This window comes from Chelonoidis abingdonii, chromosome 26 (assembly GCF_003597395.2).
Source record: "Chelonoidis abingdonii isolate Lonesome George chromosome 26, CheloAbing_2.0, whole genome shotgun sequence".
In the NCBI taxonomy this organism is placed as follows: domain Eukaryota; kingdom Metazoa; phylum Chordata; order Testudines; family Testudinidae; genus Chelonoidis; species Chelonoidis abingdonii.
The window spans coordinates 7,505,273-7,576,226 of NC_133794.1; the positions used below are offsets into that span (position 1 = coordinate 7,505,273).

The 70,954-nt window shown below is 47.3% G+C and overlaps 3 protein-coding genes across 4 annotated transcripts; 2 read left to right on the forward strand and 1 right to left on the reverse strand.

The window, feature by feature from the left end:
- The first annotated feature begins 1,498 nt into the window (after positions 1-1,498).
- GPD1 (glycerol-3-phosphate dehydrogenase 1) lies at positions 1,499-10,890 on the forward strand. The gene is made up of 8 exons (XM_032782304.1): positions 1,499-1,584; positions 2,311-2,488; positions 4,040-4,180; positions 4,776-4,914; positions 8,053-8,165; positions 8,554-8,787; positions 9,238-9,344; positions 10,529-10,890. Exons 1-8 carry the CDS (start codon positions 1,544-1,546, stop codon positions 10,623-10,625), a joined length of 1,050 nt encoding a protein of 349 aa, XP_032638195.1. The 5' UTR covers positions 1,499-1,543; the 3' UTR covers positions 10,626-10,890.
- Positions 10,891-14,960: 4,070 nt separating this feature from the next.
- COX14 (cytochrome c oxidase assembly factor COX14) lies at positions 14,961-28,197 on the forward strand. 2 transcript variants are annotated; one of them, XR_012654901.1, is made up of 3 exons: positions 14,961-15,054; positions 15,228-15,485; positions 26,386-28,197. XR_012654901.1 is itself a non-coding variant. In XM_032782308.2 (2 exons), the coding sequence occupies exon 2, from the start codon at positions 15,237-15,239 to the stop codon at positions 15,414-15,416; it is 180 nt and encodes a 59-aa protein (XP_032638199.1). In that variant the 5' UTR covers positions 14,961-15,054; positions 15,228-15,236; the 3' UTR covers positions 15,417-15,620. The 2 variants fall into 2 exon arrangements, 1 of the variants encoding a protein (XP_032638199.1); XM_032782308.2 differs by lacking the exon at positions 26,386-28,197 and having other exon boundaries at positions 15,228-15,620.
- On the reverse strand, positions 20,296-50,693 carry CERS5 (ceramide synthase 5). Its single transcript, XM_075061116.1, has 9 exons — positions 50,538-50,693; positions 47,518-47,648; positions 44,764-44,821; positions 44,187-44,237; positions 43,066-43,158; positions 28,788-28,916; positions 28,364-28,470; positions 25,926-26,082; positions 20,296-21,579 (listed from the first exon to the last, which is right to left on the reverse strand). Coding segments are annotated over exons 2-9 (750 nt in total). The 5' UTR covers positions 47,520-47,648; positions 50,538-50,693; the 3' UTR covers positions 20,296-21,426.
- Positions 50,694-70,954: the final 20,261 nt, after the last annotated feature.

Consider the following 70,954-nt stretch of genomic DNA (forward strand, 5'->3'; position numbering starts at 1 on the left):
AATTGGCGTTAGACAGATGTGGTGGATGAGATATTTATTGTACCATCCTCTGTTGGTGAGAGAGACAAGCTTTTCAGCTTGTACAGAGCTCTTCAGGTCTGGGTCTCCAGAATTTGTTTGGGCTACCAACAGGCTCCAGCTGAGTGCCAGACCTGAAGAAGAGCTCTGTGTAAGCTTGAAACTTTTCTCTCTCTCTCTCTCTCTCTCACCAACAGAAGATGGTCCAGTAAAAGATAGTTTCACCCTCCTTGTCTTGCTGATAGCCGGGACTAACACTGCATACGTGGATTTGGCATGACACATGAAAATGATCGCGTTCACGGCTGATAGGAAGCTGCAATTAACTAAAATTGTCTGAGCAGTACACATTTGTATTACAGGTTATATAGGGCTTTAGAGAGAATCCCCACATCATTCCTGTAAGGGAGAGATCCTACCTGGCTACAGGTTTGGGAAACTGCCTTGCCCAAAGGCAACCTTTCTTCCATATCTCAAACATTTATGAATGGCAGCACTGGGCTTAGTGTAAAGTTCTTGTGTCCAAGTCCTGTCCTCAGCCCAATTCTCAGAGTCAGTATGTTGATCCCTTCCAGCAAAGCATAAATGTTTGATGAAGAAAATGTAAATAGGCATGGGGTTTATTGGTCAGAGCGAGGAAGTCAAAACTGCGAGGTCCTCTTCCTGATTCTGCCACCTGGGACCTTGGGTGCAAGTTACTTCACTTTGATAAAGGAAAAATGATCCTCAGGCTTGAGAGAAACAACTGTTTTTATTATTTTATTTTCTAAAAGGGGAGAAAGGTAACAATATTCCTGTCTCTGAACTCTAGCAGCTTTGTTCTCAGCTGCCTCATTGGGCATGTTGACACTGAGGCTTGCAGGCTGCCTCAGCTATCAAAGCCCATGTGCTTCTAACTAACCCTCCCAGGCCTCTGCCCCAAATAGCTCACCTGTAACCTTGCAGTGCTTTTCAGCCTTATTTATTAGCTTGCCTTGGGGCAACCATCAGTCTCTGGGCTTTAAAATGAAATGTTCTAACCCACAAGGGCCTTTGTTGTCCCTCTGCATCCCCAGCGCATTTGCTGGCTCCAGGATCAGCCTTGTGCTCTGAATGGCAAAACCCTGCGGCCTCCACAGTTTGTCCCTTCAGTGTAAATGCTGTGCTGCTCTCTGGCATGGTCGTGGCTTTGGCTCTGAGGCGCTGATACTTTGTGCCACTGAAGTGATTCAGCAGCAGCAGAGATCGAGCCAGGCTTTGCTGTGCCTGGCGTGTGCTAGCCGGGGCCCGCATCAGTAATGAGCCTCCCTGCTCGTCCCATCGCCTCAGAGCGCTTTGCGGAGGTGAGACGGGCGGAGCCGGGGAAGACCAAGGGGTGCTGAGGGGAAGGGGATGACCCTCCTCTCCCTTCTGCTGTGTCCCCGAAGAAGCTGGCCCGGCGGGAGGCGTGACTTGCGGCCCCTGTGGGCGTGGTTCCCGGGCTGGGGCCGCCTGCGGGGGGGCGTTATAGTCCCCCCCTCCTGGGGGCGCGGCGCAGTCGCCGACCATGGGCGGCCGGAAAGTCTGTGTCGTGGGCTCCGGGAACTGGTGAGCGTCCCCCGGGGGCCGCGTCCCCTACAGCCCGCCTGCCCCGGGGCAGCGCCGCGGCTCCTGCCGCCCATGGAGCCAAGTCCCGGAGCCGGGCTTGGTGCGGCCGTAGGCGAAGCTGGGATTCCCGTCCGGGGCGGGGGGTCCCGGTGCCGCCGCCTGGCCGGGGTCGGAGGCTGAGCCCCGCTGCAGCTGCCTCGGAGCCCGAGCTCTGCCCCGCCGGAGCCCGAGCTCTGCCCCGCCGGAGCCTGCCTGTCCCCTGTGCTCTGCCCTGCGCAGCTCCGTCTGCTGCGTGTCCCTGCCCTGCTGCCCCTGGGCTCGGGGTTGTCCCCCACACAGCCAGCGGCCCCGCCCCATGCCGTGCCCCCCAAGTGTCCTTAGTCCTGGTAACCCCCGGCTCCTTTGGCCTCTTCCTTTGACACCCCCCCAGCAGTTGATCTGGGGGTGCCCTGTGACCATGCTGGGGGCTCTGGGACCAGTACCCAGCGAGACTGCCAGCCCTCCCCACTACCAGGTTTCCTTCTAGGCATGGAAAAGACTCAGGGCAGGTGACTGGCATCCAGTCCCCTTTCTGTGACCATGGCCAAAGCTCTGCGGGGGCCATGTGGGAGAGAGCCCGCTCAGAGATTCTGCTGCTTAGGACCCATTGCCCCTTCTAGTGCCTGATTGGGCTCCCCCTCTGTGACCCCCACCCCCCCATGCATCTGCCTCCTCTGCTCTCTGCAGGGGCTCAGCCATCGCCAAGATCGTGGGCAGCAATGCGGCCAAGCTGGAGCAGTTTGAGACCACAGTGAACATGTGGGTATTTGAGGAGGAGGTGGGTGGGAAGAAGCTCACGGAAATCATCAACACGCAACATGAGAACGTCAAATACCTGCCAGGGCACAAGCTGCCACCCAATGTGGTGAGTCCAATATTTTTGCGGGGTTGGGGCAAGGTTGAGCAGAAGCTATTTCACCAGTGGGCAGGCTCTGTAGTCACATCAGGCATAGGCTGGGGAGATGCACAGAAGGTTCCTTGTGTTTCACTAACACCTTTCTCTCCAAAGCACATGGGCTGTGGTGTTGCAGCCACTCTTGGCCTGGAGGGCAGCAACTGAGCATTGCACAACACTGCATTTGAGCAAAGTCCTGATGAGCAGCTAGTCTCAGGTTCCAAAGCTGCCTGGATCTCCCATTCAGCTCCCTGGGAAGCACAAGCTAATCCTGTTGGAATGAAGTGATATCATGCCTGATGCTTAGACTGCTAAGCCATCCTTTTCCACTGCCCAAAGCACATGCCAGCCTGTATCCCAGGAACATCTTCATGGGCCACTGAAATGCAATCAATGCTGGGGTGGGACCCAGCAGCTTTTCACCAGCACCTAGCAATGTCACATGACCTCACAGGCTAGGAAGAGGCAGAGGCATGTCTCCTGTTGAAACTGCTGAGAGGATTTTTTTTCCGGGGGTGGGGAGAGAACTTGGGGGCAAATGCTTCCCTCTCCCTCCACACCACTGCAGAGCCCTGAAATGCAGCTGTGGATAGAGGAGCGGGCTTGTTTCTCTCCCAGCAGAGTGAAGATCAAGGGGGCAAGGCCTGTTTTCAAAGGCTTGTCTCCTTGGTGACGGAGGTAATAAATATCTGCTTCAGAGGCGGCTAACTGATCTGGGTCCCTGAGGCCAGGACACAGAGGGAACGGCTTGTGCAACCACTGCGGGGATGGCTTCTGTGCTCAGTTATTCATTCATGCAGTGAGCTTGCCCTGTGCGCCCTGCACTGGGGCCCCTGGCTGCTCTTACTCCATGGAGCCCCCCTCCCCTCCCTGCTGTTTGGCTGACTCCCTGCTTCTCACCCACGGTGCTCGCTCTGCCGCAACCTTGACTGAGGCAAAGGGCACCCTAGTTGCTCCTCACACCATACTGGATGGGAATGGCACTGGATGTCTGGTTGTGCTTTAGGGTGTCAGGCCTGCAAAAACCACCCTTCTTTCCAAGGGTCTGTGGTGTTTTAGGGGCAGCAACCTCCATTACAGAACTATGTGCCAGCAGGGAAGCGGGGTTAAACCCAACTAAGACCCCTCAGATAAGTGTGTGATCTCCCCATCCATCAGGCTCCTCTCTTGTCCCCACCCCAACCTCCCTGGCCTCTTGGGTGGCCTCTTATCTTCCTGTCCGGGACATGGGGCTGAGCCTTCCTCCAGGTGGTGCTCTGCCATCTTCAAGCCCCAGCTGCCTCACTGGACCCTGCCTCAAAGACCCTGCTTGAACTCCGGGGTTGAGGGGAGAAACTCATGTGGCTCCTGACTTCAGATGGGCCACGTTGCAGAACATGCCTCTGCAGGGAGCCTCTGGCAGCCCCCATTTCCCACCACATTACCTAGTAATGCCCAGGGTTTTACAGGCCCCTCTTGGCACTAGGTAGCGGCTTGGTGACGTGGACACAGCTCCTTGGTGATGAGCCCGTTCCCCTGCAGGTGGCGGTCCCAGACCTGCTGAAGGCCTCAACTGGGGCAGACATCCTCATCTTTGTGGTGCCCCACCAGTTCATCCGCAAACTCTGTGAGCAGCTCAAAGACCATGTGAAGAAGGAGACCATCGGGGTATCACTCATCAAGGTGTGAGCGGGGGAGCAGCATCTAGATGCTGAGCCTGGCTCACTGGGGGGCTCTGCGCACTGGCTGGCAGGGCATGAGCTAGGTGGTAGCAGGAGGGGGGGCCAGGTCTCAATTAATTTATTAATTAAACAAATCTCTAGGTGGACAAGGTGCTGGGGGGGGGGAGAGTCTAAGGGATTTTTTCACCTGGAAACTGGGTTTCATGGGTAGAGCAGGCATGTTCAGGCCATGGCACGGAGGGGAGAGCAGCAAGCAGAGTAACTCAGAAGGAATAGGAGCAGGGTACTTGACGTAGGGGGGCGGGTGTGAATACTGCTGTGGCATTGGGGGAGGGTGTGTGGGATGAAGGGAGACTATGGGGGCGGGCCTGGGGATTGGTGAAGGGATAGTAGAGCTGGGGTGTGGGGGTTAGGGCACTATGATCACTAGTAGAGATCATCAGGTGGGTGACCGAGGCATGATGGTGGGCCACGGGCCAGACTTTAATGCAGATGAGGCACAGGGGACACAGAGTGCAATGCAACTGAGGGAGCTTGGGAGTTACTGGGCCTCTGACCCCCTGGGGGAATAACCACTGCTCCCGGTTGCATCGCAGGGGGTGGATGAGGGCCCAGAGGGGCTGAAGCTGATCTCGCACGTTATCCATGAATGGCTGGGCATTGAGATGAGCGTCCTGATGGGGGCCAACATTGCCAACGAAGTGGCAGAGGAGAAGTTCTGCGAAACGACCATTGGTAATGAGCCACCCCACCTCGTTGCCCCCTCAGCCTGGAGCTGGGGAGGGGGCAGGGTTACAAGGGGTTAAAATACCCCACCCTACTCAGGGGCCCTGCCAGTCTTCCCTCCCAGGGCAGGCGTCCTGCCTGCTGCCTACCCCAGGCACAGGGCTTGGCGTGGGGGTAGGGAGGGCACCTCAGCAGGTGTCAGATGCTTAGTTGGGTGGTGTTAGAAAAATGACTCTTCCTCCCACACCCATCCCTGCACCGTCAGGGTGGGTCTTTGAACATCAGCCAGCTTCACCAGCATGATTGTATGTGTGGGCCTGTTGGCTACACAGAGCCCGGGTGTGTGAGGAGCTGGCTGGGGTCATGTCATCCCTGGGCATTGGCGATAAAACCCTCATCGCAGGTCCAGTGTCAGGCCCTTTATTCCTGGTGCTGGAGACAGACATCTGCTGGGTTCCAGCTTTCTGGATTTTCTGGCGTTGCACCACAGGCAAGGGGGACAAGCCTCGTGATGCCAAGGGGGCTGGAGCCCTAGAAAGAAAACTGAGCAGAGGGCTTGTGGCATCATGTTAAGGGACCTTTTGGTGACACTTTCCCAGTCTTATATTATCAGTAGGGCAGCTGGAAAGCTCAGCTGATGACAGGCCGTCTGTATGGCCTGTTTGTTAAACACAGAAAGCAGCCAAGATCAACTGAATGACTGGCTGGCTTGGGCATCTCTTCTGTTCATGAGAGTCAAAGGTGGCTTTGGCTTTAAAAGCAGACGAGACACTGCAAAGGGGAGGCGGGTTGGGCTAGAACGTTGTAAACCCATCATGCTGTTAGTCCTAATCACGGTGGTGCCTAGCAGCCAAAGCCCCGTTGTACTGGGTGCTACACAACCACACAGACGGTATCAATCCAAGAGCTGGCAGGACTAAGGCCCTTTTTCATGGCATGAGTGCATGTCAGTTATAGCCTGGTGGATACACCAGAGAGGCTTGGAATTGGTCAGGTCTCCTGGGAACTATTTTGGGGTTATTACTTTATCAATCTAGCAGCACAGCCTGAATGTGGCACTTTCCAGCCATGCATAGCAGCCATGTCCTTGTCCACTCAGGCAAAATGCAGGCAGCAGAGGAGCAGTGTTGCAGCATGAAAACTAAGAGGCTGAGCTGGGATGGGTCTTATACCACGTTACCTTCATGGGTTTTTATTAATTTAGGGCAAAAATTTCAAACCTGGATGCCTGGAGTCAGGGTGTTTAAGCCCTGCACTGGCCTGGCTTTCAGGGGGCCCAAGCCCTGTTGAAGGCAATCGGCATTGCTGACTATGGACCCAGGTCCTGCCCATGCCTAAATGTTGATGTAGGAGCCTGGCCCCATGTCTGAAAATCACAGCCTCTCCTGGTCCATTATTAAAGTGGGCACTGGCCTTCTGGGACACTCCTCCAGTCCTGGGTCTTTGCTTGCTACTAGCTATGTTTTACAGTAACAGCACTTCCCTCTGGCTTATTTGCTGTGTTCAGAGTCTCCACCCCTGCTGAATGTGTTTTAATTACTAAGAAATATGCCTCACTCATACAGACCAGAGCTGGTGAGCCCCGTTTATAACAGCTCCCTCTACTCAATGTATTTGTATACTTCCCAGCACCAGGGACACCCCCGCCCCCCCGCGAGCTGGAGAGGCAGCGTGGGGGTTACGGTCATACAAATACCAAGCGTCCGGTCAGGGCACAATTGTTTCCTGCAGCATCTGTCACAGCGTATTAAGAGCAGCTTGGGGCCAACTGCCGTTATGGCTGTAGAGATCAAAGCCTCTATTGCACGTTCCTTTGGGAGCTGTGGGAGGATTAGAGTGGAAAAGCAGTGACCCGATGCAGGTGCTTGGCCCCTTGGGGGGGGGGGGCTGTCATGTGTGTGTTCGTGTTTGTTGCCCCCGCAAGGAGCTGAGTGACTCATACATAAAGGTAGCATTAAGTCAACTCACCAGCAGGCAGGGAAAGCCAAGCCTGCGTTGTCCCTAATTAGGTTTCATCATGTTAAAGTCACGCCAGACGTGCTCTGGGTAAAGGTGCCTTATTAAGTCAAAATTGTGATTCTGCCTCCAGTTGAATTAGCAGCAGGGCTCTGCAACTGCTTCAAGTTCCAGTAACATGCGTCAGGCCACTATGAGGGTAAGAATTGAAGCCTGGAGCAGAGGGACAAGGGGCATAGGTTGGGGCGGGGCGGGCAGCATTGAGGGTTTTGTAATGTCAAACAGCCAGGCTGTGGTTCCCTTTATCACTGCAACAGCTGATGGCTCCACGCTCCTTGCTGCTGTCAGCTTTTGCTAGACCACCTGTCTCCATGATATCCCAAGGCCACCAAGGCTAACAACTGATCCAGTTTGTGTTTGGCCAGCATCCGTGCAGGAGTGCTGCAGCAGGCTTATTGCTCCTTGCCTGATGATACTTTTCTAGGTCAATACATTGAGGCCTTTCCTGTCTGCATATGTTCCGGGGCACTGGATGAAATTCAGAGGGACCCCGCTGGGGTTGGCGCGCTCTGCCTGTTGGCCTGGCAAAGCTTGGATTTAATTTATATTTGGAGGGTAGGGCTCAGGCACTGTCCTTCTGCACCATCCACTCAGCGAGTCTCAGAGCACTTCACAAGTATTAAGCCCCCCCCCGGTTGTACCCCACAGAGGTCACTGTTGTTCCCACTGTGTGTCAGTTCCCTCGACTATTATGTGTCAAACTGGGTTGCTGGGAATGGAAACCAGGAGGCCTGGCTGTTAGGCCCTGCATTTAGCTGATCAGGGTGAGATGCCATGTGTAGCAGCTGGACTTGTGTGCCTGTATTAATGCTGTGTCCCGGAGGCGAGACTCCTCCTCCAGAAAAGGCACTTCTGCTTCCTTTTGCCAGTAGGACACTGGAGTCCTTTTGTGGGGCCTAGTCACAGGGGCTGGACCGTCCATGTGCCAGCTCTGCTGCCCTAGTGTCAATAAAACCAGATCCCTCCCCACTGCTCTGCAAGGCCCAAGCTCTAACACCTGGCAAGAGGGGCAGAGCTGTCAGGAATGTGGAGGCTTGAGTTCAGCTCCTCTATTGGGCAGGTTGGAGGAGGGCACAATCCTTCTCCAGCATCTTTGCCAGTAACGCTGCCCCCCCAACACACACCCTTTAGGCTGCAAGAACCTGGAGCATGGGCGAATCTTGAAGGAGCTGATGCAGACGCGCAACTTCCGGATCACCGTGGTACCAGAGGCTGACACTGTGGAGATCTGCGGGGCCCTCAAGGTGCACGAAAGGGCAGGGCATCGGGTTAGCAATGGGCCTGGCCTGCCATCTCTGCAGGGCATTCAGGGAGGCTAAATGGAGAGGCCTAAGTTGACTTAGGCTGGGTCACTACTCACACAAAGCATCATGGGAGCAATGGGGAGGCCTCAGTGTTACACCAAGTCCAGCAGCTTGCCCATGCTGAGGCAAGTGGACACAGTGGGAAGGATGCCACCTAGGTCTCCCATCCAGGTGCTGGCTGATCCAGCCCTGCTTAGTTGACAGGCTCTGAGCAGGAGGAGCAGGTATGGGCCCTCAGGGAGGTACCTTGATGCTCCAGGAACATGCAGACACTGACAGAGAGTGATCCCTGCTGGTAACAGGCCCCTGTGGGCTGTTGTCCCCACAGAACGTCGTAGCTGTAGGGGCTGGTTTCTGTGATGGCCTGAGCTTTGGGGACAACACCAAGGCAGCTGTGATTCGCCTCGGGCTGATGGAGATGATCACGTTTGCCAAGCTCTTCTGCAAAGGCCCTGTCACCTCGTCCACCTTCCTGGAGAGCTGTGGGATCGCCGACCTTATCACCACCTGCTATGGTGGCAGGAACCGCAGGGTGGCCGAGGCTTTTGCCAGGACTGGGAAGGTGCGTGCCAGGGTGGGGAATGTTGGTGGCATCATGGACCTGAGCAGTCTGGTTTTTTGTGGGGGAGAAGGAATGGAGCTCGGTAGTAAATGGGCTGTAGCAAGAGGGGCCCTGTCCTGGTGGGTCACAACCTGGTGGCCTAACTTCCTTAGTGAATCAGATCAGCACTCACTATCCCTGCTGCATTGGCTCAGCCAGTGCTGGATGCTGCAGAGGAAGGTGCAACCCCTCCACACCATAACTGGACAGAGCTCTGCCCTGACACAGTCCTAGTGCACAGCTGTGAGCCCATAGGGCAGATCCAGGCAGCTGCTGCTCTCTTCAGCCCATTTGGTCCTCCCCTGTGATGAGGCCTTCTGACTTGGGGAAGAAAGGACAGACTGGGGATCAGAGGCTGCAGGTGAATGGGCCTAGCTCACCTTGCAGTTGGGTTATATTTGGCTTGTTTAGTCCATTGAGCAGTTGGAGAAGGAGATGCTGAATGGACAAAAGCTGCAGGGTCCCCAGACGGCTGCCGAGCTGAACCACATCCTCAAACAGAAGAACCTGGCGGAGAAGTGAGTGCTGTTGCCCCTCCCCTCGGCTTTGCCCATGGTCTCCCTTGGAGCCCACCTACAAGTGGGTCGGGCTCTCTGGCACAGCCCAAGCCTTAGCTCTGCACCCACATTTGTAGTAGAAGTGGACCTGCCTCAGAGCCTGGATTGTCTGCCCCAGAGATCACGGTCCTTGGTGGAGACAGAGGGTCAATCTGCTAACTCCAGTGCAATCCCAGCCAACCACTCATTAGGAAGCTGGATGGTGACAGCAACTCATTCCTCGTTAGCTGATCTGGAGCTTTGTCCCTGTGTCAGTGTCTCTTGTTGCCAGTATCTCTGTTGGAGTTCGCCTTTCTGAGGCTGCTTGGCTGCAGTGTTGTCAGGCACTATGGGCAGTGTCTGCCATTGTCACCAGCTCCTGCCTTCTAGTCTGGTTCCTCATTTATGACTTGCCTGGGTAGGTGCCTGGTGCATGTGAGGACAAGCCTGCCTTGGGGCTGCACATCATCTGCTCTGCATGCTGGATTGCAAAACTGCACCCTCCTTGTCTGATGTGGGGACAGGAGCTCCAGTCTCCTCCAACCACCCCAGCCATGGTAGTTAATAAGAGCAGGTGATGCTGCTTTTCTCACATGTCAAGCCAGGTAGAACTGCTAAATCCAGATGAGACCATCTGCCAAGGTTCTGACTCCTGCATGTATAAAGCCAGTACATGTACCTGTGCAGATCTTGTAAGCTAAGCAGAGCCATCTTGGCTCAGCACTTGGAGGGGAGATTTGTGGGAAAACCAATGTGTTATATTTCTGATTCAGCAGGAGACATTTTCCGCTCCCTGGATTGGTGTTTAGCCCAATGCCTAGCAGAGGGGTGGCGGGTGCTGTGCTGCAGGAGGTGTCACCTGTTGAATGAAGCACCAAATGTCTGTGGTTGTTAAGCTTTTGTGTCACTGAGCGTTAGTGCGCTAATGTCAGGATGGGGGCTGTGCTCTATCAATGGCAGGTGTGTTCGGCCTCTGTGTACCCTCTCTAGTCTCGGCTGGATACACCAGCCTTCATTTCCTGCCCTAAACTGCTGTGTGCTGCTAAGCAAAAGATGTCGGGTGCAGGGATCCCTATATGCTCCAGAGGTTGAAATTCTGTATGTGTAGAGATGTATTTGCCATCATCAGTGGTGCGTACTGTGTCACTTTGTCCATCTGCCCATAGGTTCCCCCTCTTCACTGCTGTGTATCAGATTTGCTATGAGGACAAACCTGTCGCTGAATTCATCAAGTGCCTCCAGAACCATCCTGCCCATATGTAACTGGGCCCCGTCCACTGAACCACTGAGACGAGGAGAGCCACTGGTGCAGCATGAGCCTTCATGTACAGAGACACTGGATCCTCCATGAGCCATGGGTAAGGTGGGGGGAGGGTCTCTCTTCCATGGCCCTGGGACTGGCTAGCCCTCTGCCTGTCGATGCTTTCTTGATTCTATATGGAAGCACCAAATTAAACTCCCTCCTTTTCTGGGGCGTCTAAAATTTGCTGGTGCCCAGGATATCCTCCTTGGGGAGGACATGGCCTCAGTGATGAACCTGGTCCTCTTTATGTGCGGCTCTTCTGGGCTTCGTGAGTTGTCTGTAGATGAAGCATGTGGAGGCTGCCTTGGCTGTGAGGACAGCCTACTTTTGCGCGCTGCATCCCTGACAGGGGACTGCCTGACAGGGCAAACGTCCTTTGTTGTCTGCTGCAGTAGTAATTTGTCACTATTTTTTTTTAGCTTACCTTCCCCGTGGTGGACACCTGCCAGATTTTATCTGTCCACAGCCAAACTCCTCATGATTTTAAAAGGGGTCAACAATCCCCCTTTTTATAATCAGCCCCAGGGCATAGGGAGCGCTCGCACATGAAACCCTGCTCCGCAAAGTCTCTTCCAGTGCCTTGGTTATAGCCTAGCCTTGACTGCCACAGTGCCAGGACCCCATCAAGCTGGTGAGGGTAATGTCTTATTTTTGTGCCAGGGTAACTCCACAGATGTCAAAAGGCAGCTTCCCAGGGCTGTGTCCACTGCAGACTAAAGGAAGTTCTTTGGCCTTTTATTCTGCAGCTCAAAGCAAACCCCATTGGATACACAAATTCCTGAATCCTCCCCTGTGACTGTTGGGTCATTCTGCCTCACAACTCCCTGTTGTGTCCCATGTAGCTTTTCCTCCCTTCTGGGCTTTGTGCAGCTCCTGTCTGGCTATTGCAACCAGGGACTCATGTCCCTGAGTCAGAACTGCAGTGGGCTCCTCTACCTGGGTGTGTTGCTGGCTGTGAATCTTGTTAGTATTGCACCTCCCTGAGCAATTGGGCCAAGCTGCTTTTAATCAAGAAATGGGCTGGACCTGGGCAGCCTCCTGGCCCCCAGAGCAGCTGGATTCTGTGCCTCGGGCCTGTCTCTACTTTTACTTGTGTGCCTTGGGGGCTGCACTCTTCCTGATGTTCCTCTCATTAGTGCCTGTGGGCTCTTGTCAGGCCCAGCTGGGGAGGCTGAAACTGTCCACTATAACAGGGGCCATGAGGTGTCAACTGAGCTGCATTTCCCTGGAGTAACCCCCTGACCTGGAGGGTGTGGGAGGGAGAGGGGAGCCATTTACCAGCGCAAAGGGGACTTGGGGGTCCCTGTAGACTTTCAGTGGGCATTAGGCACCTAACAACTGCCCTATGTGCCTTTGAAAATGGCCCCTCAGTAGCAACCTGTTACAAGCCTGTCTGAATCCTGTCACAAAGCCAGATAATTCCTTGCTACATCTTCACAAGGTTGTGGCCTCCGAATGCCCCAGGCTGGGCTCATGGATGTGAGTGAGCAAAATGCACCCCCACCCCCACCCAAGCACTGGCCTTGCCTGGTGTCTCCGAGTGGCTGAACATGAAAGTACTTCTATTGTGATTGTTTAATTAAAATAATATATGGACAAGGGGGGAAAAACCTCAGCCCCCAGTTTCTGCCGCTTCATTCTCTTTTTGCTGGTGCTGGCTAGACCTAGGGCCGGTGCGAGGCCAGACTAGTGCATCCCCCACAGTCCTATTTGGCCTTGAACGCTCTGTGCTGTACCCCAGAGGGAAGGCATAGAGCTCATAGGGGAGGCAGGGCTGGCTGCAGGGTCTGGTTTCTAACTGGTACCCTGGCTGACTGCTGTGATTCCACTTCAGCCGCTGGATGGGATGGACCCAAAGGAGCTGGGGCAATTGAGATCTTGCTGCCTGGAAGTGACTGGGCAAGAGTACTAGGATCCTGTTTCTGATTTTCTCCATAAGTGGGACCTATGGGTGGGGAGGGAGACTAGGGCTGGGACCCTGCAGTAAGAAGCGTGTGCAGCTGTAACCCCAGAGCCTGTTCTCCCAGGCTGCCCTGACATGCTCTCTTGCTGGTGTGGTCCTTGTGGCTTTATTCTCCATGCCTTTCTCCCCCAGGACCACTGGTTCCTCTTAGCAAAACTTGTCCAAGTACCTCCAGCTGGGTTGCCTCCCTGTAAAACACATCTTGTCCTAAGTGACCTTTCCAGTCCCCCTCCCACCAAAGTTCAGCCAGAGGAACTTAATCTGCTGGTACTAGTCACTGGTGTGCTTTTATTAGATGTTCATTATCTCCAGATACCCTCTGACCTTTAGATTGAACTGACTGTATAGAAGGCTGCCAGCTTCAGTCGCCTCATGTGCCCCCTCCCCTATCCTGCTGGGGCTACAGAGAAGAGACAGAACCTTACTCCCACACCCTGACACCACTCCTGGTGCTGGGGGTGGCTGTCTGCTCTTATTGCCTTGGAGATCTGGGAGATCCAAGCCCAGATCTTTTTGCATGAGGTGCTTCTGTCAGAGGCCCCCTGTATTAATATGCAGGGGACCTCTCCCACCCTGCCACAACTGAGTCCCAGCTTCTCCCTCAGAGCAACCTCTGAATTACTCCAGCCTAGGCCCATTGCAAGTGGGGGACGGTCTCTGAAATGCTTCTCACCCCGTCGCACAAGCTGCACTCCAGTTCCCCTGCACGATGACGTCTCCTTACACCCTGACCTTGTATGCCCCAGATCACAGTGGTTCAGCTACTTCAGTGCCTGATGCCAGGCTGGCAGGGTGTGTGTAAGGATGTGGCTGCAGCAGCATCTTTCACAGGTAGGTGCTTCCTGTGTTCCCCAGGTCACCTTGTCACATCTAGTGGTGGAGGGCTGAACTTGATGTGCAAGCACTGAGCAGCTTTACCACTACCTGAGATGTGGCTAGCTTGGTCCTACCATCAGACTTCACTGCAGTTGTGACAGAGCCCAGATCCCCTGGGGCAAGGATGGGCAGAGCTTGTCTCTGAGAGCCTCACTGCTCTTGAGGAAAAGCTCCCCCATCCTGTCCAGCCGCTGGCTATAAAAAGTCTCCCCTTTGCCATTTGGAGTTATGTTCTGCAGACACAGCACACATCAAAGGGCACTCTGGATGTCAGTGCAGCTACAAGAGCTACATTTATTTCTGATCCCAGGTGCAGGGGGAGACCTTTACTGGCCAGCAGGACCCAGAAATGAAGCAAGCAGCCTAAGCACTTCCACTCTTAGTTTGTCTGTGGCTGCGAGGGACTTTCAGGTTGGAGCAAACTTTTGTGAAGCCAGCACTAGCATGCTAGCAGCAGTGAGCATATTTCCTGGCCGCTGCCCCTTTGGAGGCGCTCAGACAGCTTCCTGGGCAGCATGGCAACGGTGGGTGCCACACGTGCTGTCACTGTTATTGTGATAGGGACACTAGTTTGGTGGTAAGCAGGCTGCAGCCTCCTCAACTTCTCCAGCAGCAGACCTGCTGCTGTGCAAACTTACCTTAGGGGAGAGGGGCTCAGGTGAACAGCAGACGGGAGTGGCAGGTGAGCGTGGGAGGGCTGCAGAGCCAGCGAAAAGCACGGCGCAGGCCTGGATGTGGGCGCGGGGAGCTGCCGCAGACCCGGGCTGGGTGCGTAAGGCCCTGACTCACAGCGGGGAGCTGGGGCAGACGCAGCTGGAAGCCCGACCGGAGCCCCTGCTGCCTGGAGCAGGGAGTCTCACGTGCACTGCCCGGTTCCGCGCGGCGGGGAGCCCCGGGCACCACAGGCTGCGAGTTCCGGGGCCCGCCCCCCCGCGAGCCGCGCCTGCAGCAGCAGCGGAGCCGGGGGGGGGGGGATGAAGCCCCGAGGGGGCTGGAGCAGCCGCTCCCCGCGCAGGCGCGGAGCAGTTCGGAGGCGACCCCCCCCGGCTGGCGCCGGGCTCAGCTGGGTCAAACAGCCGAGGAGGGGGCGGTGGGGCGCGGGAGGCGGGCTAAAATACGCGGGAGGGGCGCGGGCTGCAGGTGCTGGACCTGGCGCTGCTGTCGTTGCCCCCCCCCCCCCGCGTGACGTAGTTTCCTCGGGGCGCGGTCACAGTTTGGGGCACTGGCTGCACGGAGCAGGTCACGTGCCAGGGGCCTGGGGCTGGCTCGGCTAATTACCAACGTAGACACACGCCCCCCAACCGTCATTGGCTGCCGCTCGTGCCCCCCGTCTGCTCCGCCCCCCGCCCAGCGTGAGGGCGGCAGACACGCATAGAGATCACCCCCAGCATGCAGCGCTACGGCATCTGACTTCCGCCGCCAGGCTCGGGACACGTGACCGGAAGGCGCGCGCTCTTGGGAAAGACCACTGGGGCTGAGGGCGGGTGAGGCGAGGAGTTCGAACCGGAACCGCAACGACCGCCACGTCTGTGAGGCGCCCCCGGCAGCAGGTGAGGGGCGCGCGCGGGGCTGGCCCCGCCCTGCCGCGGTCAGTGTCGGCCCTGCACGGGCCCGCGGCCGTTGGCGGGCCGGGCTGTGCGGGGCCGGGGCGGGCGGGCGGGCGGGGCCGCGCGGGGGCCGGGCCCCGCGGGCCTGTGACCGAGACCCGCCGTGTGTGTTGCAGGGGCCGAGGATGGTCTCCGCCAAGCAGCTCGCGGACGCTGGGTACAAGGCCTTCTCCGGCTCCATGATGCTGCTGACCGTCTACGGGGGCTACCTCTGCAGCGCCAGAGTTTACCGCTACTTCCAGCGCCGGAGAGCCCTGCGGCAGCTCGAGGAGAGCCGGCCCAGCGCGGGCATCGTGGAGGACTGACTCCCGCTCTCCGGCCGGCACCGAGTGGCTCATGAAATACACTGCGAGTCCTCCCGCTGCAGTAATCAGGTAGCGAGGGCAACCCGTCTACGCCACAGATGCAGGCAAGCTTAGTTCATTCGGGGTGTTTCTCTGCACTAGCGAGAGGTTACAAAGTAACTGTGTACGCATCTGTTATCATGTGATAATTAAATATTTGACTTATTTCTCCTCTTGTCAGTATGTGACTAGAACCACCTGAGTGAAGAAGTCAGTCGTTTAAATCAACATCAGTACACAATTTTACTCAAAGCCCTTCACAGGGGGATGTCTGCCTTGATCCCTTCTTCTAAAATTCTCCTCTCCCAGGCCAGCAAACTGAATAGCTGCAGGTTGAGGGAGACTGAGGGCTTCTCTACACTTCAAACACTGTAGCTGCCCCCCCGTAATGCTTCAGTGGAGACTTTACCTACACCGATTGGAGGAGTTTTCCAGGCAGCGAAGTAATCCACCCACCGGAGAGCCAGTAGCTAGGTCAATAGGACTATGTCTACACTACTGCGGTAAAGTGGCCTACGCTATGCAAGCTATGTGAATAACATAGCAAGAGTCAACACAGAATCAGAGAAATGGAAGGGACCTCAAGAGGTCATCTAGTCCTGCCTTGAATGCAGGGGACCTGGACTAAGTATTATCTAGACCAGGGGTCCCCACCCTGGCGCCTGCCAGGGTGTCTAAGTGCACCTACGTACTGGCCAGTGGATGAGCATCCGCCGAAATGCTGCTGAAAATCGGCAATGTCTCTGGATGATGCTGCCTGTTGGCGGCATTTCAGAGGTGACATCTATTGGCAGAATTTCAGTGGATGCTCATCCGTCATCACGGTCCTCCATGGCTCGTCGTCTGGCACCTGCCAGACAAAAAAGTTTGGGGACCACTGATATAGACCATCCCTGCCAGCTGTTTGTCCGACCTGCTCTTAAATATCTCCAGAGATGGAGATTCCACAGCCTCCCTAGGCCATTTATTCCAGTGCTTAACCACTCTGACAGGAAGTTTTTCCTAATGTCCAACCCAACCTTGCTGCAATTTAAGCCCAGTGTTTCTTGGCCTATCCTCAGAGGTTAACAACAACAGTTTTTCTCCCTCCTCCTTGTGACAACCTTTTATGTACTTAAACTGTTATGTCCCCTCTGTTTTCTCTTCTCCAGACTAAACCCAATTTTTTTTCAATCTTCCCTCATAGATCATGTTTTCTAGACCTTTAATCATTTTTGTTGCTCTTCTCTGGACTGTCTCCAATTTGTCCACAGCTTTCCTGAAATGTGGTGCCCAGACTAGACACAATACTCCAGTTAAGGCCTAATCAATGCAGAAGATTTACTTCTTGTGTCTTGCTTACAACATTCCTGGTAATACATCCTAGGAGGATGATTGCTTTTTTTTTGGCAACAGCCTTACACTGACTCATATTTAGCTTGTGGTCCATTATGACCCCCAGAGCCCCTTTCCACAGTACTCCTTCCTAGGCAATCATTTCCCCTTTTGTATGTGTGCAAAAGATTGTTCCTTCCTAAGTGGAGTACTTTGCATTTGTCCTTATTGAATTTCATCCTATTCAGACCATTTCTCCAGTTTGTCCAGATCATTTTGATCCTGTCCTCCAAAGCATTTGCAACCCCTCCCAGCTTGGTATTGTCTGCAAACTTTATAAGTGTACTCTCTATGCCATTATCTAAATCATTGATGAAGATATTGAACAGAACCAGACCCAGAACCAATCCCTGGGGGAACCCCACTCGTTATGCCCTTCCAGCATGACTGAACCACTGATAACTACTCTCTGGGAATGATTTTCCAACCAGTTATGCATCTACCTTATAGTAGCTCCATCTAGGTTGTATTTCCCTAGTTTGTTTATGAGGTGGTCATGCAAGACTGTATCAAAAGCCTTACGAAAGTCAAGATACACCACATCTACTGCTTCCCCCCATCCACAAGGCTTGTTACCCTGTCAAAGAAAGCTATTGGATTGGTTTGACACTATTTGTTCTTGACAAATCCATGCCGACTTAATTATCTTATAGGTGTTTGCAAATTGCTTAATTATTTGCTTCATTATCTTTCTGGGTACACAAATTAAGCTGACTTCTCTGTAATTCCCAGGGTTGTACTTATTTCCCTTTTTATAGGCGGGCACTATATTTGCCCTTTTCCAGTCTTCTGAAATGTCTCCTGTCTTCCATGACTTTTTTCAAAGAATTTCTAATGATTCAGATATCTCCTCAGTCAGCTCCTTGAGTATTCTAGGATGCATTTCATCAGGCCCTGGTGATTTGAAGACATCTAACTTGTTCTTTCCCTGCTTTAGACTCTGATCCTACCTTATTTTCACTGGCATTCACTATGTTAGCTGTCCAATCGCCACCAACCTTCTTGGTGAAAACAGAAATAATTAAGCCTTCCACCATTTCTACATTTTCTGTTATTGTCTTTCCCTCCTCGTTGAGTAAGGGGTCTACTCTGTCCCTAGTCTTCCTCTTGCTTCTTATGTATTTGTACAATGTTTTCCTGTTTCCTTTTAAGTCCCTAGCTAGTCTGATCTCATTTTCTGCCTTAGCAGTCCCTACATACTCATTTGTTTATACTCATGCTTTTTAATTCTACAAAAAGTGGAAACTTGGTCAGACTTTGAGTTTTAGATCATTGAAGATCTCCTGGTTAAGCCAGGATGGGCTCCTGCCCTACTTCCTCTCTTTCCTATGCAGTGGGATGGTTTGCTCTTGTACCCTTAATAATGTCTCTTTGAAAAACTGCCAACTGTCTTCAATTGTTTTTCCCCCCTTAAACTTGCTGCTTATGGGATTTTACCTATCAACTCCTCGAGTTTGTTAAAGTCTCCCTTCTTGAAATCCATCATCTTTAGTGTGCTGTTCGACTTCCTACCATTCCTCAGAATCATGATCATTTTCACCCAAGTTGTCTTCCACTTTCAAATTCTCAACCAGTTCCTTGCTATTTGTCAAATCAAATATAGTACAGCCTTCTCCTCCAGTAGCTTTCTCTGCCTTCTGAAATAGAATGGATTGGAGACAATTTAAGAACTTGTTGGAAAATCTGTGCCTTGCTGTGTTGTTTTCCCAACAGATGTCTAGGTAGGTCGAGTTACCATGTGGTCTATACAGCGAGGGGTCTACAGGAGAAACTCTCCTGTTGACTTACCTTACTCTTCTCATCTGGCATAATACAGAGGAATCTGCTGTAGATTTGGTGGGTCTTCACTAGACCCATTAAATCAACTTCCAGTGGATCAATGTCAGAGTGTGGATCCCAGCTGTAATGTAGATGCAGCGTAGTAGAATTCTCCCATCAACCTAACTTCTGGTGTAGACAGTTTAACTGCATTGCTCAGGGATGTGGATTTCACACTGCTGAGTGATAGTTATACTGACCTAATTTCCTAGTGTAGACTCAAACCGAGGAAGTAGAGAGCAAATTTCTGGGACAGCTTTGGACTGAGTCCTGCTCCCAAGCAGATTAGATTTTGTAACCACTGGTTTGATATCCACAGTAAAGTCTTCCAGTCAAACTGTCCAGAAATGCACAAATTTGACAGTTGTGGGACCTTCTTTCTATTGCCAGACACTCATTTCCACAAGCTTAATCTGTAGAGTTTCATTTCAATAAGGAAGGATAACTCAGTGGTTTGAGCACTGGTCTGCTACACCCAGGGTTGTGAGTTCAATCCTTGAGGGGGCCACTTTGGGATCTGGGGCAAAAAAAAATCAGTACTTGGTCCTGGTAGTGAAAGCAGGGGGCTGGACTCAATGACCTTTCAGGGTCCCTTCCACTTCTGTGAAATAGGTATATCTCTATATTAAAAAAAAGTTACAGTTCTGGGGACAGACTTGAGGCCAAAAGTGGCAAATTCTTACAAGAACTTTCCTTTATTTGGAAAAAAGGATTGTGGACAGAGTTTGCTGTAGATTCTAGTCTGAGCACCAAGACTTTGGGCTATTTTATCTCACTGCTACTAGAGTAACAGTGCTAGAAAACGGGTGAAGCAGCAGCTGCCAGTTTCTTTTATTAACTTTAGAGTTTCCTTAATAGTAATTGAAGTATGTGGAAGTAGATTTGGCAAAGGCTACTTGGAAAAGCATTTGGCCATACTAGACATAGTAATGGAAATGCAGCAGAGACTATCTTCTAGAAAAAAAAACAGCTTATTTTGGTTAAGTGGAACAACTAAGAAGATGAAGGCTTTAGCCAAGTGTAAGGATACAGGGATTTAAGATAAAACTTGTATTAAGAAAATTAAAGCTGGATTACTAACTGCTGTGAATGTTTGAACTAAAACTAAGTCTATTCCAAGAAAATAAATTGGTGTTAGGTATCTGCTTTAAAACACTCAAATTTGAACTCAACATTGATAAATGTAAGTTTGATATCCAGTACACACAGAGTTCTCTTGCGATTGATATATTTGAGTAGAATGCATAGTGAAAGTTCAGCACAAGAAAGGAGTTCAGGGAGGTACACTAACTTTGGGGCAATTTAGGGACATTGAATAGAAGTTATTGGAGCTAGGGCTAATGAAAAATATTCATGAAGGTAATCTGTCAAGCTTTGTACACAGTGAATAATTTTCCAGGTGTGTGTGAAGAGCATGACACTCGATTAAAACTCATTTGATTCAGCAGTTCCTTCCATCACCATGCTCCCTAGGGTATTAGTAGGTTCAATAGTTTAGAAGCAACTCAACAAGAAGAGCAATGCTACAACTTTCTGCAGTGTATAGGAGTTATTTATATGCTAAACTTGCTCAATATGTCAAGATAAGAAGTTTACAAAGCAGGGGCAGCTGCCTTCTTAGAGAAATGCAGTAAAAATGCAAGTCAAACAACTTTCTGAAGCTTTTTTTAATCAGAGATAAGAGTAAACAATTGTATAAAATAACTCAAGAAATTTCTGAAGTCCTGCACATGATTATGACACACTCAAGTGTCTTCCATTGCCCCTGATGTACCATTGAGTAAAGAAAGAAGTGAAGCCTCTGCTGTCCTGATTATCAAAGTCAGTGGGCTGAAACGGCAGCTGCAGCAGTGCTCACTTCTGTCTTAAACACACAGGCAGGGCTGCAACCTCTGCCTGTGTGGAAAGTTAATATAACCCACCAGCATTGCTCCATCTTTGGCTAATGTCCTGTCTTATAAATCTAACCAACCACATACCATAACTCCTGTAAAAGACTAAGTTCACATGAGTTGCAGATATGCATGTGCTGTGATAGTTTTCTGAATTAGTCAGGAGTGCAACATTTAAGACTTTGGATGGGCATTTCAGCACCACAATAGGCAGCAAATACCACTTGGTCCATCTTAACAGCACAGATTATAAACTATCATTTCTTTAGCACATACCATCCAAATGGCAAGTTAAAACATGCTTTGTCCATCACAATCTGATTCAATGCATGGCTGTAACACAGTCACAGCAGGACTGATAATTTAGAAATGATTTAAAAAAAACTTCTGTGCTACAGCCTGGGCAGCTTACAGCATGATGTGTCTGAGTTATACTAGACCGCACAATCTAAATGGATCCTGGAGTGCATCAGGAAAACATACTGAACTTGCACTGGGTCAAGAAACATTTTTGGAATGGTACTGTAGCCAGTCCACAGTCAATGTCCATCCCATCAAGCTTGAGTTGATCTTAGTAAAAACCAGTTTGTCTCACATACACACAATACTTCGGCAAATAATATTAGAGATGGGACTAGGAGACAAATACAAAATGGCTTATTTTCTTTAAAAAGTGAAATCTGCATCTTTGTTTTTGCACTAGTAATTGGCTCGGTCCCTTCTGTGGTGTGAAACCTTAGACTGGTCTGGATTGTGCCCATCTCCAATTTGATGGATGTTTTTTTGAGGGAAGGGGTATCTTGATTAAAGATCACCTAGGAATGTGGAGTGCAACACATCTAGATATTTAGAGACAAGTCCATGCTTGCTGGAGACCTCCTCTGGCCTTACTCCTCTTCTGCCCATTGGGCACTAGCCACGTGACCATTAATCCGATTGGCACCATTGCTTGAAGTGCTGAAGATACCTTTTGTACTATTTGAAGTCACGTCCTCCTCTTCAGAGCTGCTCTCTACATCACTGCGATCATCTTTTGATACCTGAAAGTTTAAAATCAAAGGTAGGAGTGGAGGAAACATTACAAATTCACAGGAAACAGCCATTAGAGAGGTCTTGTCTATCTGATCAACCAGTGCAGAGTTGCCCCCTGTATTAGATTTTGAATTATTTAAAGTTAAACCTCACAAGCAGGACCTTCCAACCACATATAGGGAGCGAGGTACAGAATTCAGAATAGGGATCAAGTCAGGAGATGTTATTTTCCAGCACTCTGATTTGTTGTACAGCCTTGGCCAAGTTAACTTTTGCACTTCTAATTCAGTATTATTCCTTTCAGATCCATGGAAGGAGCCCATAGCAATATCTCACTGCTTGATCCTTCTTCAGGTAGCTAAGTTATAGCACAGATTATAGAGGTGCCTTTCCAAATAGAAATATATAATTTGCCAACACTGTTATGAGTTACCAGCTTGTTCAGACACCTTTCGGTAATCAGCAGGAGGTGGGAAGAAGCATCGGTTTTAGTTGCTAAAAGGGATGAGTTCGCGTTTGTTTTTAAGGTTTGCTCGAAAGAGTACTGATGATTTATTTCAAAAAGGAACTGGCTCCATTTAGCACATCACAATTTGCATAAGATGCCTCCCCCTTTAGAGCCTCTGTTTACAGAGAACTACATGGTGGGTTAGTTATCTAGGGCATCAGTTCCCAAACTTTATTGATTCATGTATCACCTTTGTAAAAAGTTATTGTGAAATGCATTGATGAAATGTCAAGCACGTATTCCACCAGTGGTATCTTTACCACATTTTGGGAACCCCTGTTCTCAGGAATGAGTGTACACATCAAACTCTTAATTAGTGAGCCACAGTACATTTGAATGGTGATCTGTAAGGGAAAGGGAAAGGTTAATTCACAGTCCTGCAAATGACACTAGGAATGCAGAAAACATATATAACCAGAGAGGCTCTATAATTTAGATCTTTACAGATGGCCACTTTTAGGTCTTATGATCCTAGGATCTGTCTAGTTTGCATGTGAAGCTTAGAATCCTCCAAAATCTCTTTCCATGCTTTACAGGGTGTTGGCCAGGGAGAGAGTGAAGACCAGAGAAGTAAACCATGCAATTTCATGGTAATTGTTCTTTAAAGTTTACCACAAGGGGGCAGTGTATTATCAGCATAATACCAAATGATACATGACACTGTGAAAGACAAGGTGTGTGATGAAATATCTTTTATTGGACTAACTTCTGTTGGTGAAAGAAACAAGCTTTGGAGCTCCACAGAGATGACCAGATCTGATGATGAGCTCTGTGGAGCTCAAGCGCTCTCTTTCACCAACAGTAGTTGGTCCAATAAGGGATTACTTCATCCACCTTGTCTCATACAGCCTGGTACCAACAGAGCTACAACACTGTGAAAAGTTCACCATCTCAAATTTAATCACACAACTGGCTAAATGCCACAGCTACAAAGCCACTGGTGCTGAAAGAAGAGTTGTCTCCTTATTTCCCCATTGCCATAGCACTGCCCTACCCTTGCACAGCCCAAGGCAAGCTCCCTATACCCCTAATTCTGGAACTAACACCCCCCAGGTATACAGTCGGGAAGCAGTTTCTCAGTGACCAACATTCCAGCAAAGCCCTGCCTACTCTGAGTTGGGCATATAGACTCAAAACAGAACTCGGAGCAAGTTTCCTGACAAATGGAAAAGTTTGGCAGAAAGCCAGTACCAGTTAATGATTTCCAGGCTGGGTTTCAACAGGTCAGCTGCATGTGCAAGCTTAATGTAGGAGGTGCAGAATCCCTGTGCAGCTGGAGGTTCCCCATCTTCCCCTACCAAACCCCATTTTAGGAGTTCAACTGACCAGGGAGAGGAAGCAGAAACCCCTAGATATTATTCTGCTTTAGTCCCACAGTCATTTGAAAAAAGGATTTTTTCCACCATCTGATTTTTCTTAAGTGAGAGCTAAATATAATTCTGTGTGTTGCTACAGCCCCCTCTATCCACAGATCTCCTCAGAGTGATACAACACTGAAGCAGGTGTCACCTTTTTATACACTGGCCAGTGACAGTCACACAGTCAGACTATGGCAGAGTTGGGAACAGACTCTCAGTCCCTTGTTCTCGCTGCTAGACAAACCAGCACCTTAGCTTCCTGTGATCTGTAACCACACCTTGTTAACCTGGGAGCAACTCACAGTGAGGCAGGCAGTTTAAAGGAAGCTGCAAAATGCAGCCCATCTGAAGCCAAACAGCTTTTGAGACTCGCAGTTTTGTATTTATGTCTTAAAGCTCAGAGAGAAAGACGCACACATATGGTCCACTCTACAAGCAAAAGCACAGATTACACTTACATGCAAGGGATGAAACTGTCCAGCTCCAATCTGGCACAGAGAAAAGGAGTGAGAAAAGAGTGGAGAGTACAGAGGCAGGGTCTAGTCCTTTCCTGGCTAGGTCACCTGGGTCAGGAGAGAAAAGCAAGGAGAGGAGAGAGATATAGACCTCCAGGCGTGGGGACAGCTACACAGACAAATACAGTACTGGGAAACTAGCAGCAGCAGCCATGAAAGACAGTAACAAATGATAGTAGACCACACACACACCTTGCAACATGCTCCTTCCCCATCCCTCAGCAGGCCCTCCCGCCAACACACATTGCCAGAGAACTCTACTTTAAATATTCCTTTAGGCTAAACAAGTTCCCTACAAATAGACCAGCCCAATAGTCTAAAGGCAGTGAAAATGCAGCCACAAGTAGGATTCAGGCTTAGTTCCCAAACGGCTAGGGTGGCACAAACATCTGTGTTACTGTCTAGCTACCCCTTCTGGTGGAGGATCAGACAGCACTGCCTGGCTCTGAAGGAAGGTAAAATAGGTAAAAATGGGGAGCAGAATCCAAGATAATCAAAGTACTCCAGCCTTCAGCCACTGGCCTTAAAACCATTGATTTAATGGGGAAGAACTTGACAGCAAGCTACTCAGGGCCTATTACTAGTCAAATGCCTGTGGATTTGTCTCTTCCACCTACCCTGCTGTCTGGAAATCCTCAGCAACAGGCAGCAAGGGAAAAGAAACTGTGCTAGAAGCCCACGGATTGTGTCTGGTACAAGCATCCCCCTTCACATAGCACTTACCTAAAAGCCACAGCTTGAAATTTTCCTTCATCAGAGCCAGAAGGAGATAGTTTAGGCTGCCTCCCCATCATGTCTTTCAAGGCATATGGAAGGGCTTCGCAGCACTCTGTTCCAAAGAATCATGTCTTTGATGAAGCAGAGTCGCCCCTCCATAAGCAGGCCTGGCAAGAGTCCTGGGAACTCCAGTATAACCCAAAAAAGCAGCACTAGAATCAGAGTCCAGACCACTAACAGCTCATTTAGGCTTTGATGTACTGGTGACAGGACAGCAGCTCCAAGAGCCAAGCTCCAAGCCCTTATATTTTTATTCTACGAGTTGGCTGGGGCAGCAGACAGGCCAAGAAATGCTTATCTTAGAGTGAAGTGGCGCGACAGGCACGAGCTCCAAGTGGGAGAGCACAGTATGCTCCTAGGACAAACACTAACCGAACTACACTTATATGTACCTCCTCGCTGAGGCAACTGGGCCTGCAGCATCTTTCCCTCTTGCAGGAACAGTTGCCGTCCGTACCCCTTCTCCATCAGGAATTCATTCTAACCAGAATGTTCTGCACACTGAAACTAGACACTATAAACAGAGTCCCACTAGCCCTCTGTCAGCAGGTCCCACTATGTTTCTAGTAAGCTCCCTTGCCAACCTCACCTGGATTACCTTGTTGCACTGTTGGGATATGCACAGGCAGCTCTAGTCCTGCGTTATTACTGTAGTGAGCTCCAGATATTGAGTTCATGTCATCCTAGATGTCAGTAAGGGTGGATTTTGTAACATGGACAATTTCCCCAAGATAGTTAGAGGCTCCTAGGCAGCTCTAGATTAAACCAGGGAGCACAACTTTCCCCACCTCTTACTCTAGAGTGACTGGTCTTCAAGCTGCCACAAAGCCTGGATCAAGTTACCAGAACAAGCAGAGCAATGCACAAACTAAACTGAACTGCATGATGTCATTAAAGCATCTGATCAGGCTAGACAGCACTATTCACTTGTATGGCCAGACCATCAAGAAGTGTGCGCTTCCCTGTGTATACACTTGGGCCACGTGGGTGCTACAGCCTGCCAAGCCTAACTGACCAGGACATCCCTAGATGAAGTGAGTCACTTAAAGAAGCAGCATACCTGCTGCCCTTTACCTTGGAGCCTGCACTGGCCTCACCGAACAATGCAGAAGGCTCCCTCTGATTTTCAGACAAATGCTCTGATCACCTCAGCACTTATGTGAGAGAGGAGCCAGCCCAGCCACAGGCGCCTTTACCTTTCCTCGCATCAGGGCCTTGTAGGCAATGCGAATGATGAGACAGGACCAGATGATGTGCAGAACCTGCAGGGTTACCAACAATCCATTGAACAACCACCATGAAGGATAAGGGCCAATTAGCTCCCAGCTCTCAAACAAGGTCGTATTCAAGATCCTGAAAGAAAGTCAAGGAGCTTGTTAGATCGGCTGCTTTGCTGCTTGACTAGAATTCCCAGTTTCCAACTCTGAACTGAGCGGACTGGGCAGATAAACAATAGGTTTCTGTCCCATTTAAACTTCCATTGCTTTCCTCTTTTCACAGTGTGATGCCCCTGATCTACTGTCCCTTGCCCAGTAGAGAAAGGCCCGAAACTGGACTTGGGTTAAAATCACTTGAATTATGCAGCAATAGGAGAAGATGTGGAGACTCAGAATTTAGGTTAAATATAAAAATCCACTTCCCATCCTCTTTCTCCAGGGTACAATCAGCATCCACAATGGCATCAGAGGAAGAGATGGCAATTGCTTGGATCACCAATGCTGTTTGGGATGTATACATGGCTTTGAGTGGAGAGATGAGCCTTATTCACATGCATAACCGATCTTGACCACATGTAAAGGTCAGGAAGGAATTTTGCCACCAGCGGACTTTGAAGCATTTTTGACAGTGAAGCTGCTGTTCCCTTGCTCCTAGCCTTTTCCTCTGTCCCTTCTCTCAAGTCAAAGGAACTGAAAACCATCTAGTGGGTCAAAGCCAGGTGCCTCCTTGAAGATGGCTATGGCATTGTTCTCTTCACTGGGATTTATTGGCAGTACTTAAGGAATTTAATAGAGCAGTCTGACTGTTTATAAAGTAGTCACTAGGGGAGATTTAAAAAAAATCTCTGCAAAGATCACTTTGCTTTCAGCATTTATTGAAAAAGTGAGAAATTAACTTTTCAGAGAGGGAATCCAGAGCCTTAGTTGCAGTTAAAAAATAATGGTTACCTAGGAGCCAGCTTGTGGTGGAGTCAGCATGCAGTTTCATGTCATTACATCACTGATCAGGGAAGGGAACCTGTACTGAGTGGAATAGCATAGCACCTTCAGATGCAACCAGCAACTCACAAGTTCTCCATATGAAGCTGAGGAATTACATTACAGCCAGTGGAAACCATATTAAAGATTTATAAGACACATTGAGTGTCAGGATGATGCCAGAGAGCACATTGGATCATGTCAGACAATGGGGTGAAGAGCACAGAGAGGACTGCCTCATGTGTCAGGGTAAAGCAGTAACTCCCACCCCTCTGAAGGGAGCATAATTTGTGGCAGGCAGAGGTGACCGACATTTTCCCTATCTAGACCGCTTTATATTTGTTTGGAGCTATACAAAAATAAATAGGGATGCTTATCCAAGGGCCCTTGGTGCCTCTGCCACAGGGACAAAACTAAAACTAAATAGAAGCTTATCCTACCCCAGAAATACATCCCTAAGAGAGGGAAAGTAGGCCTCTGCTGTTTACAAAATAAGGATGTAGGACAATGACAAACTCAGGTGTAGCAGACCTTACAAGACACCTTCCCAAGGAAAACAAGACATGGACAAATACAATCATCAGCAAAAAAAATCCCACCAAGTCTGACTTTGTCCATATGCGTGTGGACGGAAAGGAAATCTCATTCAGGAATGATTAATTACAAACATCTTAGCTAAGATTTCTAAATTCACAAATACCCCAATACCTATTTCAAGCTCTATGCAGCTAGAATAAGGAGTCGGGGCAGACAGTCTTCTGAGACCAGCTAGGTACTTCAGATGACCATAAAGCAGAGGGTCACAAACAGAACCTTGCCTCGAGGATGTGCCTCACTGGCATCTCAACTTTTACAAGATCTTAAAAATGACAAGACACAAAGCACCTTTGGTTCTATGGGTTCGTCTACACAGGGACACTAGGAAAAGTTTGAACCAATTTACTAATGGTGTGAAGTTAATGCACACTAAATTGCTGGGTGAATGCTCTCAATTAGAAGTAAAGTGGCCTTTACTGAAGCTTAACCCTCCAAATCCACAAAGGGTTTAGGGATGTTTTAACTTCAGACGTTTATTTTATTCATCTTAGTTCCCTGTGTAGACAAGCCTGATTTGTATAATATCTGTCAGTTACTGGCTGGGAGAGTAGGCTGCAATTGATCAGCATTGTTCTCACTCTGCAGTTGGGAGTGGCATTCAGCTGCTCTTTTTGGACTCTCTGCTCACCTTAGGGGTGCCCCTACAAGTAGATGGCAAAACATGAAGAAACCACTCTGACAAAATAAAGCGCTGCTCCTGAGCAACACTTGGGAGGGCTGCACCTTCATGCTGCCCTGAGGGGCTGGCTATAATGAGTGAGAGGATCCCCAATACAAAGGCTGCCTTTAGAGGAGCGAAGGAAAAAATAGTTGACCCTATTCAGAAAGATCCAGGTACTTACCAGAAAGGGTAAATACCCAGTCGAGTGACTATGAACACAACACCAAAGAGCATGAAGGTGGCATCACACAGGCGCTGGTACTTTGCATAATTGGCCAGCTTTGCAGCCTGAGAAAAACACAGTGTTAAAACATCATTCACCCGACACAAACATTTGATCACACAGAAAACAGTTCTGGAGCACTCAAGCCATTAAGTCACCAAGGAGTTTGGAACATTTAAGGACTATTATCAACTTGGCAAATGTCATGGGGGAAAAGCCAACAGAGTGGAATCAGCAGTGTGTGTTTATGGGACATCCTGCCTGGACTGTGTGGGGAGAAGGTGAGGGGTGAGAGGCTAGGTTTTATCCTCTTGCCTCAAAGAGTGTGCTCTTTTGTCATTAGGGATGCAAAGCTCAGACAGGAAGCAGCAGGCAAACTTACCTCTAAGAAGAAGTCTGAGGCATCATGTAGACATAGCACCAGAGTTCCCACCCTCACCATGTTATTCATATAGGAAAATGTAATGAGTCCAATTGTAGCCAAGTGATGGACAAACATGATCAGGAAATCCTGAAAGGGGAAGATGAAATGTGAGGGATCTTTGGCAGCCAAATGATCACAGAGGCTTAGAACAGGGGCACCAGGACTGACCAAAAAAAGGGCCATATGGTAATTTTAGGTCAGACTCTCAAGCTCCTTGTTTGCAAAAAGCAGAGCAGATTTCAGCCACAATCATCTTTACTTGGGGGGTGCAGACAACAGAGACTACAGGTCCCAGCATGCTGCATAGCGATTAACAGTTTTGCTTTAATCAAGATGGAACACTGCATGCTGGGGCCTACAGTAGTCTCCTTGGGCTGCAGCTCCGTAGCAAAGACCAGTACATCTGCAGGCCTCACTGTAAAACTCTAGAGGCCAACATCCGGCCTGCACTTTGACTCTCCCTGCTTTGGGATGACTGCATTCCTAGCATATGTCTATACGGCAAGCAGCAGTGAGTAACAGAGCCTGGGCCTACAGACTTGAGGTGTGGCACTATAAATAGCTGTGTTCAGGCTTGAGCCCTGAAATCCAAGGAGCGGGAGTGGACTTCAGAGGCCAAGCTTCAGCCCAAGACAAAACACCTACATCGCTGTTTTTACTGCTGTAGTCTGTAGACTTGCTGCTGCAGGTTTCTGATTGCCATGTAGATGTACCCCTAAGATCTACTCTAGAAATCGCTGACATGAGTAATAAGAAATAGACCTGATATTACTGCTATCAACTGGGAAAAGTCCACCAGAAGTAAGGTAAGCAGAGGGCATGCCTGGCAATACAGTAACGGCAACTCAGTCCATTAAAATTCTACAGCACAAAAATGGGCCCGATTTTCTGACATAGCCCCCCCAATATCTACATCCTGTATTTGCATCTTTGTAAAGGCATTTCAAGCGGTAAATTAATCCAATTTTGTAGGACCCAAAAATCGGGACATCTAGTCATCCTATATCCAACTGACCTGCTTTGGCATTAAGGTACCCATGAGGACTCGCTCGGAATTTACAATATGGAGATTTGACTTATATACATACCGCATTTGGTATCGTCACTATTTTATGGATACTAATGGCCAGTCAATGTCAATATAGTAGCCATGAGACCTTTTATTATCCAAAGCTCTCAAACCATTTTACAAATATTAATGAGCATAGCTTCACACCACCCACAACAGTGTCAGAAATGAGGAAAATGAAGTTCAGAAGTAAAATACCTCGCCCAATGAGACACAAATAAGTCAGTTGCAGAACTAGGAATAGATCTCTCTGTCCTGGGTTTTAAACCTCCACACAATATGTAATCTCACTTAACAATGAAACCCGGGATTGCCCAAATCAAACCTTAGCAAGGCTCTTCTGTATAAGCCCCTCTAATGGATCGAGACCAGGTTTAGATAAACATGATTGCTACTCAAACTTCACTGTTTAAACAAGTAACCCAAAGTGGTTTGGTTCCTTCAAGTAAATATCTTATTTATTTCTCTAAACAACAGTCCTTGTGGAACCTTTTGTGGCTCCATTCTAAACATTTATAGTACCCTCATTTACATCCATAATTTTAAGGATTTAAAAAAGTGTCAAGAAAGTTTAAAGTTGAGACATGATTTTTTTCAGACTCTTGTCTCCCTGCCTGAATTTCCTATTGCCCTATGACCAAACAGAGTGAAAGTGGGAAGGGCTGAGGAATTAAAGTATTTCTGATGGGGTCTCCCTGAGTTCTTCAGTTGAATTAAAGTAACACCCAGGGACATGCTGGAGACTAGAAGACACTCATTACAACGACCTGTGCGGCATCACAATACATTGGGAATGTACTCCAGGAGCTCAAGATTCTTCTTGCACTCTCCCTCATTTCAACATTACCTGGCTGTCAGCTTCTCTTCCTCTGGGGCACAGCCCATTTGTCCCACTGCGAGAGTGAAGGTGGGCACCAGCACTGCCAGGTAAGCATGGTACACAGGGACACTGGTCCCATGCTGTACTCATCTCTTCCCTACTTCAGTACAGCTGAAAGCAGTGGGGCTGTTCATTCACATCCTTCATTCTTCCCCCTTTCCCTAGCCACCAAACTTAACATTAAGACTGAACTCACACTGTTGCCTGCAGCTGCGTAACTCTAAGCTCCAGGTTCATTTGTTACTTGGTTCTCCCCTTACTGTTTGCTAACCCTACAATGTGGGAGTCACCTACCAATTTAATGACAGTTGAACCCGCACTAAGCATGGACCAGTCCCAGCACAGCCCTTGGAAAGGAACTGTCTTCCCTTTCCTGATGACGAGGAGACAGTCATTTGGTGACAAGATGCCAGTATGGGGCAAGTACATATTCTGAATACTGAATGGCCTGGGACACATGGCTTCCCTCATTACATGCCAATTAAACGATTATTTAGAGATCAGATGCCTCAACAAGCTCCTCACTTGTCCAGGACATGAAGCAAGTTCTGAACATTACCAGCAAGGACAGCACTACTTGAAATCCTCAGCTATGCAACTCAGCTACTGAGCATCAGAATCAAAAAAGGAAAAGTCTGCATGCTAACCAAACTTCTTCATGAGGGTGCAGGGAAGAGTAGCCAAGCAACTTCCCAACCTAGTCAAGAAGAGCTAGCTGCACAGAGGGAATGACAGCCACTTGAGGGGCGGTTAACAGCAAGTATCACCAACCAAAAGAACGGACAGTTCGGAGCCCCATAGAAACAAAAGGCAAGTAGATCCAGTTACCCGGGCTTTAAATATCTGACTGCAGGAGAAGACCTGTTTAGATTGTTGATTTAGCTTCTTTGGGAATAGTGACCCAAGTAGTTTAAAAAAAAAGGTTTTACTGACTCATTGACCCTGACCTAAGGAATGTCAGGAAGGTGAAAGCGTTCTGTCTTGTCTGGCACTGTTTTCTATGGGCAGAGTTTTACTGGAATAGTTTGCAATTTCACAGTCTACCATTGGAGCAAGGGTCCACCAGCTGAGCTTTTTTCAGAGACAGACAGACACTGGGTGAGGTGCCCAACGTAGGTGCCAGCAATCAGGCTAAAATAAGACTGCAGCATCTGACATTTCCTCCTTCACAATAAGGGGTCGAGCATCATGGCCTTTGGAAAAAGCCAACAGGAAGGAGGGCTGATATAGTTCTAGAAACTTGGGCACATTTCTTACATAATTTTACTCATACAGGCAGCCCACTCCCAAGTAGCTGTCAAAGTCTATCAGTGGCTCTTAATGAGCTAAGAGCCCCATCAGAGTTTAATGAGAAGTCTTTTAGCAAGGGCCCTATCCCCAGTGTGAATGAAGTCACGGAGAGTCCAAACCACAGATTAATTTTATCATTGAACTCTGATGGAAAGAAACACATTTTACTTTGGGACGGGCCCTTGTGGCAGATTTAACAAGGTTTTTGCCCTAGTAGGGATGTAAAATGTTAACCGATAAGCATCAGTCTTATCGATAATGTATTCAGTTAATGATTAAACTCCCCTGCCAGCCCCGTGTGCCCAGGGTCCCAGCTGCCCAGAGCAGCAGCCAGTATTCTGGGCACTGGCGGCAGTGGAGCTCCGCATAAAACACGGGGGTGCTGCAGCACCTTCGCACCCATAGTTCCCTGCCTACACTGTGAACATCTTAACGGTTAAACATTTAACTAACAGAATTTTAATAGTTTAAATGGTTACTTTTTTAAAATGCTATTTACATCTTTATTTCCTAGCTGCATCTAGCCTCCTCACTTCAAAGGTGGTAAGGTGATAGGGAATAGCCAGCATGGATTTGTAAAGAACAAATCATGTTAAACCAATCTGATAGTTTTCTTTGAAAGGATAACGAGTCTTGTGGATAAGAGAGAAGCGGTGGATGTGGTATACCTAGACTTTAGAAAGGCATTTGATATGGTCTTGCATGATATTCTTATCAATAAACTAGGCAAATACTACTTAGATGGGGCTACTATAAGGTGGGTAGTAACCTAACTGGCTGGATAACCGTACTTCAGAGCAGTCCATTGTGGCACCTAGAGCATGAGCTTTCGTGGGTGAAATACCCACTTTGGTCAGATGCACCTGGTGCATCTGATGAAGTGGGTATTCCACCTCACGAAAGCTTCATGCTCCCAAAATGCCTGTTAGTCATAAGGTGCCATCCAGGAACTCTTTGCCGCTTTTTATCAGATCCAGACTTAACACGGGTACCCCTGAACTCACATTCTGTACCACGAAGAGTAGTTATAATGGTTTCCAATCCTGCTGGAAAGGTATATTAATGTCTTTTACCTGTAAAGGGTTAAGAAGCTCAGTAAACCTGGCTGACACCTGACCAGAGGACCAATAGGGGGACAAGATACTTTCAAATCTTGGTGGAGGGAAGTCTTTGTTGTGCTCTTTGTTTTGGGATGTTGTTCGCTCTTGGGACTAAGAGGGACCAGACGTCAATCCAGGCTCTCCAAATCTTTCTGAATCAGTCTCTCATGTTTCAAAATTGTAAGTAACAGCCAGGCAAGGCTGATTAGTTTTATTTTGTTTTCTCAACTTGTAAATGTCCTTTTTTGCTGAGAGGATTTTACCTCTGTTTGCTGTAACTTTGAACCTAAGGCTAGAGGGGGTTCCTCTGGGCTATATGAATTTGATTACCCTGTAAAGTATTTTCCATCCTGATTTTACAGAGATGATTTTTACCTTTCTTTCTTTAATTAAAAGCTTTCTTTTTAAGAACCTGATTGATTTTTCCTTGTTTTAAGATCCAAGGGGATTGGATCTGGACTCACCAGGGATTGGTGGGGAAAAGGAGGGGGATGGTTAATTTCTCCTTGTTTTAAGATCCAAGGGTTTGGATCTGTGTTCACCAGGGAATTGGTGAAGTCCCTCAAGGCACCCAGGGAGGGAAAGTTTTGGGGGGGACAGAAGTGCTCCAGACACTGAAATTCTGGATGGTGGCAGTGTACCAGATCTAGCTAGTAATTAAGCTTAGAAGTGTCCATGCAGGTCCTCACATTTGTACCCTAAAGTTCAGAGTGGGGAAGGAACCTTGTAGGAAGGAATACGGCAGAAAGGGATCTGGGTTATAGTGGATCACAAGCTAATATTAAGTAAGTCAGTTGAAGCATGCTTGCGCAAAAGAAACAAACAGTGAGTATGGGATTGCCCATTAAAAGATGTGTTGTGGCAAGACACAAGAAGTCATTCTTCCACTCTACTGTGCGCTGGTTAGGCCTCAACTGGAAGTATTGTGGTCCAGTTCTGGCACCAAACATATCAAGAAAGAGATGGAGAAATTACGAGGAGGTCCAGAGACATGAGCACAAGAATGATTAAAGGGTCTAGAGAACATGACCTATGAAGGAAGGGGACTGAAAGGAATTTTGGGTTTGTTTAGTTTGGAAAAGAGAAGACTGAGAGGGCGACATGATAGCAGTTTTCAGGTATCTAAAAGGGTGTTCATAGGAGTGAGGAGAAAATTGTTTCACCTTAGCCTTAAGGGATAGAACCAAGAAGGCATGGCTTAAATGCAGCAAGGGAGGTTTAGGTTGGACTTGAAAAAGTTCCTTGTCAAGGTGGTTTTAAACACTGGAATAAATTGCCTAGGGAGGCTGTGGAATCTCCATCTCTGGAGATATTTAAGAGGTTAGATAAATGTCTATCAGGGATGGTCTAGACAGTATTTGGTCCTGCCATGAGGGCAGGGGACTGGACTCGATGACCTCTCGAGGTCCCTTCCAGCCCTACAATCAATCTTGGGTGGGGAATATGCTGGAAGACTCCTCTTGTAATCAAACTCCCTGATAACTTCCTCTGACCTTGTTGAGGCTGGTAATATCCAATGCAAAAGGTTTATTAATAAAGTTTCCCTGTCTGCCAAGCTGTCCCAGGAAACCGTTGTTTTCTAGGCAATGCTGTAGATAGATGGAGAGTCTCTACCCAGGGCAAAAAGGCCAAGATAGAAGCAGAAAAAACCCTTACATAAAGCTACTCTCCCCTCCCACAATACCTATCTGCAGCACCCTCCTTTCTCTACAATACCAAGCCTACTCCCCTGGGTTTTGTCTCCCTCCCTATAATAATACTCCAGCAACAATTGTTTGATTTCCCTCATTGTCAGATGAAGCTTCTGGCCCTCCCAGCAAAGTGTCTGATAGGGACTTTGTTAGCACGCTCTGATCAGAGACTGGTCAGTCCACTCCCAGTTTAAGTGACTAGGCGCAAAATGCTACATAAAGAATAAGAATAGGTAAGCGAAACTAACTAAACAATATGTGAAACTGACCACTCTATTTTCAATGTGTGAAATGCAAAGACTAATTAGGGTTAATAGCTGAAAGTAAATTAGATGACATTAAAACTAAAAAAAGACGGTTACTCACCTTTGTAACTGTTGTTCTTCAAGATGTGTTGCTCATATCCATTCCAATTAGGTGTGCGCATGCCCCGTGCATGTTCATCGGAAGATTTTTACCCTAGCAACACTCAGTGGGTCGGCTGGGTCACCCCCGAGAGTGATGCCGTCATGGCGCCGGATATATACCCCTGCCGACCCAACAGCCCCTCAGTTCCTTCTTGCCGGCTCTGACAGAGGGGAAGGAGGGCGGGTTTGGAATGGATATGAGCAACACATCTCGAAGAACAACAGTTACAAAGGTGAGTAACCATCTTTTCTTCTTCAAGTGCTTGCTCATATCGATTCCAATTAGATGAATCCCAAGCCTTACTTAGGTGGTAGAATCGGAGTGAGATGTCGCAGAATGTAGAACTGCTGATCCAAATGCCGTGTCACCTCTGGACTGTTGAACCAATGCGTAATGTGACACAAAGGTGTGGACCGAGGACCAGGTAGCTGCACAACATATCTCCTGGATGGGTACGTGAGCCAGGAAAGCAGCAGATGAAGCCTCAGCCCTGGTAGAATGAGCGGTAAGGTAGCTCATCGGAACATGAGCCAAGGCGTAGCAGGTGCGGATGCACAATGTCACCCAAGATGAAATCCTCTGGGAGGAGACAGGTAGGCCCTTCATTCGGTCTGTGACCGCGACGAAGAGTTGGGGTGTTTTATGGAAGGGCTTTGTTTGCTCGATATAAAATGCGAGCGCCCTACGGACATCTAGGGAGTGCAGTTGCTGCTCCTGGCGTGATGAGTGTGGCTTTGGGAAGAACACCGGAAGGAAGATATCCTGGTTGATATGAAAGGCCGATACCACTTTAGGGAGGACGCCTGGATGTGGTTGCAACTGTACCTTGTCCTTATGAAACACTGTATACGGGGGGTCCACCGTGAGAGCCCGAAGCTCTGAAACTCGTCTTGCCAATGTAATGGCTACGAGGAAGGCTGTCTTCCAGGACAGGCACAGCAGCGAGCAGGTTGCTAGCGGCTCGAAGGGAGCAGTCATAAGTTTGGCTAGAACTAGGCTCAGGTCCCAAGTTGAGGTGGGGTAGCGTACTTGTGAGTATAATCACTCCAAGTCCTCAAGGAACCTTGAAACCATGAGGTAAGAACACCGAGCGGCCGCTCTTCCCTGGGTGGAAGGTAGAGATGGCCGCCAAGTGCACCTTCAGTGAAGATACCACTAGGCCATGCTGTTTGAGAGACCAGAGGTAGTCCAAGATGGTAGGGACCAGTACCTGGATGGGAATAACATTACATTGGTCACACCAGCAGGAGAAGCACTTCCACTTGGCCAGATATGTTAACCTAGTGGAAGGTTTCCTACTACCCAGGAGCACTTGTTGCACCAAGGCAGAGCAACTTAACTCGGACTGGCTTAACCACACAGTAACCATGCTGTGAGATGAAGAGACTGCAGGTCTGGGTGGTGAAGTCTGCCGTGGTCCTGAGTTATGAGGTCCGGACAAAGAGGTAGAGGGATTGGGTTGACTATTGACAGGTCGAGCAACATGGTGTACCAGTGTTGCCTCGGCCAGGCTGGAGCGATCATGATCAGGTGGGCTCTGTCTCTGCGAAGCTTGAGCAGGACCCTGTGAACCAGCGGGAACGGTGGGAAAGCGTAAAGCAGATGGCTCATCCACGGTATCAGAAATGCATCTGAGACTGAGCCCTGGGAGAGACTTGGAAGGAGCAGAACGTCTGTCATTTCCTGTTCTTGCGGGAGGTGAAGAAGTCTATGCAGGGAAAGCCCCAGTTCCGGAAAACAGAATGGATAACATCTGGACAAACTGACCACTCATGAGACAGGAAGGATCTGCTGAGTTGATCCGCCAAAGTGTTCCGAATCCCTGGGAGAAAAGACGCTACCAGGTCTATCGAGTGGGCTATGCAGAAGTCCCAGAGCTGAACAGCTTCCTGACAAAGGGGGGGAGGAACGTGCTCCTCCCTGCTTGTTTATGTAATGCATGGCCGTTGTGTTGTCCATGAACAGACACACAACAGCCTTGTAAATGCCCTTGAAACGCCTGGCACACAAGGCGGACTGCTCTCAGCTCCTGTACATTGGTGTGCGGGGCCAGTTCCTGAGCTGACCCCAATGTCAGGGACATTGAAGGTTGAGGCGGATGGAATGGCATCCCTGCACAGACCAGGGAGGGCGTCAACCACCAGTCCAGGGAGCCTAGGATGCTCGGGGGGATTGTGTCTATACTGTCTCTGTCCGGGTGGTATACCGAGGAGAGCCAAGTTTGAAGGGGATGGAGACGTAGTCTGGAGTGTTTGGCACGAACGCACAGGCAGCCATGTGACCCAGGAGGCCGAGACAAGTGCGAGCCGAAGTTGTCGGGAAGTTTTGTAGGCCTTGTATAATTGATACCACTGCCTGAAACCAAGGATGTGGTAAGCAGGCCCTGGCGAGATTGGAGTCCAGAATGGCCCCAATGAAGTCTATTCTTTGTGTGGGAACCAGAGTGGATTTCTCTATGTTGATCATCAGGCCTAGTCACTTGAATAGGTCCCTGACGATGCCCAAATGACGGGTGACTTGGGTCTCAGAGGCCCCTTGAATGAGTCAGTTGTCGAGATATGGGAAGACATGTATCCGACGACGATGGAGGGAGGCAGCGATTATAGCCATGCATTTTGCGAATACTCGTGGGGCTGTAGAGAGGCCAAACAGAAGGACTGTAAATTGGAAATGTTGACGGTTGACCACAAACCGGAGGTATCATCTGTGCAGAGGTTAAATGGCAATGTGAAAATACGTGTCCTTCATATCGATGGCGGCATACTAGTCTCCCAGATCCAAGGATGGGATGATGGTCCCCAGGGATACTATGCAGAACTTCAACTTTATCATGAACTTTTTGAGTCCTTGCAGGTCTAGGATAGGTCTGAGACCTCCCTTCGCCTTGGGGATTAGGAAATAGCGGGAATAGAACCCCTTGCCCCTCGAGTCCTTCGGTACCTCCTCTATAGCTCCCATGGCAAGGAGCATGCGTACCTCTTGCAAGAGGAATTGCTCGTGAGAGGGGTCCCTGAAGAGGGACGAGGATGGGGGGTTGGCGGGGGCAAAATAAACTGGAGGTGGTATCCGAATTCTACCGCCTAGGACCCAACGATCGGAAGTTAGTTGGGTCCATGCAGGGAGGAAAGGAGAGAGGCGGTTGTAAAAGGGAAGGAAAGGATCCTGGGAAACAACTGGTACGCCGTCCTCGGGTGTGCCTTCAAAAGTTAGGTTTAGGTCCCGTGGGTGGTTTGGAGAGACCCTGATTCTGACCCCCTTGGGGTCCAGACTGCCATCTGCGATTGCCTCGGCCGCACCTTCTGCCAAAGTCCTGTCGTGGCCTAGGCAGGGGGCAAGGGCGGTGAGGCTGGGGGCGGAAGGATCTGCGCTGAGTCAGCAGTGTGTCCATTCCGAGCGAGCGCATGATCACCCTATTGTCGTAAGAAGGTCATTCTTTTCATAAAATAGGCCTTGACTATCAAAGGGCAAGTCCTGTATGGTGTGTTGTAATTCAGGTGGAAGGCCTGACACCTGAAGCCATGATATTCGCCTCATGGCGATTACTGAAGCCAGAGTTCTGGCTGCGGAGTCGGCTGCGTCCAGTGAGGCCTGGAGAGAAGTTCTCGCCACCTTCTTCCCTTCCTCCAAAAGGGCAGCAAACTCTTGGCAGGAGTCTTGGGGAACTAACTCCGTGAATTTTCCAACTGCCGCCCAGGTGTTATAGTTGTACCGGCTAAGAAGGGCTTGCTGGTTTGCCACTCTGAGTTAGAGGCCCCCAGCAGAGTATACTTTGCAGCCCAATAAGTCCATGCGCCTAGCCTCCTTTGATTTTGGAGGAAGAGCTTGCTGGCCATGGGGCTCCCTTTCATTGATTGATTGCACGACAAGGGAGCAGGGTGCACATACAGGTACTCGTACCCCTTAGAGGGCACCATGTATTTCCGCTCAACTCCCCTGGCCGTGGGTGGAATAGAGGCTAGAGACTGCCAGATGGTATCGGCATTTGCCTGGATCATACAAATGAATGGCAAGGCCACTCTTGTGAGGGCGTCAGCTGACAAAATATCCACCACAGGGTCCTCTATCTCTGGGACCTCCTCCACCTGAAGATTCATATTCAGGGCCACGCGTCTCAGGGGGTCCCGATGTGCCCTCAGGTCAATTGGAGGAGGGCCCAAGGAGGATGTCCCCACCACCACTTCATCTGGAGAGGAGGAAAAGGAAAGGCCAGGGACAAGAGGGTCCTGCGTGGGCTCCTGTTCTTGGGCGACATCAGGCTCAGGTGGGGCCTGAGAGTCTGTTGACTGAATGGGAGCTTCCTCCGTACCCAGAGGAGGGGGGCGGCTGACAGTCGCCTCCAGCACCCGGTGTTCCGATGGTACGGAGGCTGATGGCACTGGAGGCGCACCTTGGGCTTGGTGATATGCCCAAGGTGTCCAGAAGAACCACTGATGGGGTTCTTGTTCTTGGGTCTGGGTCTCCTGGAAGACTTGGCTGGGCACATCTGAGTCACGGTCCTGTGCATAAGAAGCACTGTCCGCGTGAGATGACACAGATGCATGTCGAGACGGTCACAGAGGAGCTGAAAAGCCTGGGAAGGGTCTCTGTCTCTAAACGACCTCTCTCTGGTGCAGCACCGGAGAGCGGTACCGGGCGCCATAACGGTACCGGGAATGAGACCAAGACCTGCGACCGGTGCAGTGCTGGGAGGTCAACTGGGATCTCGAAGCTCGATGCCTGGAACGGCTGCGAGAGGCGCGGTGCTGGGAACGGTGCCAGGAGCTGGATCAGTGCCGAGAGCACCGGGCCGGCGAACAGGACGCTGAACTGTGCCACAAGTGCGACCAGTACCGAGATGGAGAGCAGTGCCAGGACTGCGAGCGGCGTCGGGACCGGGATCAGCGACAGGACCGAGAGCCCCGGTGGGACCGCGATCATGATCAGTGCCTCTCGGCGATGCCAACAGAGGATGGTCTCAGCAGGGCAGGCTTGCCAATCGATTGTATAATCCGCACCGGTGGTGCCAGGGGTTGAGGCAGCGCAGACTCCGTCAGCACGATCCGCTCCCTCACCGTGGAAAAGGTCTCCGGCATGGAGGGAATAGTGAGCTCAACCACGCCGAGCACCAGGGAGCTTTCAGGCACCGGACTTGACGGCCCTTGTGGGACCGGAATCAATGGTGCTGAAGCTGGCGGTGCTGCGGCAGGTGTCGGTGCCGGGCGGTCTGACTTAGGCGGGTGCTCCGACTGTGGTGCAGGCAGCACGGAAGCAGCAGTAGTCTTATGTTTCTTAACCCGCGGGGAGAGGGAACAGTGCCGAGCAGACATCTGTGCCAGTGACGGTCGGTGCCGAGGGGCCTTAGCGGTACCGGTGTGATCCGGTGTGATCCGGTGCCGAAGAAGCGCTTCTCCCTGATGTGGACTGTCCAGCGCTCGGTTCCGAGGGCGGAGGAGTAACAACTGCCTCCATCAGGACCTGTTTGAGACAAAAGACCCGCTCTTTCTTCATCCTCGGCTTAAAGGCCTCACAGATCTGGTACTTATCCAGGTGCGGGGAAGGGGCTAATCCCTGAACCCCTCTCAACTATAAACACTAACTATATTATAGAACGAATAAAACTAACTACAACTATAGAAATTATAACTATATACACAAGAATTAGTAAGAGAACTATGAGTAGCTAGGGAAGTGGAGATCAGCTAAGCCACACTCCACTGTTCCAACGACTGACACAGGCGGTAAGAAGGAACTGAAGGGACGTTGGGTCGGCAGGGGTATATATCCAGCGCCATGGCAGCGCCACTCTAGGGGGCAACCCAGTCGACCCACCGAGTGTTGCTAGGGTAAAAATCTTCCGACAAACGTGCATGCAGCGCCCGCACACCTAACTGGAATCTATGTGAGCATGCACTCAAAGAAGAAGTAAAAATTATTAGCAACAGGAAATCTTAATTTAAGAAGTTATTAATTTCAACCTGATAGCATCCCCTTAGATACAGTACCATATTTCATACTGAAATTCACAAATTATGGTGTTTCGTCCAGCTTGGATGGAGCCTGTGAGACAGGATTCTTGTCACATCACTTACCACTTATACACAATAAACAGCAATCTATTTACACACAGCCAGATTTCAATAAAAGTAAAAACCCATAACTGTAATCTGTTAAAATTGTGCTTAAGAGTGAAACTCCAGGCTGGCACTCAAGCATGGATTTGATAGCATTTAAATGGTAACATATTACAAGATTCACTTCCTCCCGTACACATTTCCTGCCTCTTCACTATTTTCTTGATAATTGCCTGCTAATGTCCTACTTTTTGTCCTTCACCATAATCCCCTGAATTCAATTCCACTGCTTCATACATCCAGGGTAATATTTTACTGTGGTCAATCCCTGTTTATTTATCCCAGGACTGCATAATGCATCTGTACTGATGGGGTTTTAACTGAGAAGCTCCCAATTTGAACTGTTACTTGACAGTGACCAGAAGTCTAAGGAAGTTGCCTCCAGTTTGTGCTATGCCCTTTGTACTTTTCAGTGTCTGTTTGGTTCAAATGTTTGGATTTAATTTCTAATCAGATTCTGCATTTTATCTAGACCAATCCTGACTTGCTAGCAGTGCTTCATCTTCTAGGAATATTTGGTGTGCATCAAGAGACTGCTGAAGATGGGATTACTCAAGTGGATAATCACAATTAATGTTACATCTCGATGGGTTATTTACTGTACTAAAAACAGGAAATCATCTCTCACAGGTTTAAATTTTGGGTAAGTGCCACCCAGACAAAGGTGTGACTAGCTTTGTAACATGGTGCTTCCTGAAACTGGCTGGGAAGATCTATATCAACCTACTTTATGGGGTTGGACGAATAACTTGGAATCCCACTTCTTGACTGGGGATGGGAAGTTCTCTCATCAGAAGGGAGTGAAGATATATCAAGTTAACAAAGCCTTGCTCGATCACATAAACAAAGCCAAAAAAAATTCACTAAGCTCCTCTATATCTATTTAGTTACAAACAGAGGACTGTATGTATGTGATTAAGAGGTATAGACATTGGAGCTTAGGAAAGAGAAGTCTATTTGAAATGCATTTGAATGAAAGATCATTGGTGTTTTGGAAAACACACAACGTTCCATAGGAACAGCAAGGAGACACTTCCCCATATGAACTGAGACTCAAGGAATTTCCAAAATCACTTGCCATGCCCAAAAGAAGAGGTGCAGGGTAACATTTTCTGAAGGGCTTAAGTTACTTTCAGTGGGACTTAGGCTCCTACGCACTCAAGTAACTTTTGAAAATGGGGCTTATGCTCCGAAATCACTTAGCACTACATATAAAATTTTGTAGAGCCATGTGAGAAGTAGGTTAGCTCAATCACAGAGGGAAGCCATGCTCCCTGTAGAATAATACAGAAAGTATTAGTCCTTTATTTTGTCAAAACTAAAAAGCTTTATTCTAGTCTTGCCACCCATGTTTAGAGCATTTTATTTCTACATTTTCCTGTAAGTCTCCTAATTAAAATATATTTTTATACAAAGATTGAATCAACTGTTCTATTGGGATACATGATTAGATTCCCCCATCTTCCCTCTGCAGAGTGATAGGGATGGGCTGCCAGGTTGCTTATCAGGATAATCCCCAAAGGCCTGTCTGTGTACGGTCTACAAAAGGAAGTGGAATGTGAAAAGAGACGAGTGACAGGAAAATGCAGTTATATCTATATTTCAGCAGTTTTTACTAGCCAGAGAGACATAACTGGTCAGTTAGCTCTGTCTGTTCATGTGTTTAGTGAAATTCTGGCTTCTCTTACCTTTCGTTTAATGTCTGTAAACTGAGAAAACATGAGAGACCAATAGAAGGCCAGCTCCATGATATAATAATAGTAAAGACTGGATGTTAGGGGCTGGGAAAAAAACACAAAACAGAACACTTGATTAAAAGGAAAAGTACTCCAAATTTTGCATTAAGAAGACTTTTCCCCCCCAACCCTAACAATCAACCCACCTCTCGTGGCCCCAGCTTTCTGGAGGAGTGGAAGTAGAGGGGGGTAAGTTAAAGGTCCCAAATTTATGTTTTGTAAAAAACTGGTTTAATCAACAGAAGTCTATGGTTTAGATTTATTTTTAAAGGAATAAAATTCCCTTTCAGTGTCTGCAGCTAAGAGCTGTGGCCTCCTGTTGGAGTAGAAGAACAAGGCTGTCTACAATTATCTGAGCTGAATGAAGAGCAAAAAGAAAACTGCAATTAACGGTGACTGATATAATTACATTTGTAAAATTGCTCTATTTTTAATCATCTAAGTACCAGATAGGGAATTTTGTTTTAAAATATATGAACGTGTGATCAGTCTGGTTTAATGAACCAGTGTCTACACCATGAAAAATACCACATCACAACTACTCCCTTGTGAGCAGTCTTAGCTCAAAGGCCAAGAACTGCATGCACCAGGAGAGAACTCCGCCCCCACACTCAGAGGTGAAATTTCCTGAGCAGAGCAGTAACTCATGGCCCAGAAGGTTACCTTGTTGCAGCCTGTGCTGCATCTGCTCTATGGGCAGTGAGAGGCATTTAGATCTCACAAATTTCATGTGATACCATTCACATGGAACAGCATTGGAGCCATGCAAAGGGTTCAGTTCTCAAAACTGAGGGACCTGAGAAAACAGGAGCATCACACATAGGAACATAAAAACGGCCAAACTAGGTCAGACCAAAAGTCCATCTAGCCCAGTGACCTGTCTTCCGACAGCGGCCAATGCCATGGGCCCCAGAGGGAATGAACAGAACAGGGAATCACCAAGTAATCCATCCCCATTGCCCATTTCCAGCTTCTGGCACACACAAGCTAGGGACACCATCCCTGCCCATCCTGGCTAACAGCCATTGATGGGACCTATCCTCCATGAATTAATAAATATATATATCTCTTACTTGAAAAGGGTAGTTGTACCAGCATTGTCGCGTGTCCCAAAACCACGGTGACTAGAGTGAAAAGAAGAGATTATCCTACTAGCATTTTTCTCCCCATATGTTCTGGTTTTGGCCAATTAAATCACTCCATCCCTACCACAATACTATTTCTGAAGGTCTTCACTTTGCTTCTTTGGTCCAAGCTACATTTATTCTGCGGTTTCACAGAGATGAAAGCCATTTTTTTGCATGCAACCACATGTCATTGTGCACATAAAAATTCAAAGTGCAAATGTAGAGCTTTGCAGAGCTCTGTGCAAAGATCCATCTCTCTAGACTGTTTATGTCCTTGCAAGTGAGAAAACAGAGTCTGCTTAAGAGTGGACAGGCCCATCCTGTTTTGGCATCAGAGAAAAGAGTCTTCCAGCATTTCTGACAGCCTTTCCTGTTTTGTGAAGACATGACTCTAAATTAAATACACAAGGGTCCTGACTAGGAAGCATAAGGAAGATCTAAGGCCACTGAACTCTTGCTATTTTAGTCCCATATTACATCACTCAGAGCAAGCAGTGAAAGAAAAAACACAAACTCAACTCACCGACCAGATAAATTTGAGTCCATAAGAAAATATACTTAAATAAAATGTAAACCTCCACCTGGGAATGGAAATGAGAAAGGGAAAAAATTAAATGTTTGAAATTAAATGAACACTGTATGGTTAATGTTTGTGTAGCAAAAGCTGGAATAGTTATAAATGGAGCCGAATTTGGCAGTTACAGGAGTGGAGTTTTCACCCACTGATGTGTTATTCTCCACTCATGGCAAATTGACTAATATTGCCCTTTGGAATATCTGTCCATCAGAATAAAAATATTTATATAAGAATCATACAAACGGCATAGCTCCAAAAAAACTCTACAGATTGTCTTGGAAATACATACCAAAGTTAAAGCATATGTACGTACTGAGATGTACAACTTGGCAAAGGCAAAGGCAACAACTCTGAAGAAACCATTGTGATCTAGTGCACCATATATGACAAAACTCTGGACAAACCTTATGGAATTAGAGATTAACATTATTGAATTAAGTTCAATATTTTGGGGTCCACTGTATTTAAAGTGAAATTATGTGTGTGAGATTGTGGAATTGTATGCAACTTCTCTAGGGGACTGACTAATCCTAGGAAAGGGTTGGAAGGACCTGGCTTACTGAAGCCCCATAAGACTGAGTGCTAGTTCTGAGCTAAAGCTGTTACGCACTTAGGATGACAAGAGAGAGCCCTTTGGGGTCTGAAGGATTCACCTGCCAGATGCCATGTTAGAGTCAGTTGGGGTGATCTCTGGTAAGCTTAGTAGCATGCCTGTAGGTACTTTTATTGATTTTAATGTTTTCTTTGTAGTGCTTTTACCCTAAGAATTAAATAGACTTGCATAGGAAGTTGTGTGGTAACTTATAACTGTCTGCAGTTACACTGTGTACCAACTCTAAAAGAAGAAGCTAAGTGGGCCTGCTTAGGCTGAAAAAAAAAAAACACAGTGAAGGCAGAGAACTCTTCAGCCTGGAAATATTTTGGTCAAGGTGACAGATGAGGATCTCCACCCAAGAAACGCAATGCCTAGGGGGCCAGAAGCCTGACAGTAGGTGCCACTGCTGGACAACTAAAGGGAAAAACAGGTGCAGTTGCCCTGAAATGTGACAGCAGACACACAGCAGATACCCTAGAACACATAACATGTTCCAAACTACACTTGCAAGCCAATTAAGACAGGTATAGGGGAAGTCCTCCTCCCATTCCTATTGGTTCATATCTGGTGCCTTTAAGTATACAAAGCTTTACTTGCAGGGGAAAGAGGGGAGGAATGTTGGGTAAGAATTACATGAGGATATTAAGGAAGTGATTGGGAAAGAGAAACCACCACAGAAGGAGCAGGGAAAGGTGTTCAGAAACTACAGCAATGGGGGGGGGGGGGTCATGTAAGTACCTAGACCAGATGTCGGCAACCTTTGGCACGCAGCCCGTCAGGGTAATCTGCTGGCGGACCATGAGACATTTTGTCTACATTGACTGTCCGGAGGCATGGCCCCGCAGCTCCCAGGGGCCGCAGTTTGCCATTCCCAGGCAACGGGAGGTGCGGGAAGTGGAGCGGGCTGCAAGGACGTGCTGGCCACCGCTTCCCACAGCTCCGATTGGCCGGGAACGGCGAACCGCGGCCCCTGGGAGCTGTGGGGGGCCGTGCCTGCAGACAGTCAATGTAAACAAAATGTCTCGCAGCCCACCAGCAGATTACCCTGATGGGCTGCATGCCGAAGGCTGCCGACCCCTGACCTAGACAGAAAGAAGCAAAGAGCAAGATAATGAACTGAAGTGAGAGTGAGATGACACTTTTTGGATTCTTGTTCCAAGTCAACATGTGCCATTGCCTAAGCCATGAAATTAGTTCAGGAAAGTGTCTTGCCTAGGAAATCAGACTGTCCAGAAAGCTCACCCTTGTCTTGAAGGGAGTTACGCAGTTGAATACACAAGGTGAAGTGTTACCATCTGCATGAGAGATGGTCTACTACGCAAGCCTCTCTTAGAAAGGGATCATTGGCCATTGAGACCATAAATATTCCTGTAAAGCTGTCCTGGTCTTTCATGGCACACATATCAATTGATATAACAGCATGCTAAAAACCATTCTAATTCTCTCTCTATTGGTCTGGGTGAGAACTTGTTAGGTTGGCATTTTTCTCCCTGTGATGAGGTGAACCCCCATCACCTGTGAGAAAGTGTTAAAGGCCAGTTAGGCACAGTCACTCCACCTGGGCACTAATTAGTTACTTGTCAGCGAGAGAGGGTGGGACTAAGGAAGGATCAGGTGATAAGGCCTGGATGACTGTTGAGTTATCAATAGGCTGAGAGAATTCAGTCTAGAGAGAAGCTGCAGGGAGAAGACATGAAAGGGGGCTCCTGGGAAAGCCTGAAGTGCCAGAGACTGCTGGAGGCCAGTGTACTTGATAAGTAAAGACAGTGGAACTTCAGGAAAAAGTTGAGCACAAGGCCTGCAGGCTAGGGGTTTTTTTGCATTTTGGACTAAAGCTGGACATTTTGTTTGCCTGAAAGGAGGTTGACCTAGCTGTTTCTCAAACAGAGGACTGAGTGGCCTCCAAAGATGGACAACCTGCAGGGGACAAGGGACAAAAACCCATGCAACATTGTATCCCGACAAGGAGAGACATGCACATCTTTACACTTCCCATAGCACCAAAAAACACCAAATTACATTAAAAATTCAAAAATTTCACTTAAAATACAACACGCAACTGGAGCTTGAATTGAGGCCATATTTTGGGCTCTGCACAAACCTACATGCTCTCACAAAACTTAGTGAGGATGGTGGGTTTGTCCTGGTTCCTACGATGACGAAACCAGCGCTGGATCTTTCGAACATCCCAGTCTAGCTGCTTTGACAAACCTTCTAACCTTCTTCCATCTGGATACTGAGAAGAAATGAAACAAAATTCAGACATTTCTTCTGCCTCTCCAATCTTCCACAGAGACTTCTTTCTCTCTCAAATCTTTTGTCTGAGACATTTCCCCTCTAAACCCTGACCTCTGTCACAAAATTGAGATGTAGAGACAGAATAAAAAATCATGCTAGGAAAGGTGTCATCTGCTAAAAATTCAATTTTAGAAGGAGAAATCTGTTGAACTCTAACCAGTAAAAAAAATTTATTCACGTTTAGCCTTCACACACGTTGCCCACCATAACAAGAATTCAGATACATTATTTAAAAGTGGGTTCAACGTTTCCTCCCCTATTTCTCCTCCAAGTCTGCCAACAGCAACAAAGAACAGTAACACTAGTAGCTGGTAAATTGTTTCCTGTGTAAATAGCATTCCACAGTATAATACATAGGGAATTTTTAGCAAGCTGGTCTGGTCTATCAGCAGCAACCTGCATAAAAAAAATTGAGCTTTCCACTGATATGAATGGTCAGTTGAATCCCCCTAGGAATAGCAGGAGTGCATAGTCATGACATGACATCTCTTGATTTGAAATAAGGGCTCAGATTTGGCCAATTTTAAATGTTTATGAATTCCACAGGCATAATACACAGATGTTGACATTTCTGTTGATTGCTGTTTGTAACTTCACAAATATAACAGAATTCTCGCATGTACAATATGATACTTAACTCAATCTCTGACTGGGGGCTTCACTGGTATAGAATTTGCTTTTTTAAATAGTGACATGAGTTAGTATAAAAGAGCAGACAAAATGAACTAAACCTTTACAAATGACCACTGTTGAGGTAGGTCAAGTTAGTTTTAGTCCTTTTAATAAGCTCTGCCAGAGAACTGCTACAACCGAAAGAAGCTAAACAGGTTTCACAACTTACGTTTACCCACAAAACCGGACTGATATGCAGAGTGCTGAACTAGCAAAGAGGGCCACCACACGTTGTTCAATATAATCTCAATGACAGAAAAATCTTTGCTCTAAGGGTGAAGTGCTAGAACTACTGCCACCTTCCTGCAATTCCATCACACCCATTTTCCCTTTCATGTAGACTTTAGGGGCTTGGGCTACCTGGAAAGGATGTTTCTGTATTGGGAGTGCAGGTGCACTCATTTAAAAGGAAAAGTCATAAGGCCTGTTTTATAGAACACTAGTTTCAGAAGAGGTGGTGAATTTTTTCCACATCAGTGTCATCCTCTATGCTTATTCCTCAGATCTAAGCCCATAGTAAGTAACAGCTGTAGCAGTCCAGGCAAATTAAGTTTTGTTTAAGTTCTGAACAGCGCAATCCCCACTCCTGGGTGTGTGTTTCATTTTCAGCATTACTTCCAAAGACATTGATACATGAGCTTTCTCTCTAACACTGGCAAACCACAAATCTCCTACTTATCTCAGCTCAGGCTGCATAAGAGACCGCATTAAGCTTCAACGAGACTAATTTTTACTGAGGACACTAACATCTTCCATTGCACTCACTAAGAACAGTCTCTCTCAGAACACCTGGCAATGTTATCATATCTGAATACAAAAGTCTCTATTTTATTTCCTTACACGGGAGTCTGTGATTTTATCAGTTTAACAATCAGTATTCAAGAAATTATGGACAACCTGCAGGATTCAGGTCATTCAATAGTGAAACAACATAACAGGCAGATATTCAAATGAAAGAGTGATTCTATGATTCCTCTCAGCCATAGGACTGGAAGTCACCTTGAGAGGTCATCTAGTCCAGTCCCCTGCACTCATGGCAGGACTACGTATTATCTAGACCATTCCTAACACATGTTGGCTTAACCTGCTCTTAAAAATCTCCAATGACAGAGATTCTACAACCTCCCTAGGCAATTTATTCCAGTGCTTAACCACTCTGACAGTTAGGAAGTTTTTCCTAACGCCCAACCTAACCCCATTGCTTCTTGTTCTATCCTCAGAGGTTACGAACAACAAATTTTCTCCTGCCTCCTTGTAACAACCTTTTACATACTTGAAAACTGTTACGTCCCCTCTCAGTCTTCTCTTTTCCAGGCTAAACAAACCTATTTTTTTCAATCTTCCCTCATAGGTCATGCTTTCTAGACCTTTAATCATTTTTGTTTCTCTTCTCTGGATTCTCTCCAATTTGTCCACATCGTTCCTGAAATGGGGTGTCCAAAACTGGACACAGTACTCCAGTTGAGGCCTAATCAGCACAGAGTAGAGTGGAAAAATTACTTCTCATGTCTTGCTTACAACGCTCCTACTAATACATCCCAGAATGATGTTCGCCTTTTTTGCAAAAGAATAACCAGAAGAAAATGTACTGCCAACATTCAGTGGTCTATCCCTCAACCAGACTCTGTTAGCATTTATTATTGAACTGCTTTCTTTCTACAACTAGATTTCTGTAGTGATAAGCTACCCAAGTCTGCAGAAGTAATATGAAGAAGGCATCTGTGGGACTGATTAGCAAGACCAGCACAAGAATGGTCCCCAAGGAAGAGAGTGGTAACTTCTAAGGAAAGAGTGAAAAATACAAGGGAATCTCTTAGTGAATACTGGAAATTTGAGAGTTACACCCTGTACAGAAATTCAGGGGCCTGAATTCTCACTTTGTTCACATCAAACCACTCTTCTGCTTGCAGTACTGTGGCTCAAGCACAGACAGAACTAAAGTCACTGCAGGAAACAGGAAAGGAGGTGGACACAGTCATATGTGAACTAAAGCAAGGAGCAAAAGTTACCAAGAGAAACTGGTATTTTTTGTACACAAATTCCCATCAGAGAGTTATGTAAGCTGCAAGTGTATTTCCCTACGGCGACAAAAGAAAAGAGGCCCAGTTCTCATTTATATGCCTGAACCTCTCGCAGAACCTGAAGAGTGACTTACCTTAGTGATGGATGTAAACACTTTCTCTAGAATTGCATTGGGCTGAACTCTGTGAGGTCCATTGTCTTGAATGCCAAGTTTTATGGCACATGGTTTGGCAATAAACCTGAAAGTCCAAAAGGAAGAGTCTGATTAAAATAAGAAATGAATTCCCCTTCTCTATGACTAAATTATCTTGGCTCTGAATGGACACAAATAGTCCATACTACCCAAGTACACTTTTCAAGAGATGCACCCCTTGTGCCCAGTGCAACCTTTTTCAAACTGGTACTGTATAAATTGATGGCACCAGGATTTCCTATGCCAATGCCAAGGAACAGAGTAATGCAGTGAGAACAGATGGGGCAGAGCGTTACAGGATAGTCTCTTTGGTCAATTTGTATTATAGCATTTTTATTCTCATCAGCAGAGGGTTTTAGTGCTTATGAAAGATGCTAGATGGAGCCCTGCAGACCAAGGTCTGCTGTACATTCACAGAACTAGTGCAGCTGCAGTAGGACAAGCTTCCTCACTAATGTTTCTCACCTGAGATCTGGAAGAACCACCTCTAGAAATGGAGGGAGCAGACAACTTATTTGAACCAGAGTTTGAAATAGGTCTGAATGGCTACATAATTGTAACATATGGGACAAGTGTTAGAGAATTTGAGAGTACTCCTTAAGGAAGAAGAGGGTAAAGATGGCCTTGTGGTTAAGACAGAGGATTGGGAAACCTGGTTTCTATTCCCAGCTCTGCCTGCCATGGATGTTGTGAGGCTCGAATTAAAGTTTGTAAAGAGCCTAGAGTCCAGTGAATAAAGGTATACATCACCAGCATTTTAAAACCAAACCCCCAATAATCCATAACTCTTTAAAACAGAAGCCACATAATCCTGGAAAATGGTAGGGAGAAAGAAATGGAAGAAGTTGCTCATAAAGTCTAGGGTAGAAACATATACCTAAAAAGTCATGAAGAGAGGGAGAGGCATGTAGTTAATCCTGAAAACTTGAGTAGGCCCCTTTCAACTCTGAGCACTGTCCTTTCCATAGCTGTGACACTCTGAAAAGCACCTTCTGGCCTGCAAGAGGAATGCAGACACACTACTTTTTCATATGAAGATGATGCAATTGGTGCCCAAAGCAGCAAAGCATCCTTCAGAACATCATTCTTGTAGAGTATTATTATTTAGATTCTGACCAAAACGTGCCTGCATCAATATAGTGCCTGCCAGCACAGGCTTCTAAGTACTTTACAGACTACTGAATTTAACCTCTCCCCGCCGATGCAGGGGTATTGTCCCGGTTCAATAAATATCCACTTCAGTTCTGGTCTATTTAATACCACCCTTCCTCTAGGGACAAGATTTCCAGTTTAGAGGTGTTCCTGCGCCAGAGGAGAGAAGGATGACCGAGAAGAGTCAATCTCAGAGAGAGAGTTTGTCATAAACAGAGAAGAATACGGTATTAATTTCAGGTTGTTCCTGCCCAATGTGGAGATTCCAATCTACCAAAATAATTTAGTTTTATTGCTAGATAAGAGGTTTTATTTCTAACATATGACAACAGGTCACCAAGTGTAAACAAAAAACAGAGTTTCTTCATTACTTAAATGGTAACTTCTAACAGGACGGACCTGGCAAGTCTTTAAATATGTTAGGCTTTTATAAAGAGACTAATCAATTGTTCTTCATGTCCACAGAAGGTAAGATGAGAAGTAAAGCAAGATTTAGGTTAAATATTAGGAAAAGCTTTCTAACTAACTATAAAAGAGTAGTTATTAAGCTCTGGAATAGGCTTCCAAGGAAGGTTGTGGAATTCCCATCACTGAAGGTTTTTATTATAATAAAATAATAATAAAATAATAATAACTGGAGATATACATATCTCCTAGAACTGGAAGGGACCTCGAAAGGTCATTGAGTCCAGCCCCCTGCCTTCACTAGCAGGACCAAGTACTGATTTTTGCCCCAGATCCTTAAGTGGCCACCTCAAGGACTGAACTCGCAACCCTGGGTTTAGCAGGCCAATGCTGAAACCACTGAACTATCCATCCCCCCCAAACCAAAAAATAAAATTTTTAAAATCTCAGGGTTGAAAGGGACCGCGAGAGGTCATCTAGTCCAACCCCCTGACAGATTTTTGCCCTAGATGCCTAAATGGCCCCCTCAAGGATTGAACTCACAACCCTGGGTTTAGCAGACCAATGCTCAAACCACTGAGCTATCCCTCCCAACGTTTGTCCAACATGTAAGAGCACGCTGGACAAACACTTGTCAGAGATGGTTCTAGAGTTACTTGATCATGCCTCAAAGCAAGAGGCTAGATTTGATGACTTCTCAAGGTCCCTTCCAGTTTTATTTTCTATGATCTTTCCTGTTCCTCTCCACACACTGCTCTAGAGAAAGTTAATTTGAAAACATGCATTGAAATGCCACATATAATCTGGAGACGATTCTGACCTATCACAGTAAGTGGAACAATAGCTTTCGCAACAGGAAGAGGGGTTATTCATGACTCTACCTTTCAGCTCAAGCACCAGGAAAAAGTAAACAGCCCCTGAACCTCTGCTACTTCCTGGCTGGAAGAGGTATGTAGAACTGTCACTGAATTAAAGAACTCTAGATATGGGAGTGTAGCGGGGTGGTCACTTGCTCCTGCCCTGAGGGGTTTAAAGACAGCTCTGGGAGAGGCCTGTGGTAGGGGAAAAGCTACTAGGCTGATTGGGAGGCAGCTTCAGCTGTGTCCACGCCCTAATCAGGCCTCAGCTGGCCCCTATAAGAGGCACTGAGCCAGCCCAGTCAGTCTCCCTCTGCCTGTAGAGGGAGAAGGGCCTGGCTGCAAGGTGCTAAGTATGGAACCTGGATTAGAGCAGGGCTGGGGAAGGGCCAGAGTTGCTGGGAGCTCCAGCCTAGGAAAGCCTCAGGCTGCAGACCTGGTAAGGCCTATTAGGTACTGGGTTGCAGGGGACAGCCCATGGTTAGGCAGAGGCAGCAGGTCCAAAACCCCCTTTGCCTATGATGAGTGGCGTACACTGCAGTCCACCCCAGTGAGCGGAGACTAGACAGAGACTGTCAGTAGCTGAACAGAGAGGCAAAGTCGGGATAGTGGGTGTGGGAGACCTTGAGACTCAGGGGGTTCTGCAAGGAGGGGCAGAAACCCAGTAAAGGGGCACTGGGTCCTGGGAGGGACACGGGGGCCAGGGTGAAGTAAGGTGGATCACAGGTCTGCAAAGGGCGCTCCTAGCTGGAAAATGAACTAATTCCTGATGACGACCAGCAGGAGACACTGCAGGGGTGAGTCCACACCCTTACAGGAAGCTAAAAGGTTGCTCCCTCCCTACAGTCTAAGAGTCTCTGCAGAGTCTAAGGAAAGGTGATTATTAATAAACACTGCCTCTGTTTTATAAATAAGGCCTAAAATGCAGTATTTCCTCTGGTCCAGAGATGCTTATTTTTTTAACACAGATCAACAGATAAAAAAACCCTAAGCAAGAACAGAGAGCAGTAAAAACATCAATGTAAATATTCAAATTAATTGAACGAGGCAAATTCTAAAGTGATGTTGAAGCCATAGGGTACCTTTTCACTGCAGAGTTAACTCAAGGATAAACAACAAGTGAGACCAGCAACACTGCTAAATAAAACTGAAGTGGCATAGTGACTGTGTTAGCAGAAGACAAGTTGTGCTCTGTTCCCCCCGACGGGACAGCCACCTATAGTTAAAAGCATCACCATACTCAGGTTAAGGGGTTTTGAATATTGAGAAGATTCAAGTTCGAGGCAACACGAATTATAACTAGAGTTAACATGATAGTGAAAACAAACCCTTGCATACGCTACAATCGTCATCACTGTCAACACTAGCTGAGCTACTAAATAAGAACATTACGCCTGGTCTATGCTTAGAAGTTAGGCTGACATAGCTATGATGCTCAGCAGTGTGGAAAAGACACCCCCTGAGCAAAGTCATGCCAACCTACCCCTGCTGCAGAATGCTTCTGTTGACCTAGTTACCGGCATTCAGAGAGATGGAATTCGTGCAGCACTGCAAAACCCCCTTCCATCATTGTATGGAGAGTCTACACTATGGCTCCACTGCAGTGCCATTGTAGCACCCATACCATAGACATTGCCTTTAGTCAGTGTATGTCACTCACAAAGGAGAACCTAAAAAACAAAAGCTCACATAGGTGTGAATGTCTAAACTAAGGGTATGTCTACACTACAGGATTATTCCTATTTTACAGAAACTGATTTTTGGAAACATTGTATAAAGTCGAGGGCACACGGCCACACTAAGCACATTAATTAGTCCATGTACCGAGGCTAGCATCGACTTCTGGAGCATTGCACTGTGGGTAGCTATCCCATAGTTCCCGCAGTCTCCCCCACCCATCAGAATTCTCGATTGAGATCCCAAAGCCTGATGGGGCCAAAAATTTGTCACAGGTGGTTATGGTTAAATGTCATCAGTCAATCCTCTCTCCGAGAAAGCAATGGCAGACAATCATTTCGCGCCCTTTTCCCTGGGCAGACGCCATAGCACGGCAACCATGGAGCCTGTTCAGCCTTTTTTCACTGTCACCATATGTCTACTGGATGCTGCTAACAGATGCGGTACTGCAGTGCTACACAGAAGCATCCCCTTGCCGTTGCAAATTAGGAAGGATGGTTACCAGCTCTACTGTACCATCTGCTGTTGTCATGGGTGCTCCCAGCCAGCCAAGGTGAGGTCAGTTGGGGGCACCTGGACAAAAATGGGAATGACTCCCCTTATCATTCTAAGTTTGTCTAATGGAGAGTCAGTCCTGCCTAGAATATCAGGCAAGCCTACTAAAGAACCAGAGAGGCAAATGGCCGCTCTGGGTCAGAGCCCCAGACAATCCGCAGAAATGATCAGCTGCATGCCATTCTAGGGGGTGCCCCTGCAACAACAACACCCGTTGCTTCCCTCCTCCCCCACCCCTCCTGGGCTACCGTGGCAGTTATCCCCCAATTTGTGTGATGAAGTAATAAAGAATGAATGAAGAAACAACACTGACTTTATTGCCTCTGCAAACAGGGATCAAAGGGGGGAGGGGAGGGCGGTTGGCTTACAGCAAAGTAGAATGAACCACCATTCTGCACTTCCTCAGCCTATAGATGAAAATGGGAATCTGTGACAAGAACTATGATAGAAGCACAGGCAGGACGGAATCTACATTTGTGTGTGGGCCTTTGACTGACACTGGTAAAATACAAAATGTCCCAGGATGTGTGTGTTGGGGGACAGTTCTAAATGGCAGCTTAATTTTTTTATTTGCAGCAAAATGTAGAGGTACAAGTATCTGTGATCCCTGGTAGCAAGGAGTAGGTGCGACCCCTCGGTGCTGCTGATTGAAGAGAGCAGCCTGAGGCAGAAGCCTCCAGCTGGCATCATATTCCAAGCAGGACTGAATCTCCGTTAGACAAAACTTAAAGAAGAGAATGATCTGGAGTCATTCCCATTTTTGCCCAGGCGCCCCCAGCTGACCTTACCAAGGCCAGCCAGGAGCACCCACGGGATGACGATGACGGGTATCAGTCATACTGTACCATCTGCCGTCCGCAAGGCAAGGGAAGGGGATGCTGCTGTGTAGCGTTGCAGCACCGCGTCTGCCAGCAGCATCCAGTTGACATACGGTGACATTGAAAAAAGGCAAGAAACTATTTTTTCTCCTTTGGTCTCACAGGTTGGGGAGTGGGGGGGCTGACGACACATACCCTGAACCACCTGTGACAATGTTTTTGACCCTTCAGGCTTTGGGAGCTCAGCCAAGAATTCAAATGGTTTTTGGAGAGTGCAGGAACTGTGGGACAGCTACAGTCGTCAGTCGCCCCTCCCTCCATGAGCATCCATTTCATTCTTTGGCTTTCTGGTATGCTTGTCTCAGCTCCTTACATTTCACGCAGCACTGTCCTGAGTCCCTATTGTGGCCTCTGTCCAGCATAGCCTTGGAGATTTTTTCTATTGGAACAGAGTTCTGATAGAACAGATTCATCTCCCCATACAGAGATCAGATTCAGTATCTCCCGTACGGTCCATGCTGGAGCTCTTTTTGGATTCTGGGACTACATGGTCACCTGTGCTGATCAGCTCTGCACGCTGAGCAAACAGGAAATGAAATTCAAAAGTTTACAGGCTTTTCTTGTCTACCCGGCCAGTGCATTTGAGTTCAGATTGCTGTCCAGAGCAGTCACAATGGTGCACTGTGGGACAGCTCTCAGAGGCCGATACCGTCGAATTGCGGCTACACTAATCCTAATTCGAAATAGCAATACCAATTTCACCGCTACTCCCCTTGTTGGGGAGGAGTACAGATATCGATATTAAGAGCCCTTTGTATTGAAGGGCTTTGCTCTGTGGACGGGTGCAGGGTTAATTCCGCTTAACACTATTAAATTCAAGATAAACTCGTAGTGTAGACCAGGCCTAAGTGCTGAAGCCTTTGTAGTGCCATTACTTTTGAAAATACCTAGGCCTTCTCCACACTGGCAAGTTTCTGTGCAGTAAAGCAGCTTTCTGCAGTGCAACTCCTCAGCTGTACACACTGCCAAGCCACTTAGTGCGCGGAAACTGCACAGTTGCAGTGCTGTAAAAAAACCCGCCCAATGAAAGGCATACACCTTTCTGTGCTGGGGCTACAGCATTGTTTTGCCATCTTTCAATTGCAGAGCTGTGATTGGCCTCTGGGAGGTATTCCACAATGCCTGTTCTTGCCTCTCTAGTCATCGGTTTGAACTCTGCTGCCCTGCCCTAAGGTGACCAACCATGAGCCCAACTCCTTAAATTCCTTGGGAATTTTGAAAGTCCCCTTCCTGTTTGCTCAGTGACACGTGCAGTGGTCTCAGTGCATCCTTCCAGCTGCTCATGCCTGCTCCATGCACCAGGCGATCCCCTGCTTGGAGAATGCCAAGCTGCTGGACCTCATCAGCATTTGGGGAGAGAAGGCTGTCCAATCCTAGCTGCGCTCCAGCTATAGGAATTATGATACCTACAGACAGATTTCACGATGCATGACAGAAAGGGGCCATGACTGGGGACTGCAGTGCAGGGTCAAAGTGTATGTCTACACTACGGGATTATTCCGATTTTACAGAAACTGGTTTTTTAAAACAGATTATATAAAGTCGAGTGCACGCGGCCACACTAAGCACATTAATTCGGTGGTGTGCGTCCATGTACAGAGGTTAACGCTCTGGAAATCAACGCTGCACTGTGGGTAGCTATCCCATATTTCCCGCAATCTCCCCTGCCCATTGGAATTCTGGGTTGAGATCACAATGCATGATGGAGCAAAAACAGTGTTGCGGGTGATTCTGGGTAAATGTCATCACTCAATCCTTCCTCCGTGAAAGCAACAGCAGACAATCACTTCACGCCCTTTATCTCTGGATTGCCCTGGCAGATGCCATAGCATGGTAATCATGGAGCCCATTTAGCCTTTTGTCACTGTCACCGTATGTGTACTGGATGCTGCTGACAGACGCGGTACTGCAGTGCTACACAGCAGCATTCATTTGCCTTTGCAAGGTAGCAGAGATGGTTACCACCCCATTGCACCGTCCGCTGCTTTGGAAATTGGCAATGACGGTTACCAGTCGTATTGTACCATCTGCTGCTGTCATGGGTGCTCCTGGCTGGCCTCAGTGAGGTCGGCCGGGGGCACATGGACAAAAATGGGAATGACTCCCCAGGTCATTCCCTTCTTTATGTTTGTCTAAAAATAGAGTCAGTCCTGCCTATAATATGGGGCAAGTCTACTACAGAACCAGAGAGCACAGCCACTCTGGGTCAGAGCCCAGATATCTTGCAGAAATGATGAGCTGCATGCCATTATGGGGGGTGCCCCTGCAACAACCCCATCCGTTGCTTCCCTCCTCCCACACCCCTCCTGGGCTATCGTGGCAGTAATCCCCCTATTTGTGTGATGAAGTAATAAAGAATGCAGGAATAAGAAACACTGACTTTAATGAGATAAAATGAGGGGGGGGACAGCCTCCAGCTGCTATGATATTCTAGGCAGGACATCTCCATTACACATTAAAAGGTGCGGGGGAGAGGAGCACAGCCTCCCGCTGCTATGATAGTCCAGAATCTCCCTTAGACATGAAAGGAGGGGGGAGAGGAGCTCAGCCTCCTGCTGCTATGATGAGGACGGTTACCAACCCTATTGCACCATCTGCCAGGACTGAATCTCCAGGACACAAAGCTTAAAGAAGGGAATGACTGGGAGTCATTCCCATTTTTGCCCAGGAACCCCTAGCTGTCCTCACTGAGGCCAGCCAGGAGCACTCACAGGACGATGATGAGGAGGGCTATCAGTCATATTGTACCATACCGTCTGCCACGGGGGAGGGGAGGGGAGAGGAGAGGAGAGAATGCTGCTGTTCAGCGCTGCAGCATCCTGTCTACCAGCAGCATCCAGTAGACATACGATGACATTGAAAAGAGGCAAGAAATAATTTTTTTCCCTTTTCTTTGGGCGGGGGGAAGGGGAGGTAAATTGACGACATAGTCCCTGAACCACTGGCAACAATGTTTTTAACCCTTCAGGCATTGGGAGCTCAGCCAAGAATGCAAATACTTTTCGGAGACTGCAGGAACTGTGGGATAGCTCAAGTCCTCAGTCCCCTCTCCCTCCCTCTATGAGCATCCATTTGATTCTTTGGTTTTCTATTAGGCTTGTCACACAGCACTGTGTTGAGTCCCTGCTGTGGCCTCTTGTCTATCATAGCCTGGAGAGTTTTTCAAATGCTGTGTCATTTCGTCTTCTGGAACAGAGCTCTGATAGAACAGATTTGTCTCCCCATACAGCGATCAGATCTAGTATCTCCCGTACGGTACATGCTGGAGCTCTTTTTGGATTTCGGACACTGCATCGCCACCGTGTGCTGATCAGCGCTCCAGGCTGGGCAAACAGGAAATGAAATTCAAAAGTTTGCGGGCTTTTCTGTTTACCTGACCAGTGCATCCGAGTTCAGATTGCTTTCCAGAGTGGTCACAATGGTGCACTATGGGATACCGCCGGAGGCCAATACCATCCAATTGCGACCACACTAACCCTAATCTGACATGGCAATATCCGATTTCAGCGCTAACTCCTCTCATCGGGGAGGAGTACAGAATCGGTTTTAAGAGTCCTTTATATCGATATAAAAGGGCCTTTCATTGCGTGGATGGGTGCACGGTTAAATTGGTTTAATGCTGCTAAATTCGATATAAACGCGTAGTGTAGACCAGGCCAAAGTGAAGCAGCTGTTGGAACGCCTACCACAAGGCATGGGAGGCAACCCGTCACTCCGGTGCTGCGCCCACGGAGCTGCTGGCTCTACAAAGAACTGGACGTGATAGTCGGTGGTGACTGCACCTCCACTGCAAAGAGGACTGTGGATACTTCGGTGATCCAGAACTGATCGCCGTGGGACCTCGCTCATTATGCCTTTCCAGCATGACTGTGAACTACCGATAACTACTCTCTCGAAAAATTTTCCAACCAGTTATGCACCCACCTTATAGTAACTCCATCTAGGTTGTATTTCCCTAGTTTATTTATGAGAAGGTCATGCGAGACGGTATCAAAAGACTTACTAAAGTCAAGATATACCACATCTACCACTTCTGCCCTATCCATAAGGCTTGTTACCCTGTCAAGAAAGCTATCAGGTTGGTTTGACGCAATTTGTTCTTGACAAATCCATGCTGTCACTTATCACCTTATTATCTCTAGGTTTTACAAACTGATTGCTTAATTATATGCTCCATTATCTTTCCAGGTACAGAACTGACTGGCCGTAATTCCTGGGTTGTCCTTATTTCCCTTTTTATAGATGGGCACTAGATTTGCCCTTTTCCACGCTTCTGGAATATCTCCTGTCATCCATGACTTTTCAAAGTCAACTGCTAATGACTCGTATCTCCTCAGTCAGCTCCTTAAGTATTCTACGATGGAACAAAACAAAACAGCAGCAGCTGCATTAGGGCAAATACAAGCTATTTGTATTTGCCCATTTAGAAGGCTCTAGCAGAGCAGTCATGAGCTATATCAAATTCTTATGGAAAAACAATGCTTCTTGCTGGAACATACCAACCTTTCTGCTCGGATCACCCTCAGGTGTCCTCTTCAGTGGGATGAAGCGATGTTAGACAAATAAAGAGCTAGTTACAACTGTGGCTATACAGCATATACATGGAACCTTAAGATTCAAGCATTTTTTATTTCATTTTGTGGTATGTTATCTGCAGTTCTTGATTAGAACTAAGCCAAAGCTAAAGTTAAAGATCTTACTCCTCCTCAGTTTATTGTCTGTCAACGTATTAAAAAAACCCTAACCAAATTAATTCAGAATGTTTCTTTTTAAAGGATAAATATATAAATATAAATATAACCAGAGATATACCTATCTCCTAGAACTGGAAGGGACCTTGAAAGGTCACTGAGTCCAGCCCCCTGCCTTCACTAGCAGGACCAAGTACTGATTTTGCCCCAGATCCCTAAGCGGCCCCTCAAGGATTGAACTCACACCTGGGTTTAGCAGGCAAATGCTCAACCACTGAGCTATCCCTCCCCCGTGGGCTCAAATAAGTGGAGACAAATATTGGTTTCAATTCTTACATGGGTCTCAAATATTTTCAGCACTATTGTTGTGGAATTATTTTAAAATTCAAGATTGATGCATGGGGGGGGGGGGGATGGAGAAATCAAAGCCATAAATACTAACTACCTCTTCATAGAAAGATACATAGATAAGGGATAAAAGTTATTTCTCGGGACATAAAAAAAGTTTTGAGGGTGATAACTTTAGGCTGACAGCCATGTTATTCTTTTGTTACCAGAACTTCATACCAGGATATTCCTGGATAGTTAAATTCTTCGAAAACAAAGGTGGTTTTTTTTTTTTAAACGGCCTAGGGAAAACACAGCTTATTAAAAAAAAAGGTGAGATGACTATTTAGAAGTAATAAAAGGTTGCTCCAGGCTATGAATGTAACAGAGCTTGGCTTGCTCAGACAAGCGCACAGACAACATACATAGCAGCAATAAAGGAATGCTGGGTGCATAGCAAAACGCACATGGATAAGCAGCAACACATGCAAATGGGGGTACAGACAGCAGTAGAGGCAGGCTGTGTCTAAGGCTTTGTCTGGACTGAAACTTTGTCAGCAACACTTTTGTCATTCAGGGGTGTTAAAAAACATCTCCCTGAACGAAAAAAGTTTTACCGACGAAAAGCGCAGGTGTGAATGGCACTTTGGCAGGAGAGTGCTGCTGCCAACAAAGCCACTGCCACTCATGGGGCGCTGGTGGACTTTATTTGCAGTAGAGCTTTCTCCTGCCGACAAACTGCAGCTACATTTTGCATCTTTTAGCAGCACTGCTATGGCGGCACAGCCGTGTTGCTAAAAGCAAGGTAGTGTAGACAAAGCCTAAGAAACAGGTGGGAAACTCAGTGACAGCTGTGGAATTCATCAACACTTTTAAGAGAGTGTATTTGGGCTCTGTCTCTACTGTATCTTTATTAACTCTGCTAGCAACAGTGTTTTCAACCAACACTGTGACCGACAACCATCTTCCAACATGGCGGTTGCTAGCAATTTCCTGTCCAGGGTGGGCATATTTGATGCGTAACCATAATTAAAAGTAGAATAAATATTATCCACAGGCCGTTATATTTTTCTTGCTCTATGGCTCCAAGTACGGTCTCTGTTTTGCCAGTTGGATAAGTTTCTCTCAACCCTGAGAAAACCAGTCCTGCTACTGGATAGAGGTTATCAAGATAAAGAGAACATCCTTGTATGTTCCCACTTAAGGGGACTCTGTGGGAGCAAGCTCAAAAATCATGACGTCACTTTAGAATATTCCCTGGGCACCAAGACTGGATTTTCAGATGCACAATTTGCACAACCTTAGCACTATATCCCATTACAACCTTGTAACAGCAGCATGTAGCTTCAAGACGATTACGGCAACTCTCAGCAAGGAACCTCCATCACTTGCAGCTTGCTCAAAAGGTAGCAACATGTCTGCTCATTAGTTTAAGCAATACTGGGCCTGCATTCTTTACACTGGGTGCCTATAAAGGTGAAGAGAATGATTATAATTTGACACTCATTTTCTTTTTGTTTCATTTTTACAGCCCTAAACTTTATAGGCCTCAGATACATTAAAGACTTTCTCCTGGAATCTTGACCCAGGGGATCAAATAATGGCCAAGATTTTTTTTTAAGAAAGACTAGTGATTTTGTGCACACATCTTTACGGCAGCTGATTATTAGAGGGCAGGAGCTCAGCACTTTCTGAAATTCTTTTAAGGCACCTCAAGTTGGTCACCCAAAATCATGATTCACTCTTAAAAGGCCTGCTTTTCACTTCTCTCACCATTGCATCTCAGGTTGGTAGGCAGATGCACCTTTCCTGTGGTGGATGTGGGACTCTTTCCCACCCACCCCTCTGAGACCTCTCTCAGTCCAACTTTTCACACTTAAATACCTCAAGATGATGCTCTACTACAAACACTGATTTTTAATTTAACTATTGTTTGTCCCATATTTGTTATTTTTCTCTCACCTTTTACAGGTCCAGTCAACTGATTGAGTTTTAATGGAGGTGTTTCTCTATTCACATGCATCTGATGAAGTGGGCATTCACCCACAAAAGCTCATGCTCCAAAACATCTGTTAGTCTATAAGGTGCCACAGGATTCTTTGCTGCTTTTACAGATCCAGACTAACATGGCTACCCCTCTGATACTCTGTGTGGGCTAATTGTGTTGTTGATTCTGCTGCACAGCTGTAAAGTATTAAGTGGAGGAAACTTAACTAAAATCATCATCATGTGGACTGGATGAAAGATCAAGACTAAATGTTTTAGAAATGCCCCTGGTCCTCCTGCCCACCATTCCCAAAGAACTCCTGTCTGCTTACAACCCAAAGAACATTCCCTGAGCTGAATTACTTATCGCTCATTTGAGCATGATTGCTTTGAAGGCTGAACACAAAAGCAATGAATCTAATACGCAACCAACTCTCACTATGGAGAGAGCAATGCAACTTAGATTTTAGGTTAGATATCAGGAATCTGTACTTGTCAAATTCTGTACAATGCATTTATTGTTGACAAATGTTAGCAAATGTATATTACAAGATCCATACTACAATATGCAATAAACAACCCACAGCTAGAGATGGCATCCATAAAAGGGCACTGCAGAGCACAAGTGCAATGATCTTCATACTTTGAACTTGAACAGCACTTTTAATTAGAGGATTTCCAAGTACATTACAAAGCATACCAGGTATCATTAACACCATTTTAGAGACAGGGAAACTTAGATGTTAGTAACTTGCCCAAAACTGGCAAAAAGCATTCCAGAGGCCTGAAGTTTCAGCATGTGGAAAAGTATCTGAACAGCTATTCTGTCTCTCTCTCTGAGAGTATGTCTACACTGTAACGTAAGCCTAGGATTTGAACTCAGGCTCTAGCCTAACCTCTCCTTTCATCTATGCACAAATCATGCTAATCCAGATCCCAGGATTCCACAAGAGTGGAATGTCTGAGCCTGAATCAAGCTGATGTCCAGAGTTCTAACCCTGTTGCTTTGCAGCGTAGACCTTGCCCCACTAGATTCATGATCTGGGAGTCCACTAAAAGTATTCCACAATCCCATAGGCTAGCTATCTTCATCTGCTGGACGGTCAAGCTTTCCCTCCAACAAAAGGCTACTGACCACATATTGGGAGGGCACTAGGAAATCTAGGATATGGGTGGTTGGACCCCAGGGGGATACGCTGGACACACAGTTTGGGACCCAGAGTTCAACAACTCCTAACCTGGGGTTACAAATGAGCGTAGACACTCAAGCCCAACGCTAACAAACCCAGTGTCTGCTAACTCAAGTTCTACTAACCCTGAACTTACACTGCAGTGTAGACATACCCTAACGCTACAGGAGACATGACATATATCACAAGGTGAATGCAGACTAGGTCAGGTCAGTCCACAGCAACCCAGGTGCTACAGATTCCAGAACTGGGAGAGATGGAAGTATCAATATAGCTCTTTAAAAAGTCAATGGCAAGTCAAAATACCTCAAAATGAGCTGTCCTACCGACTCTGCAACCTGCCAGGGAAGCATTCTCAGAATTAACAAATCACTGTGATTCATCCCATTGGAGATGTATTTTGTTTACTCAATTCTCACCCAAATGCCCAGTCTAACTTTCTAGTCTCCCAAAAATATCCAGACAACCACCTTCCCTGTCTGCCTGATGGACAACCAAGGCAGAAAATGGGGACAAAATGGAGGTTGGGAAGTTTGAGTGTTCTGCTTTCTGTCTTTTCTTCCTCCTGAAGAGAACAAATATCTTCTCTGGAGAGCTCTCCTTCCCAAATCCAACCTCCCATAGGGCAACATTCTATTTTGCCTGCTGAGTTGCCACCCCAGCTTGAAAGAAAAGACATACACACAAAAAACTTTTCCAGATAATAAAATTTATGATCGATGCACCTTTCAGCAGTTGGGATCCAATTACCAAATTGCACTTTCAAGATAAGAGGCTGAGCCTCTGTGCAGACTCTCTCCTTCATAATCTCACTGTATTAGGATTGTAAATGATTTACAAGACAATAATTTTCAACTCTGTCTTATGTGAAGCAAAAATCCAGGGAGGTTTCTTAGCCAGACAAGAACACACTGCAGATCCCCTTAGCTCCTTGGAGGAACTGAAAGAGTACCTATGAGTTTACATGCATTCTGAAGTAATCAGTGTGAGCAAATTATAAGAATACATTGCAGGTCTCCCCAGCTCAGTAGAGGCAACTCCTTGTTTACAGTCAACTTAAAGAGTCACAGATCTCTTTGTAAACTGCTCTCTGCATCTAGATGACATTCAGTTAGAAGAGAAACTTGTGTGTTGCTGTAACAAACCATTCAAGGAAGAAAACCCACACTTCCTCATAATGCTGAAGAAAGAATGGGGGAATGAGAGGAGGAAGAAGAAAGCCACAGAAAGCAAAAGAACTGCAAATACAGTTCAATCTCTGAGTCATCAGTGTTACTGCCAATTGTGTGCCAAGGAAGCCATTTGATTTAATAATTCCTAAGGCCTGGAAGGTGGTATGTGCATAATGGGATTTTATTAGATAAATGTGAATGTTTATGACATGTTCTAAGTGGTCAGGTGGGAGGAGGGAAGGGTTGATAAATGCAAAGTAGTGTATACTGGAAAACAGTCCCAACTATACTAATGATGGGGGTCTGAATTGGCCAAGAAAGAGTTCTTGGAGTCATTGTGGATATTCTGTGGAAACAGCTGCTTAATTTGCAGCAGCAGTCAAAAAACAATGTTAGGAACCATTAGAAAAGGGATAGCTAAAACAGTAAATATTACAATGCCATTATATGAAGCCCACACCTTGAATAGTGACTGCAGTTCTGATCACCCCATCTCAAAAAAAAAAAAAAAGATACATTAGAATTGGAAAAATACAGAGAAGGGCAACAAACATTATTGGGAGTATGGAACAACTTCCACCTGAGGAGAGATTAAAGACGAACTGTTAATCTTAAATAAGAGACTACTAAGGGGGGATATAATGGAGATCTGTAAGATCATGAATGGTGTGAAGAAAGTGAATAAGGCAGTGTTATTTACCCCTTCACAACACAAGGACCTGGGGTCACCCAATGAAATTAATAGGCAGAAAGTTGAGAAAAACAAGCTAGGCATCAGCATGACCAGTGTCTGACAATACACCTTTGCAAAATACAAACTAAACCTGACCTACAGTGGGGTAGAGGTATGAAAACATTCATTAAAGATATAGAAAAGCTCTCAGATGTAGATGAACCACAAAGCCAGGAAACATAACCCAGAAGTTATGGTGATGATGAAAGAAGTGTTAACATGGAAGCCCCTGTACTAGACCAAGTGCGGTACCCTGTCTCTGACAGCAGCTAATACCTGACGCTTCAAAGGAAAATTATAATCTTCTGCACTTCTCCCCAAAACCAATATCCTGGGCCAGTTATTCAGTGCTGCACATGGGAAGAGGAGGAGGGATTCCATCCTGACCCCTGCAACAGGGAACATTCCATCACAAAATTTCCTGTCATTGTTTGCTACTGAGTGTGGACACTTGACCAGGGCCAGCCCTGGCACGCTAAGATGGTAACTGTGCCCCCAGGTCCTTTGCATTGGATGGCATGATGCTTCAGAAGAAGAGCATCAGAAGGCAGAGCAAAGGAATTCTGGGATGCTTGTCTCCCCCATTTATTTATTTTTTTTGGAGGGCAGGATGGAGTGAGAAGGGGAGGGACAGACAGAAGGGAAGATGGTTGCTTTTTCTGTTACCGTTTTGTTCTATTTTTCCTTTTTCTGCTTCTCTCCTTCACCCACCCCCCTTCTTTGATGTCCTAGATCACTTACCTAGGCTCAACACTCATAGCACTGTACATAAGTCTGCAAAAGGAAACTGACCCGTTCCCTAGTCAGTTCCCTTCTACAGCCCTTTTCATAAATAAAAGGTTTTGCCCTTGTTGCACAGATAAATTAACTACTATGAATCAGTCTTCTATCAAACTATTTACTGAAAAAAACCAAAACAACCTGGTTAGTTCTCCTCTGTTGTCTCCCTGTGTAAAAGCCCTTTGGGAAACAATGCCAAACACCTCCTTTCTATGTCACCTGTGCATAAAATCTCACCTGCACTTGGCTGTACAATGAGAAACAATCAGGGAACTCATGCACCACACAAGAAGAATGAACATTTTCAAGTCTATTATTTATGAATAATCTGAAACCCTAAAGAGAAGATATTCCACTGTTTTTTTAAACCATATGCAGGGCCTCCATCATCAAAATGCAACATAGGGTGCAATTATTTGCTTGGAACTAGGAGGAGTTTAACAAAAGTAACAGACCAGCTGGGCAGGTCACCTATTTTTTCTGCCCTCTGGTGAGTTTTACAAGGAAACTGTGGCAGAGCTAATCACTTTTTCTCTTTAGCTTTGGGTCAGATGCAGTGATGGACAAAGCACTCAAAATATTCAAGTGCAAGACAGCAGCAAGCAATTGCATTTCACTTGTCTGAAAAAACTATCCCGAGTGAGCCTAAAATCACAATTTTTCCAGCTTTACAGGCACTGAAATAAAAGAAAATTGAATCCTCAGAGTACTTTGCAGAATCACCACAAGCCTGAAGCATCAACAGATCTGGATGTCAGACTTCAAAGACGGAAAAGCCCTAGATCATGTTGTGCATCTCCCTGCAGATTCAAAGCTGCTCCTGCAGTACATTTTCTAGTGTTATGTAATATTCCATTTTATTTTCATGCAAACTTAAATATGGTTTTCTGTACATGAAGCAAGCATCACAAGAAATGACTAAGCTTCATGTTTTATAGATTAAATGGGATTGGGCAAACAACTCCCCACATCCTTCAGTGAGAAAGCTTCAGATGGTAACAGTGTAGTGTGTGTGTTTTTTAAATCCTAACTGGGTGCAACCTCAAAGAATTACTTTAGAATATTGTTCAGTACATTTCCCTTTCTTCGGGCTGTTGACACTAATATGAATAAGATTCTATGCTTTCAGGTTGTGTGTGTTTTTACACAGGATGCTGTTCCTACACCCACAGTTCTCCCTTTCTTCATTCTAGATAAAGCTGTAACAAAGAGCTTTGAGAATGAACAAGAGAATTGCTAAATAGCATCAACCTATACAACAGTTTCACGATTAGCAACTGTAACACAGAAGCAGCACTTCAGCCTGACCAACAGGTGTGCAGGCCAAGTGGTAAACGCAATTGAAGTCTCTATATCCTAAATCACACATTGAGATGTGCAGATACGTTTTTGCATAAATGTTTTGAATTAAACCCCACAAGCCCCACATCCATCTTTGAACTGCATGTAAAGAAGATCCAAAATCTAGGAAGTGCACCACAGAATGGCAAGTTCACAGAGCATTAGCAAAAAAATTAATTTGCACATCCCGAATCCAGAGATAAAACACATTGAAATTGTGTGATGTGATATTAGCGAGGGTGGACTGAACATTTCATAGAGTATGTCCCTGACACACCTAACCTGGCAGCTCCAACAAGACATCAGGATGAAGAGATCATTAAGAATCTTCATTTGTCTTCACACAGGTCAGAGTACACTCTTTATAACATAGGGGTTCTCAGACTTTTGTACTGGTGACCCCTTTCACATAACAAGCCTCTGAGTGTGACCCCTCTTATACATTAAAAACTCTTTTTAATATATTTAACACCATTATAAATGCTGAAGGCAAAGCGAGCTTTGGGGTGAAGGCTGACAGTTCATGACCCCCCATGTAATAGCCTTACAACCCCCTGAGGGGTCCTGACCCCCAGTTTGAGAACCCCTGTATAACACAAGGGTCAAAACTACATCATCTCAGATCATCAAAACTATGAAAGAAGTAGTGAAAACAAGAGATTATTCCAAACACACATGTGCTGTGCTCGGAGGGCTGCACAAGAGCACATCGACAGCAAATAAGTGTATTTTAGTGAAAGGATGAAAGGGTTATGGGATAGCTATTGTCAAAATGTGACCATGTTGTCAATGATCGAGAGTCATGGGGTACATCTACATAGCAAAACAACCAACCAAAACCCTGAGGCACCAAACCTCCAAGCCTGAGTCAGATGACACAGGCTCACAGGGCTTATGCTGCAGGACTAAAAATAGAAACAGACATTTGGGCTCGGGCTGGAGCCCATGCTGAGACCAATCCCCTCACTGGATTTCAGAGCCTGGGCTCCAGCCCCAACACCGCACGCCTGCTATTTTTAGCCCCACAGGCGAGTCTGAGTCAGCGGATCCAGGCTATGAGACTCATTACTCCAGGTCTTCTTTTTGCTGTGTAGATGTACCCATAGGTACCCGAAGGCTGTTTGGTGACCTGTGCAAATAGAGTTTGGTGGGTATCCATCAGCTCTCTCATGGATAGGTGTCCCCTATCACAAAAACTAATGCCACAGTTGGGACCACCTGGCTCCCTCACTGGCAGTCTGAGAAAAGGGGCCAAGGACTGAATGAAACCTGTGTATGTTCAGATTTGAGATACACTGGAAGAGCAGATTGGAGGAAGCTTGCCCTGCTATTGCCCATGCTATATTTTTCCAGTGGATAAAGAGGACTTCAATTTCTACCAATGTCAATCTGTCACCCTGCTCAGAATCATAACAGTATTTCTGAACTGCAGAAGGCATTAGACATAAACTGGCTGGTCAGAAGGTAGCAATTCACACACAAATAAGGCTTGCATACTATCATATAGCTGAAAATCTCCCAGGGTCTCACGGCTATTAATACTCACAATATTTCTGGTACGTAAGGAAATATCACTGTCTGGCCTTTACTGATAGGCAGATATCCCCAGGTACCACACCAAGAGGTACCTCTCCCATTCCCTGACATACAACATCTAAAGATGGAGCTCTCTGATCCTGAGGATTTGGGAGCCTGAGGGGCACCTGAGTTTAGTGGGGAAGATGTCCTCTGAACAGATGAGTGGTGGAACCGCCAAGGGCAGGAGACGCACAGCTCTGGTTCCTGTGGTGCTGGAAGATGCTCTGGAAACCAATCCCCAATCTTACTCCCAGGGTGCTCTAGGCATATCCTGTGGGGCACCCCAGCCTATGTGGGCTCTGGAAAGCTCTCCCTGGCCAGCTGGGAGCATACCCTGTGAGGTGCTGGAAAATTCTATGGAAAGTTCTCCCTAGCCCTTTCCCCATGGGAGGGAGTGCACTGAGGGGCCAATTCCTCAGCTCTAGTCCCTAGGGATGTTCTTGGAGACAGGGACAGTTCTCTAGAGCAAGGGTTCAAAGAAGAGAGGTATGGGCCCCCCTCAGGGGGTCACGAGGTTATTACATGGGGGGCTGCGAGCTGTTAACCTCCACCTCAAACCCTGCTTTGCCTCCAGCATTTATAATGATGTTAAATATATAAAAAGTGTTTATAATTTACAAGGAGGGGGGATCGCACTCAGAGGCTTGCTAGGTGGAAGGGGTCACCAGTAAAAAAGTTTGAGAGCCACTGCTCTAGAGGTTGGGAGGGGAGACTGGGTGCCATGGGGGTCTAGGGGAGGGCTTCTCAGCTCTGGTCCCTGGGAATGCTCTGGAGAGTGGTGCCCAGCCTTGTCCCCAGGGAATTCGGGGGGAGGGTGGGGTACCCTAGGGGCTGGTGGAGGGCTCCTTGGCTCCAGTCCCCAGGGAGTCCGGGGGTGTGTGTCATAGAGACTGGGGGGGGCTCCTCAGCTCTGGTCCCTGGGGATGCTCTGGAGCGCAGTGCCCAGCCCAGTCCCCAGGAAGTCCGGGGGAGAAGCCCTGGGGGGCCTCCTCAGCTCCGGTCCCCGGGAGTCCATGGGGGGAGGCGGGGGGGTGT

Coding starts and splice junctions, on each gene's coding strand:
- GPD1 (XM_032782304.1), top strand. CDS start 1,544: ATGGGCGGCCGGAAAGTCTGTGTCGTGGGCTCCGGGAACTG. Junction 1,585..2,310: donor GTCGTGGGCTCCGGGAACTG/GTGAGCGTCCCC, acceptor TGCTCTCTGCAG/GGGCTCAGCCATCGCCAAGA. Junction 8,788..9,237: donor CTTTTGCCAGGACTGGGAAG/GTGCGTGCCAGG, acceptor TGGCTTGTTTAG/TCCATTGAGCAGTTGGAGAA.
- COX14 (XM_032782308.2), top strand. CDS start 15,237: ATGGTCTCCGCCAAGCAGCTCGCGGACGCTGGGTACAAGGCCTTCTCC.
- CERS5 (XM_075061116.1), bottom strand. Junction 26,083..28,363: donor CTGGGTATTTACCCTTTCTG/GTAAGTACCTGG, acceptor ACTTTCTTTCAG/GATCTTGAATACGACCTTGT. Junction 21,580..25,925: donor AGGCCCTGATGCGAGGAAAG/GTAAAGGCGCCT, acceptor TTAAACTTTCAG/GTATCAAAAGATGATCGCAG.